Source organism: Mercenaria mercenaria, chromosome 10 (genome assembly GCF_021730395.1).
Source record: "Mercenaria mercenaria strain notata chromosome 10, MADL_Memer_1, whole genome shotgun sequence".
In the NCBI taxonomy this organism is placed as follows: domain Eukaryota; kingdom Metazoa; phylum Mollusca; class Bivalvia; order Venerida; family Veneridae; genus Mercenaria; species Mercenaria mercenaria.
In genome coordinates, this window is record NC_069370.1 from 56,082,660 (window position 1) to 56,134,179 (window position 51,520).

The 51,520-nt window shown below is 35.6% G+C and overlaps 1 protein-coding gene across 14 annotated transcripts; it reads left to right on the forward strand.

The window, feature by feature from the left end:
• The first annotated feature begins 1,558 nt into the window (after positions 1-1,558).
• LOC123561495 (LIM and SH3 domain protein 1-like) lies at positions 1,559-51,236 on the forward strand. Of its 14 annotated transcripts, XM_045353905.2 has the most exons (13): positions 1,559-1,764; positions 13,143-13,237; positions 13,729-13,813; positions 15,393-15,497; positions 18,537-18,711; positions 19,040-19,090; positions 21,745-21,756; positions 23,653-23,790; positions 27,264-27,323; positions 35,312-35,359; positions 40,148-40,249; positions 44,917-45,044; positions 46,754-51,236. In XM_045353905.2, exons 1-13 carry the CDS (start codon positions 1,693-1,695, stop codon positions 46,928-46,930), a joined length of 1,248 nt encoding a protein of 415 aa, XP_045209840.1. In that variant the 5' UTR covers positions 1,559-1,692; the 3' UTR covers positions 46,931-51,236. The 14 variants fall into 14 exon arrangements, with proteins under 14 accessions (XP_045209840.1, XP_053409110.1, XP_045209849.1 ...); XM_053553135.1 differs by lacking the exons at positions 27,264-27,323; positions 35,312-35,359 and adding an exon at positions 25,032-25,073; XM_045353914.2 differs by lacking the exon at positions 40,148-40,249.
• Positions 51,237-51,520: the final 284 nt, after the last annotated feature.

Sequence of the window (51,520 nt, forward strand, 5' to 3'; positions counted from 1 at the left end):
ACTTGGACTGCTTGGAATCATTGCGACTTGATCCTAACTCCTCCAAGGATTCACAATCAGCTGCTTTGAATGTAAACAGAGATTCAGATTTTAAAATACGCCTCTATAAAACAGTTTAATAGAAAATTGGGTATTTTTAAAATGCTGAATTTTGACTCCGTAATTGTGTAGCCCGACCTCCAATGGCATTCGTCACATGTATTTATGCCTGGTTTGTTTTGTATCTTGGGCAAGATGTACACTAAGGCCATGTTGATCTACTGGCAGTGGTGGGGGGGGGTGTCTATGTTAACAAGCGTCTGTGGCATTCATTGTATACTTTGACCGTAGTTGTATTATATGTAATACGTATTTTGGAACACGGTTTTCGACGTTCCGGTCAAGTTTACTTACCTTTATCAAGGTTTACTCGAGCTTAATTGCTTGACAGCATGCTGCGTAGTTCATAACATACGCTGCTTGTTATAAAACAAATTAACCGGAATAAACTTTGAAAAAATATGTAGCTCTAACTCACAGAAATGTTGACAAAATTGTGTTTCAATTTATTACATAAAAATCGTCAAACTCATTTTTATTAGCAAGTAGTACTACTGGTAGTTTGAACGGATGTAGGCCTAAACATCTCAATGGTCAGTTGTTATTGACATTTTTCATTGAAATTAACCTAGTGGTAAGAAATTTAATGCATATCTAGTACATAAATCTAATCACAAGTCATTAAAATCAGAAGATTCAGAAAAATGAACATCACGGTTTAAAGTTGTCATCACGGCTCATTTTTTGTCTCGAAATGCGTTCAACGAGCTCTATTTTAACGAGTAAAATCTGAACCCCCACCTTGGCTTACGATCTGCGTAATGACAAAATCACTCCAGCTACGTATCTGAATGCCAAAGGCGGCCTTCTCCAATGGTAGTTTTTGACCACGTCTGCGCTTCTTTCACAAGACTTGAACATGAACCAACTGACAGCGACAGCCATAAGCTGGAATATAAACTAACGGGCGCATAAGCTTGTACGATAAACTATGCTATAGTGTAATTATTAGGTCTACTGATTTTAAAAACAAAAGAAAGAAAATAGCTCTAGATCTAGTTTAAACAAAATAGAATGAAATAATCATACGAGTGCCTCAGCATTGGGTTGGGTACAACTGGGGGGGGGGGGGGGGGGGGGGGGGGGGGCGCAGGGTAATTTCGCCAAAAGGTTTGATTGTAAGCTACTAGATCTATGTACACCGTGTAGCCTACTAGCTCTATGGATTTACGGTAGATCTAGATTTCTAGATCTAGATCTAGCTTCTAGCTGTCCTGCTTTTAGATTCTATTTTAGATTTTCAAAAATATTCTGTCTCGAAGACCTTTATAATGGCGTAAAACTCTACAAAGTTCATTTCTAGATCTTGTAAACAAAGTTGCAATTGAATATTGTTCATGAAAAAGCCCTGTTAGTTAACTTACACATGGTTACAAAGATAAGGTGGTTCCATCTACGTTCCAACAAAAATCAAAATTGGCGCTTCTTTTGCACACGGCGTTCTTACTGAATGAAATTTCACGCTCAAGTGATTATGGAGGTTAACTTCCGGTGATCATTACAAACAGGAGTCGAGATTTTAACCTATTTTTAATTGAAAACAAACAGAATCGCGAACTTTTGTGCATTTATAGCTAGGACAATAAATTGACAATGCCACCTAAATTGTGTGGAAGGTGCAATAAAACAGTTTATCCTACAGAGGAGCTGAAATGTTTGGACAAGGTTTGTTGCTTCTGTATGACCACTGTTTATCCGAAAAGGGGTTCAGTAAATGATTGATTGCCCTTATTAGGTCATGTCGTTTACCTAAATGTATCTGTTTATGGATTAACTTACAAATTGGGCATGTAGTAGTTGACTTATTTCAGTCAGTTTCGATTTGAAGGCCAAATGTTCTCGTTGAAATTTGAAAAATGGGCGGGGTTGTAACACGCAATATTTTACCAACTATTTTGTCACCTGTTGTTGCAACATCACAAGGATGTAACTCAATACAATTGCTGCAAGTAAATTTGACCAAGGAAAAGCAAATGTGGTTTAAATACATTATTTTGTAACTGTAATTAGAAGCCACAGACCAGCTATAAAGTATCCTGACTCAAGGATTTAGAACTCTTTTAAGGATAACTGGATGTGAATAAGAAGTAATCCATTAAATTAATTTATAACGTTATTTAAATCTACAGGTACATACCTCTCGCTAGTGAGCGATTTGTCCCTTTGGAGCATCAAACTTAGCTTGAATCTAACCCAAGAGCGAAATTCAAGTCAACTGTACTGGGACAGCGAGATATCTTTTGACTGTCGCTGTTTTGTCATGTCCAAACCTATTCTGCATATTTTTGTTTGGAAATCCCCAATGAAATCTGTTTTCTGGTATATGTACAATGTATTTGTAAGGATTACATCTCTGGTAATGAATTAATGTTGACATTAAAGCATTAAAATTGCGTTGATGACATTTTTGAATGTATATTTTGTGTTTCCTTTCTGCAATTTAGTGTCATGGGCAGTCCGCTGTGTATTGAAACCAGTGTTGGGGTAGATGCACCTGTTTACATCATATTTCTGAAGATTTAAGTCTCTTGTTTAAAATTATGAGTATATTCAACCCATTTGAAGTTTCTACATGGTTATTAATGTTTAATTTTAATCTTATTAGAGCAAGTAGGTCTGACCAGTATTTTATGACTTTTTTGGATTTTTTAATGTCTTCGTTTTCCTAACAGTAAAATGCAGATAGGGGTCAGATTATGCTACGTGTAGGTTTCAACAAGGTAGCATTAAATTACATGTTGCCAGGGATATATATAAACTAGCTACCGTAATAATTTTATTTATAGCCAGGGCTTTTATTAGAAACATGGTCGGCTCAAAAGTTAGGGATGGGCGAATATTAGTGACAAATCACCAGCAAACATTCAAAATCTTGATGCAACATTTATTTTCGAACATATAGGTGACTCAGGGGTTCCACTTGACCTGAAAACCCAAGAGTCCCAGGACCCTTGGGCCCAAATTTTGAAGGGTCCTTTTCCAAAATACAGGAGTCCTGTCCCAACATGTCCATATAATATATATTTTTACTATATTTTTTTTTAATTTAGTAATACGTAGACCTTTACCTAATTAAGAAAACAATAATCCAAAGATCATGTTACAGCATAATAAAAATGTCATGTTACAGCATAATAAAAATGTCAGTTTCAGGTCATATAGTCTCATATTGTAAACTAATATTTATCAAAATTCATGTTATTTTGATTAGGTTTTTCTTCAATATTTCATTTAATTTTTAATAACAGAACAGTGCTATAACACTCTATAAAAATGTATCCAAAATGTACTATCCGGATACTGGTACAGTTTCGGAATGTCATCGGAAAGTAGTTTTTGCTTAGTTTACTTGGCCAACTAAGCTAAATCAGAGATAGTTCCTCAAATAATTATGCTACTTATCATTAAAAACTGCATTGAAAGTATTTTTTTAAAGATTGGGAAATATGCATATGACATCGGGTGTAATTAGACTCGTGAACGGACATTCTAAACTTATTTTTGCTTTCGAAATTTGTGAAGTTTCTTGTTGAAATTACGGTATGATCACTAAACAATGGTCTAATTAAAAGTTGGCATGAAAAAATCTTGCAGGGCACTTTTCACATGCTCGGTAATCAACTGCTTGCGATAATTTAATAATTGGCGCCTTTTTTGACAGTAAACAGGATCAATACGCTTTATCAATTAATTTCAACACTTCATTGATTCTTGTTACCTATGTGCACTCGCCGTGTACCTGAAGTAGACGGAGCTTAAATTATGCTATCAGTGAGTGTACATACATGTGTGTGTGTATTCGGCACTCATTTTGACATCTTGCAAATTGTCAACAGTCCGAGTAGCAGTAATTGGCGAGTGCGGATCCTGAATAATCGGGCGTTAGAGGTTAGATTTCGTTTGGCAATAAGTGTCATGTGCGATGATTTTGGACTCTGGCGATGCTGATCTGGATTGGACTATTCAGAGTTAAAATTGTTCGAAAACATGGCAAACATGTATGTCTTTTTCATTCCTTCAAACATGCATAGATGTCTGTGAAACAAAATGTTATACGGTGCAAAAATTTTAGTATTTTAAGTATTTTATGGTGGTGTTAAAGTTCAGGCTAGTGAAATTGGTGTCGGGCTTGGAAAATTTCCTATCTGGTAGCCCGAACAGGCAAGTGGATTCAAATCTGAATTTCGTACACTGTCGCTGTTTAACTGATAAAGGTAGGATTATTGTCTAAGATTCGTAGGATGGGCACTTATTAGATAACATCGTATTTTTTATTTTTTTCTGAAAAAAAGGCCGTTATTTTTACAAAAAGTCTGGACTAGGCGTTTATTAGAGCATGGGCTATAAAGAGAATTATTACGGTATTTTTATTTAGGGGCCCAGATAGACTGGTATCAGTCCTTACATTTGCCAGTCATAGCCTCTTCTCATATTTTATGTTAAATTACTTCCGTTCATAGTTATAACACGGTTACCTTTTCTTGCTGCCGAATGTAAGAGAGAAATTCGCTTTTTACTAGTCTGATATTAAATACAGCCAGATATTCAAAAGGGAGCAGTCTATAAACAGGGAGCTATCTATAAATGAAAGATATCTGACAAGGAAATACATTAGTAAATAAAAAACTTATTATCAGACTGGTAGCTGGTCTAGGGCCCAGACTGTCAAAAATAAATGTTTATTATTAGGTATATGGGCACTTTCTCCAATAATTTAGGGGCTCAGCCCAAATTCTAGGGCCCATGGGCTACTGGGCCCCTGCTTATTTATATCCCTGGTTGCTGAATTTGGGGAAAATAGAAAAGAAGTTAATTTATTTTTTTTTAAATATTCATTTCCTCATAGTATATAGTAACAGTGTACATACAGAAGCTCAAAAAGCTTTTTTAAAGCTTTTTAAACCAATTTTCTTTGCCGTGTAGGGTTAAAAAATCACTTTCAGTATGCTGGGCCCCTAAATTTGAAAAGTTAGGAGCCCAGCTGGCCCCTGGATAAAAAAGTTAAAATTTCCCCTGCAGTAATATTAGAGTTAGCCTTGTAATTCTCCTGTTCCGTGCAATAATAGTAATCCATGTTACTAAAAGTCAAATGATAGGGTTTGTTGATCACTCTAATGTAGCGCCCTTGAATTCCCACCAAGGTATGTCGAAACAACCCTATGCCGATGATCTAGTAGAATCAAATAATTATAGCTAATACTGCTTATGATTATGAAATTAGGAAAGGAAGTCACAAATTAAGAATATTGATTCAGATGTTGTGTAGGTCACATGTAGTTACTTGTATGATTGTGTATAATAATAGTTGCACGTATTTTTATGCTCCCAGTGTTGAAGACCAGTAGGCATATAGTGTATGAACTGTTTGTCAATCAGTCTGTCTGTCCGTCACTCCTGTGTAAACATCTCCAACAGTTTTCTGTTCATTTAAAATGGAACTAATAAATATGATATTGATGATTAGCCTTTTAAATGCTGAATACGCAAAATGCTAAAATGAGACTGTTTCTGTTCGGAAAGAAATGACCACTGTGGCAAATGTCTTTGATCTATATAGCATTTAAAGGGGTAATACTAAAAAATGAAACTTAATTGATGGACATGACAAAAAACGTCTGTAGATATTAACACTTTATAATAATCAGGGTTCTCACTAGCAATTTCAAGTTGCAGTCCTGGGACTCTCAAAGCTGAAAAAGTTGCAGTCCCAACTACTGACTAGACTGACGGACAGACTTACGTTTCGTCAAAACACAGACCTCTGTGTTGCGTCTCACTGCAGAAACGTGCGTTCGGGAACTCCCAAGCTGCAATAAACACGCGTATTCCGGGACCAATTATGCGTACAGGGACGCCGATTTTGGCGTTTCCGAGAACCCTGATAATAGATTAATAAATTGTGTAGAAAAAATGTTGAACAACTTAGTAATCAATAAATTGATCTTTGTTACCATACAATTTTTTTTTTATATTAAAAGAACATTGTTTTATAGAAAACAACCGCCTCGGTAACCTAGTGGTAGAGCGTCCGCTTCGAGTGTGGGAGGTCGTGGGTTCGATCCCCGGCCGCGTCATACCAAAGACGTAAAAAATAATACTAGCAGCTTCAGCGATTTTTTTCCTTCTTTATAAAGTACTCCTAAAAGGACCTTTTCCCAATTGAAAAATGTAATCTTTTTTCCCAATTATCATCCAAAAATTCCCCAAATGACCAAATTAAGTTTGCATTTTGATGATTACAGAAGGAAAACTTAGTTACATTGACATTCACCATGATTTAACCATTTAAACAGTTTGTTTGATGCTATTTATATGGAAATAAATGAAGAAGCATTCTAAATGATGTTATTAATTAACTATAAAAATTCCCAATCTGAGTAAAAACCCCGCTATTTTTCCCAATTTATCCGGTACCAGACCTTTTACCAAAAGGGCAAAAAAAGTCACTGAGCTTCCTTGATTGGCACTCAGCATTAGGAGGGTAGTGCTAGGACTGGTCAGCCCGGTGTCAGTATAATGTGACTGGGTTGGGCATCATGTCACGTGCCTACGGCGTGATATTCCAGTGAGGCAGCACTATAAAGTTGGGCATTGTGCTCACTGCTACAAGTAGACACCGTCGTTTATATGACTGAAAAATTGTTGAAACCCGAACACACACACACTTTATAGAAAACACAGCATACAGGCTGATTTTGGTCTGCACCGGTCGCAAAAGCAAAACTACTTGCCACCAGCAGGCTAAAGGTTAAAATGAGGTAATTGGCAGTGAAATTTGAGAACCAACCTTTCTGTATGTTTGAAAAAAATGAAGAAGGACATATAATTTTTAGATCAGTCATTAATTTAGTGGTTGGTCATTAGTAGGCTTGGCTGTGTAGTGAGACTTACAGACACATGGAGGTATCATTGGCAAATTTGTCTAAAAGTGTACTGTAAATAATTTAAGCAACTTTGTAATGTTGTGTCCCTGTGATGTTGTCTGGCGGCCCGACCAACATAAAGGAGACCACGCAACAGAAAAAATGCTAGGGCGTTCGGTTGACCCGAGGTCCCGGGTTTTGACCCGCGAAAATAGAGAAAAACTTGTATTTGACCCGCATAAAATACGCCCAGTGCGTTGGCTTGACTCGCAGAAATTTACTTTGATGCGTCTGGAGTTAGAAAGTACTGCCCCGTATCAATCAAAATCTCAGTGAATTTCAATATTGTTGCCAGCACAAACGGAAGTATGGCAATAGGCGGAGCGTAGTATGTTAATAAGCTACTGACAGATGTCAGTCACGCCATTCGCCGACTGACACGTAATCATCTCCCGGTTTGTATTGAGTACAATAATGACCCGTCATTATCAAAGGTGTTTATTGATCAATGTGTAAATGTTAATTGGTAAACAATGCAGCCCAAGATTAACATGTTTGTACTTCTTGGTAATTATTTTGTATGCTTGACACGATTACATGAGCCGGTCGGCCGTCACGGTCTATAATAAATTCATTATCATTGCCGAGGTTTTGTTTGGGCCAAAAAAAAAAATGCTTTAAATAAGCAGAAATTATACGTGGTATGGTGACAAAAATGAAATTTAAAACAGGTATTTTAGAAAGAATTTTTAATGTTTACTTTCGTTTTCCGTATATGTCACTCGTTTTCGCGACCGCCATTTTCGGACATTTTTATCATTTCTTTAGATTTTTCTAGTACAATCTAAATAAAAAGACAATAAAAAGTCTGCATTTAAGAAAAATATGATCACTCTTAGTTCTAATTTAGAAGAATTTGCCAAGAATAAAGTAAAACACCAAACCCATGCATTTCTAGGCAATGTGCAAAATTAGACAACTAAATTATGAATTTGCTGAAAAAAATCTGTAATGACTAATGTACTTGTTTTAGATAATATCTATGAGAGTTGCATTAATAAAAGTATAGCTTGACCTCTGAAAAGCTGATCTTGAATCTTGACTCTTGAAAATCTGACACTGACTCTTGAAAATCTGATTTTGACTCTTGAAAATTTAGGCTGAAGAGTCAATGACTCTTGAGTTTCAGAACCTACCGAAAGCCCTGAATGCTTCTGCTGTGTCTTTGTGCTTGCAGGTTGCAAACATGACAAAAATTATTTTTTATGCGGTTGTGTTATTGCTCTGCTTGGGGGCACCAGCACAACAGCATAACATTTTAAAAACAAGCCACCAGTATTGACTGGCCTGGGTTGGTTTCCTTTGATTTTCCTTGAAGTGGTTATAAACAGCTAAACTTAAATTTACTTGTTTGTTTGGTTTGCTAAGTTGTTGTGTATACAACTGATAATGTAATGCAAGGTGATAATGTAACTTAGGTACTGTCATGCACATTTCTTTAATACATGTATATTGAAGAATGATAAATGGATTTGAAAAAGTGTGTATCATTTACCATATAAATTTTAGATTTCTGCGTGATTTATTAAGGCCAGGATCACCTTCTTATTAAATTTAAAATGGATTGATGATACATGGTGCATAGTTCTTGTATTAGTAATACATTATCTTGATTGAAGATTTGGTAAGGGGTACCTGTCTACCTGATAAACATAAATGTTCAGTTTCCTTGAAAGTTGAGATAGTGGTAGGATGAGAGTTACTGGACTTAACCAGCTTTTGAATGTTAACCCTTACCCTGCTAAATTTCTGTAATTATGAACTTGTCCATCTTTCAATTTGGACATTATCATTGGATGTTAAAAGGGGTGCTTAGTAAAAAGTAAACTTACAAAGTCTGTTGTGATCAAATAATATGTAATAATATTAATTTGTTTCTTCATACTGGCACTGATATTTTCTCAGAAAACCATTTTGTCTCTAGGCTCATCTCAGGTTAGAGACAGAGGCTAGAGATATTGTAATTTTTTTCAGAAAATGCTATCAGAGAGGATTGATTTTATGCCTCTAACGACTGATGCCAGTCTAACTAAAAAGATACTGACTGAATAGCGAACAGTTTAGATCTTAATCAGACTGCATGGTTGTGCAGGTTGATCAAAATCTACACTGGTCGCAAAGGCAGAATCAATAGTGTCCAGCATAAGGTTAAGAGTATTCTAAAATTTGTGAGTTGCAGAGAAAAGTACTAGAATTTCAAGTGATTTAACAAAAATGTATTTTGTATAGTTGCAAAATAAAGAGGGATGAAAGGGGAGTTTTCAAGTGTAATGAGGCTGAAATATCTTACATTAATTTGTGTATTTAGTTTACATTAATGACATTTTTATAGACAATGTAATTGGTACTTGTGGCTGTCAAGATACATTTTTCTAAAAAAAAAAAAATAAAGCTCTTTTTAGGTTATATCTATTTTAGGTTTAATTCAAACAAGTCCCATTAGTGGACAAAGACTGTTTTGTTTTGTTAAATAATTTTGTTAATCTTCTTTTAATAGTTGTTTTCAGCTTAATGGGAAATTGATTGAGCAGTTTGCTAATTGAAAAATAATCCCCAGTATGCCTGTATAATTAAATGAAGAGTATCCACTATGAAGAGTATGTTTGAGATGACATTTTTCTCATGTGAGATGTTTGTTACAGTCTGACCTGAGGCTGTGATACTAAACTTTTTATGTAAATTTTTGTTGTGGTCACCAAGTTTTCACAATTATAGAAATAAATGGCATGACAATTGACAAATATACTTATGAGATTGTGCACATAATTTGTTTGAGGACTATACATTCTTTTCAGTCTTAGATAAAAATGTAGATGTATTCCATACACTTTAACACATCTTACCCTGCTGAATTTCTATAATGAACTTGTCCATCTTTCAGTTTGGACAGTTCCATTAACTGTTATAGGGGTGCTTACTAAAAGATGCTGACTGAATAACGAACAGTGCAGATCATGATCAGACTGCACACATGGGCAGGCTGATCATTATCTACATTGGTCGCAAATGCAGAATCAATCGTGTCCAGCATAAAAAGGGTTAAGAATGAAACCTGTAGGTAGTTGCATTAGTTGTTGAATGACACAGTCAGCTTTGTTACATGTTGTACATTTCCTAAGCACATTCAGATACGATCTATATAGTGATGTTAGTCCGACAACACAGTATTTTCCAATAGAAATACAGGGCCTGAAAACTGTAATGTAGACCTGTTTTGGTTTTTTTTGGACCAAATTGACACAATAAAGTTAACTTAGTTTTACTACCAATTTTATTTCAATTTGCAGACAATATAATTGATATGTCCCTCCTGAATTTTTTGTTCACAGAATATAGCCGACTGGGAAGGTAATAAGTTATTTACTTTGTCTATTAAATGATGAAAGCATATTTCTTCAATTAGAAGATACATTTAGAGGTATTACCTAACATATGGCTCATTAGCAAGATGGTAATAGAAGTCATGTATATACTACTTGAAAATCTTAATAACAAATTCCATCCTGTAGACTGCACCTTTCATTCTCAATACTTGAAGCATGAGTTGCAGCATTTGTAATCCTATTATTTACGTAATGACGTGTGGAAAAACTTCTGAACACATGTTTTGTTTTGACAAGTTTTTTGGCGGGGGTGGGGTGGGGGGTTAGCTAAGGACTGATATACCCTATTGAAAATGCCTGTATTAATTTAGTTGCAAAACATAGCTGGTAACTCAGACCTAAAGCAAACCCAGTAATTTGATGTACCATTTTAAAACAGCTAAATATGTACTTAAAAATTTATGACAATTACAAACATTTCAGCCAAATATTTCTCTATGATAATCGAAGGTATGAAATTGTTGAAAGTTATGGTTTATGGAGGCTGTTAAGTATTGTGTTACTGAAGTAAAGGTACACTATTGTAGAAATGTTACCTGTAGCAGATATTTAGTTTCTATGGAAACTATTTTTACACCCACCTGCAGTAGTTGCAGAAATCATTGGTAGTTTCAGCTGTTACTTCACTGTGCCAAAAGATCGACATTGATAGACACTAGTAAAAAACAAACATGAAAACAACAATAATGTACAGTGAAGCGTGGCTGATTGAAGTCTTACAGTGTAACCTTGATACAGCAACAACCAGACTGACATGTGTTCAGAGGACACTCAGGTTACTGTCCTTGAGAGGTTAATTAACTCAGAAACTGAATTCAGATGTAGGAAAGAAATTACCGGCTATTGAAAGAGGGTATGAGCTCTTCGAACATTGTAATTTGCATAATATTATGATATCAATTTGTGTCACATTTAAAAATGTTTAATAAAGTTGAGAAGAGTTGTTGTTTATAAACAATGATGAAATTCTTTATTACCCTCTTGATATATACATACTAAAACTGAGAGTAAACAGAACTTAAGTTGATTAATTCAAACAATGCAAGCGTTGTGATGAAGTAGACACTTGAAGCTGCTGGTACATACATCCTGAATTTGTTCTGATTAATATGTACTGTTGATTATATCTAAATATAGAAGTCATTCATGAGTTTTAAGTCATTGTGTGTTTATACGGTAACTGAAATGTAAATAATGAATATAATGCATGCTGAGTAGCTTTGTTTGTAACACTAGAAGCTGCAAGAGTAAAGTTAATGTGACAAAAGACCAATGTTTTGGTGTGACATGATTTACAAAGTGATATTATTCAACTTACTGTCTTGCAGTGCAGTCAGATAATATTGTAAGGATTTACATTATTGATCTGGGAAAGTTTGTTTGATTGTTTTGGGTTTACACTGTTTTTCAGCAGTATTTCAGTTATGTAACGATGGGCAATTAACCTAACCAGGGTTCCTGGATTCTGTACCAGTACAAACCTGCTTGCTGCAAGTAACCGCCAACTTCCCCATATGAATCAAGAGGTGGAGGACATATGATTTCACACACAATGTCTGTTATTAAATCGTCATGGAGAACATACGTCTCGCCTGGGGATCATACGGCCATGCGATCTGTAGATCTGCGCTCTCCCTATTGAGCTAAGCGGGCAGGCTGATCTTTGAAAGAGAAATAAAACAATGGATGTAGCCCAAGCTTGATGTCACTTTCCTAGGTTGATAAATCCTTGTATCGAAAGAACCTAATCAGTATTTATCAAACTTTGCTGCTTTAACTCCTCTGTGGTTACTCCACCATGTTTGTTACAGTTAATAAGGTCCACCAGCAAGTCAATATGATGTTTTATCATTGATCAGGTGACTGTGTTTGGATTAGTAAAATAAGATTTAATAGTAACAAAGAATTATACTCCCAGACATTGAACAGCCATCATATACCTTTTTTAGCTTGACTGTTCGAAGAATAGGGGAGCTATCCTACTCGCCCCGGAGTCGGCGTGAGCATCACACAAATGTTAAAGTTTGCGTACCACCCCAAATATTTCCAAGTCCATTGAGATGTTGCTTTCATATTTTGCATACTTTACCATCATGACTCCAGTCTGTAAAAAAGAGGAGGCAACTCTATCAAGCATTTTGACTGAATTATGGCCCCTTTTCGACTTAGAATAAATGTTAAAGTTTGCGTACCACCCCAAATATTTTCCAAGTCCATTGAGATATATTGCTTTCATATTTTGCATACTTGTTTAACATCATGACCCCAGTCTTTAAAAAGGAGGAGGCAACTCTGTCAAGGATTTTGACTGAATTATGGCCCCTTTCTGACTTAGAATATGCTTATTGTAATGTTAAAGTTTTACTCATTGCTTATATTATACTATCAAGCACTGAGAATAGTCGAGCACGCTGTCCACTGACAGCTCTTGTTTATTGACAGAGACATTCAGTTGAACATATTTATATTCTTTAGTAAGACATAATAATTCCTGTTTTGTTTTAATGAATTACCAGATTTTATTATCAAGTATGTTTGACATGTACATATTTCTGTTTTGTGTATTATTATATTGTATGTAATTGAGACTATAATAAAGATTAAATATATATAAATATATTATCAGGGTATTAGGGTAGTGAGTGGCCTCAGAACTTCCCTTCCATGATTCTCTCAAACATTAAAACTATTTCTAACATTAATGATTTGTTCAACTCCCTCTGTTTTATGATTTCAGACATGGCACAAAGGATGTTTCAAATGCCAGGTATGCAATATGACACTCAACATGAAAAACTACAAGGGATACGAAAAATTGCCATACTGCAATGCGTGAGTATACATGTCAAGCATTCTTTCGATCCATATACCCCGCCTCCCACCCACCTAAAGTGTAAAACAGTAGCATTTTGCTTCTATTTGAGGATGCTGCTGCTTGCATAGGCAGTATTAGTTGGTATATAATGACATTTTGCTGGTAATATGTATATTGGTAGGTGAGCATCAAAACCTTGTATGTTCATTTTTCGCAACTTCCAGGATCAGGTTTCTAGTTTAGTCAGTTATTGCACAATTACAAGATTTCATTTCTCCATGGATATTCGTATAACTTGTTTCTTGGAATTAAAATGATATACTAAAACATTAGCTGCCACTAATGATTTTCACAATACTGAATTATCAATTATACACTGTATACAAAATATGTGTGTCTTTAAACGGAAAACGGTCAGGTATCACCTTGTCCTGTTCCATTTACTGAGCACTACACTATATTCATTCTGTTTGTTTATTTCATTTTGCATGATCTCTTACAATTTCAGCCATTACCCACAGACAAAGCACACAGCAGTAGCAGATACTCCTGAAAGTAGAAGAATAGCTGAAAACACAAAAATACAGAGTAATGTAAGTAAACCTGTAGCACAGAGAGCAAAACATAGCTCAAACACACAGGCCTTTCATATTTCAGTAAAATTCACAACATTTGAATTAAAGTTTGAAAGAAAACTTTTATCTATAGACAACTCGGAGCACAGTTTGGTGAGCTTTGCAACCATCTCATTGGCCTGGGAATTTTCAGGCCTAGTCCTAATTTCAGACTTTTGGCTGATAAAATTTCACTTTATATATGGCTGTTTTAATAACAGACATTTTAGGCTTACAAAAGTAACTTTTCATGCTTCTCATTTTTATCAGAATCCAAGGCCTGATCTCAGTGTTTTATAGTGTTCTATAAAAGTACAGATATTGGCAAGGTACAAGAAATGGCATGTCAGTCGTTTGTTCTAGGGTTTTATCAATGTAGTTCCTTGAATGAAATGAAGAGAACTTAACTAAGTTAAGACTGAAGGTTGAAAGTGAAGTATTTCTTAAGTATTTGGAAATGATGCTCTCAGGATTTATGATTAATTCAATATTTCTTTGGTTATATATGTATATGAATGCTCTTCGTAGAAAGGATTAAACAATTTCTAGTAAAATAAAACGAATGTAGAAATTGCAGGATTTATGTGGAAAATACTTGAATGTAATTTCCATCTAGGACATGATCTACTTTAATAAACAATTATTTTAGATAACTGGCATGGGAATTCAGTGTTTGGCAGGTTTGTCAAAATCAATGGAGGCAAAATGTCACATTGGCATGTGGCTATTGTATGTAGCCATTTCTGATCAGAGCTAATGCAAGGGTTTACAACAAAGTGTAATGCATTTTGTTAATTTAGTTTCTAGAGCACTGCTCTAAATTCAATGAAATATTGGAAGACAGATTTATAAGGAGAAGGTATACAAATGGTTATCTCAGCTTGTCTCATTCATTAGTCTGGAGATATGAGCCGCACCATGAGAAAACCAACATAGTGCGTTTGCGACCAGCATGGATCCAGACCAGCCTGCACATCCGTGAAGTTTTGTCAGGATCCATGCTGTTTGCTAACGGTTTATCTAATTGCAATATGGTTTGAAAGCAAACAGTATGGATCCTGAACAGACTGCGGGGATGCTGGTCGCAAACGCACTGTGTTGGTTTTCTCATGGTGTGGCTCATATTATGTTATGGTATAACAGATTTGTCTGTTCAGTTGATTGATTTATAAAATGCCATCTGTCAGTATTTCAAATACAGCCGTCATTTGGCAGTGGTCCTTGATGTTGTACCATTATGAGGTAGTTGACAACTTTTCTACATGAACCAAAGATTCAAGGTTGGTGGTCAAATTGTTGATGATGATTTCTCCTATGTAAAAGTTATTAGAAAACATTTTATAGGGATCAGTCTTGTGACCTCAAGATGGCTTTTCTTGTTAGCTCAATGCCAAGCTTAGAAGGTAGGTCCTGCTGTTCTGTCACCAAAAAACTGAATTGATCTATGATTAATGCTTCAGTTTTCAATGAAGGTGGGAAAAATGCATTTTTATCTCTCATAAGATAAGGGTATATGATAACTATAACATATGTGACAAATGGTTGGTAAATTTGACAGAAAGAGTACCGCAAAGAATTTGAGGAGAACAAGTCTAGGTGTTACCAGATAGCAGATACACCGGAGATGAGAGCGCACCTCCGAAACACCCAAAATATCAGTATGGTAATGGCTTGCTGCCGTGTTGGTTTTTACTGCTGCCGATCTGTTCTTTTTGTTAGTGTGGCTCCACACCCTTGTCACAGTGTTAACCAAGGCAAAGCTGAGTGTCATTATAAATGATTTGCAGCTAGTTTTGTTTTTATATATGTTGAATTATTACTACTTTTCTAAAAGTGCAGACTTTCCTGTTTACTTTACTATATGCTTCAGAATTGAGCTTGGACCCAAGCTTTCTTTAGGGTGACATTTTTCCCAGTAGTAGCTGAATGTGTTAAGAAGTCACATCATATTGAAGAATTTGTGCCAAAAACTGGTGTATTATTTGGCATGTTATGAATACCACATTCATTTTATTGATAATTTCACCTATATATTATATTTTCCATTTAAATACCTTGTTTCCAGAGTAAGCACAACTTTTCATAAGTACTTTGAAAATTTTGGTAATGTAAATGTTAAATATATTTCTGTAGTTCAGATAATTTTTATCCGAATTTTGAACTCTCCGATTTTGAATATATAAGCTTGTAGAAAAAAAAGTTTTCAGTCATAGAGTTTTGATTTGTGCAAAATACCCAGAAAATATGCAGATATGTTAAATATGAGCTAAAAACATTGTGTACAATTTGTTACTACATCTGCAACACTGTGACTAAAATGGGTTTTAGCCTACTTGGCCTTAACTCTTTAAACAGTTTTGCTCACTTGTAAATAAAACTAGGCATTAATTTGAAAATGAGCTGTAAGGGCTGAATTTACTGTGCACAACAACTGCTGGTCAAAAGTATAGGAGTCAGTATCGCGTGTATTTAAAAATGTGAGAGTTTTTGAAACAAAAAATTTAAAATAAAGAATTAAAACTAAGAAAATATTAGTGGCAGTTTTAAACTCAAAAGATCTCTCCAGATATAGAACTGATGTTAATAGCCTAGTGTGCCAGTTCAATGTCAGTATATACATGTATAGACCATTAGAAGGAAGAGATTGTATGATAGTCAAAGATACCAAAGCATTTACTGAAGTACTTAAGGGCGAGGAAGTGTTCAAGATCCAAAAGGTGATTTGTTCAAGTGTCAGAATAAATTTTGTTGCTCATGGAGATGAAGCAAAATCTTACTGATCGAGAAGAAAATATGTATGACCCAAACAAACTTCTTTTTCCACAAAAGTGGCAAAACATCATTACAGATCAGGGGCATATGAGCATCATGATCATTGTCACGGTCACAGAATATTCTAGTTTACTTCTCACTGGTTTGTTAATGTTTTTTAGCTCACCTGAGCATGAAGTGCTCTAGGTGAGCTTTTGTGATTGCCCTATGTCTGTCGTCCGGCCGTCGTCAACAATTTGACTGTTAACACTCTAGAGGTCACAATTTTGGCCTAATCATAATGAAACGGTCAAAGTGTTACCCTCATTAATCTTGGACAAGTTCGATTTTGGGGTCATTGGATCAAACTAGTCACAGGTAATCAGAGGAAGTTGTTACACTCCAGAGTCACAATTTTGGCCCAATCTAAATGAAACTTGGTCAGAATGTTACCCTCAATAAAATCTTGGACAAGTTCGATATTGGGTCATCTGGGGTCAAAAACTAGGTTACCAGGTCAGATCAGAGGAAAAGCTTGTTAACACTCTAGAGGTCACAATTTTGGCCCAGTCTGAATGAAACTTGGTCAGAATGTTACCCTCAATAAAATCTTGGAGGAATTTGATATTGGGTTATCTGGGGTAAAAAACTAGGTCACCAGGTCAGATCAAAGGAAAAGTTTGTTAACACTGTAAAGGCCACATTTATGACTGTATCTTCATGAAACTTGGTCAGAATGTTAATCTTGATGATCTCAAGGTCCAGTTTGAATCTGGGTCTTGTATAGTCAAAAACTAGGTCACCAGGTCAAATCAAAGGAAAAGCTTGTTAACACTCTGTAGGCCATATTTATGACCATATCTTAATGAAACTTAGTCAGAATATTTATCTTGATGATCTATAGATCAAGTTCAAATCTGGGTCTGGTGGGGTCAAAAACTTGGTCACCAGGTCAATTCGAAGGAAAAGCTTGTAAATACTCCAGAGGCCACATTTATGATGTATCTTCATGAAACTTAGTCAGAATGTTAATCTTGATGATCTTTAGGTCAGGTTCGAATCTGGGTCATGTGGGATCAGAAACTAGGTCACCGGGTCAAATCAAAGGATAAGCTAGTTAACACTTTAGAGGCCACATTTATGACCATATCTTAATGAAACTTGGTCAGAATGTTAATCTTGATGATCATTAGGTCAGTAGGTCAGGTGAGCGATACAGGGCCTTCATGGCCCTCTTGTTTACCAACAGGCTTGTAGACACTATTCATACTTTACTAAAATCTGTTTTATTGCTTCCCCAGTTGCTTAGTTAACAGTGAAGCTCAGTAAGTACATGTGAAGTGAGAGAGCTAAATTGAAAGGACATGTTGTTTTCAAATGATATGACAATTGTAAAGAATAAAAGCATATTTAAATTGTATTATTTTGGATTGTGGTGAAAGCTTCAAGCTTATTTGAACCACTCTCCTTCCAGCTTCCTGGAAAAATCAGTACTTGTATCATATGAGCATGATGAGAAGGGGTGGTCAAGACCCCAAGGGGGTCTTGAACCCAGGACCTCTGGGTTGAGCAGCAGACACCTTAACCATTAGACCACAGCTCCCCTTTATGTAAAAGTGATCAAAGCCTTCTACAGTTTGCTTCAATGTTTTAAATGAGCAGATTACATGTATATAAGTACTAGTTTTTAGTACAAGAGTCTCAAAACTGTATGTTTTTCGGATAGGTCCTATTTCATGATATAATGTCAACATGAGTATACTGTCAACATGGATTTGAGATTCAGTGAGCATGTGAAAAGTAAGCATGTCAGGAGTTCTCCTTGGTTACAAGATCAGCATAACTTGGGCTTCTTTTAAACCTGATGCGAAAATTAAACTGATATGCTGACATGTGTAAATTTGCCGGGTAAATTACCTGTTTACATGTACATTGTTTTTTTCCATTTCAGATCAAATATCATGCAGAGTATGAGAAACAGAAGGGTAAGAAAATCACTGTTGCCGATGACCCGGAAACCCAGCGTGTACGTCACAACATGGATGTGATTAGCAATGTCAGTTACCATGGTGACAGAGAAAGAAGAACCCAGATGGAGATGGCAAGGCCAGCAGAACAAGTTGAAGGTAACTACACCAAAATTTTTGGATGAGATACCTGGGAATTTTATTATTGCTCATAATTATTCATTCTCAAAACAAAGTTCTATGAGGTCAGCTGTAATTGCTAATGCTGGCTGGATATTGATATGTCAGTATGTGTATACAGTTAAGTTTAAGACTCTACTTTGAATAAATCTATTGTAATTTTTTTTAACGTGAATATTTCAGTTTAATTGCAAGATACATTTTTATTGTGATTAACTTTGTTCTACTGGTTTGTGTTCTAATAAACTAAGAACAGTATATATTAGATGTTAACACTGCATGTTGGATCATTATTCATGAAATGTAGGTCAGTACGGCAACCAATCATCAGGGAGACGAACGTCTGATTCTGGGGCAGGTTCGTGATTGACTTACAAGGCTATAGCATCTTTTATCTCTTATCTTCATACAGAATACTATTTTATATAAGCTTCCAAAGTCTGAAATATAAACACACAGTGCTCAAGCTAGAAAAGTAGCATAACAAAAACACTACTTTACTATCTCAAAAACTCTACCTTACCATCTCAAAAGTAATTAGTCTCAAAATTCCATCTTCTGTCAATAATTCTTTGGAGAATATATAAGCAAAATATATTTAGACATTTTGAAAAGGGGGTATCAAAGAAAGAGGAAAAATTGCAGGGTCAGGAAGGGTTGCCACTTTTTAGTTGTGAATAAGTGGGCTGCCTTTAAACAGTCTTTCCTATGGAAGTGATTTGTTGACTTTGTTTTCAAACCATCTGAATATGCTGAAGTTCTAGCTTGTGCCCTAATTATTGCTAATATATTTACATATTCTACACTACAGGTATAGGTTAAAGTAACTGTACATTTTAAAATTTTAGTCTGATTTCACAGCAGTTTTTTTTTACAGCTTTGAGACAATGCAGTGTCTGATAGTGTTTCTAACACTAAACTAATTCATCACGTAGAAACTTTCATTCCAAAGGAGCCCACAAGTTTAGCTCGGTAAAAAGCCCTATGAATCAAGAGGATGTAGACTTGATCCCTCAGCATGGTGTATGTTCTCAGTGACAGTTTGACAGAAGACACAGTTTGTCATCACGTACCTTCTCATACTCTACTTCCTGAGTCATGAGGAAAAATGATGAGTTCGTTTATGGAGAACAAGTCTGTACTGGTACTGAAACATGATTAGGATAACTGATGGCCATTGCATGACTGAAATAGTGTTAGAAAATCATTAAATCAAGTGAAAACGAACAAACAGTGTCTAAGAAGTTCAAAACTACGGAAAAGATTATTAAGTGAAGCTTTCTGGGATTGTTAAAATTCTCAGAAAAGCTTTAATGTAGATTCTTCTAACACTTTGTACATAGTATATTTTGTAATACATCTACTTTTATCATTGTAATAGCTCAAAAATGAAGTTGCTCTAGCTAACATATTGCTTTTTCATGCCTTAATGTACAGTTACTTGTTTGTCTAACAGTTTGCTTCCAATAACATAAACAGGTTTCTGAAAGTTTTCTCGTGTTATACTGTACTCTAAGGTCAAGGCTAAAACAGCTTCCAGTCATACATGCAGATACATACAACTTTCACTGTCATCATGGTTCATATGATCAAGCAGTTATAAAGGATTTTTACTACCTCAAATTTTCCCTAGTTACTACATATCTAAAAGTACCAAAGATATTAATTTACTGGAGTCCAGTGGATGTACTGTATTGTTTCAGCTTCTGGACTTGAACAGAAAATATGGGATTTAGATATCAATATTAGTGATTTTGAAAGTTATGAAATTTCAGATTGAATTAAACTATATAAAGATATTTAGCATGGACCTATACAAGTACATGTATTTAAATCTCAGCATTATAATTGTCTAGAATTTAGAAAGTAGTTACTGAGAGTAAGAATTAGTAAGAATTAGTAAAAATCCTTTGTCAACTTATATATCTTCCCATGATCTTCTGTCTCCAATAGCACAAAATCTTGTTCGGAACATTAAAGATGGTATGTACAAAAGCCTCGTGCGTAAAGCTATCGCATGACTGTACAATGACATGGAAATGTGATAAATGTTTGTTGCCGTCGACATTGTTTAGGGAGATCTCTAGAAACATTGACAACACATGTAGACGTTGAGCTGCACTAACGTTTAATACAGGGATATGGTGTAATTGCTAAATGCTTAACATCACATTACAGTCTGTCATAGTGTACATGTCTAATGTGAAAATCATCTTTGCATGGCAGAAGGTAGTGTTGGACTGGTCTCTTTGAAAAAATTCCTTCAAATATGAGTCTGTTTGCAAAAGGAAAATTAGATTATTAGTTGCAAGTTAGCATGAAGTCATTGATGTTACATACAGTATTTGTGTAGGTACATGTGTTAAAGGGATAGAAATACATGATTTGTGTCTAGTGCTGAATGTTGTGGACGTGTCCAATTATTAAATATATTACCCCATCCTTTTTGTGTAACCTTTGAACTTGTGCTTTAAGTTCAGGGAGTACTTGCATTGGAACTGGTTTTCCTATGGTTGTCTTTGGCTTGTTTCCATTTGTGTATGTTTAAAAAATTGTTGCTTTTCAAGTGATACAACTTGTTCACCCCAGTTAGATTGGGTGCCTACTTAGATGAGTGGTCAAGGTTGTTGACTGCCAAATCATTTGCCTTCCACCTTTGTGGGTTTGAGCCCTGCTTTAGTCTTAGAGTGAAAAAGCCATCCAACTGCTCTGTAGAAGGTTGGTGGTTCTACCTTGTTGCTCACCAGTGCCTGATAAAATGTTTAATGTGGCACATTTTCCAGACAGCAGAATAGGATAGATACTTTGAAATATCTTTTGTTTTACTGACAGGTTGTTTTTTTTTTTTTTAAAGTCTTGAGTTTTCATTATATAGCTATAGCCTTTATGCTCATAATTTGACGCAAGTTAATAATACAATAGATATTATACTGCATGTTATCTAAAAACCGAAATCACCTGTACAATATTAATGTATATTACTAAAGTAGCCACTGATTTTATTTCCTACAGGGGAGGATGACGGTACATACATACTTGTATTCATTGTCAACTTTGCATCGCATATTCATTATCAGATCTGTGCATCGCTTGCAGCTTCACTGCTTTACTGTATAATGTTTCTACCTGAAAGTTTGCCTGCCTGATAAGCTGCATTACAATACGGAGAAGAAGACAAGTTCTTGATCTTTCAGTTCTTATTTCATGCAAATACCAAACAGTCATGATGTAACATTGTCAGTGTGGTCTAAAGGCAGTGTATTCATGAATGTTTATTGGGGACTTATTTCGTGATTGTATGACTCAAAATTAAACCCTGGGCAGCAAACAGATGAATATACCCAGTAACTTCATCTTTAAAGTTTGAAATCCATGATGAAAGTCTGTATGCAGTACAACTCTTTGTCAAACCACAAAATTTTAAGCCGAAAAGAAATGATCAATTTGAAGTAAGCAGAAAGTATTTTGTGAAAATCTGCCTTTTCCCGAACACTGAAAGTCTCTGAATTTGTTTTGTTTCTTGTTTTGGGTTTAATGTCGCACTGACACAATTATAAATCATTATGCCAACTTGAAAGTCTCTGTAAATATGTAAATAAAATGGTAGAGTTTCAGGTAGAAATCTAATCGTAAATTAAAATGTATGTTCTCATCATTTCTGACATCATATGCAAGTATAAATATGTTTTTGATGATCCAAGCTACTTGTAATAAGTTACAAATAAAATTAGTATTTCTGAGTTAAAGTAAAAGAAATTGTATGTCCATAGCAATCATGATAGTGAACAAAGATATTTCTCTCAGAGCACTGTAAAATCTTTGTACAATAAGTCTACTTGCATAGCTTGCAATTTAGCTACTTTTTCTTCCCAAATCTATATAATCCTAATATTAATTGACCCTGTAACATGTAATATTAAACCTATGTAACTAACAATATGTTATTATAAGTAGATTAGATGATGTAATAGAAAAAAATTATTAATATGTGAGAAAAAATGACATGGCTATGTCTGGCAAGGAAATAACTGTGACAGCGATTTGTTCCCTTTTTCCCATACTTGCTTATCATACCAGGATTAAACTGGGATGATGTCTTAATATGCATGTAAGAGCACTATTGAATCATTAGAAAAGATCCACATATTCATTAACACATGTACTGGGTGTTAGGAGTTGCAGTCATTTTATCACAATATAATGTTTTAAGAATCAAACAGAACAATGCAAAATGTTACTCTTTTAAAATCTTCTGTAGAGAGCACTGAAGTTGATTTCATTTGGTGGCTGCAACAAATGTATTAACAACTTTATAACTAAAAACGGTGGTTTATACTGGGTCGTGCATTGCTTTTTCTTGTTTTAACACATTTAAGTAAATATTTCAAAGGCTTGTAAATGCTCTTATTTTATAAAGGTAAGTCACTGGTACAGTGGGTTGACTGCGGCCTATTGTCGCACCTTTCTGACCAAATTTCTGAATCGGGTGTGTGGTAATGAGTGGCATGGCTTCAAATGATAATTTGGACGTCTTTCAAGTGCGCGAAATAATGTTTAGTATTGCTGTAATTATTTTTTATTTTGGCAGTTTATTTTACTTTTTTTAGTGGCTTTAGTTTTCAGTATGTATTCTTATTTCTGTAATTATGTAATATTATATACAAAAAAAATGAAAATGATCATTTTATCTATGTCACAGTGCCATAATAACCAACCTTTCCCCAAGATATAAAGTATCAACAGTTATAGTTGTACACACTTGCTATGTGACAGGAAAATCTGCAGAAGAAGCAAAAACTTCTGAAAGGAAATTTAATAATTGATAATTTTGTGTTTTACTGTGTTAATGTCCGTTTATTTTAAACAAATGTCTTCACATTTTCATGGATACATTTTCTGATTACTTTGTTGTTTATATAGCCGGGCGGATAAGACAGAACCCTGGCCGTATTGCAGACTACGACCCCACCACGGAGCAATATGGTGGCGGTGGAACGCCATATTCGAACAGAAACTCTGCAGGTGCTAAACAAGTGTATGACTCAAACATTGGACGAGGTAAGGGATACACGATCCGTTTTAAATATTTTACAACAGACTGATGGTATGACAATATCAAGTGTAAATATGTCATCTCAATTTCACAAGTGAGCCGTGCCATGAGAAAACCAACATAGTGGCTTTGCAACCAGCATGGGTCCAGACCAGCCTGCACATCCGCGCAGTCTGGTCAGGATCCATGCTGTTCGCTTCCAAAGCCTATTGCAATTAGAGAAACTGTTAGCGAACAGCATGGATCCTGACCAGACTGCGCGAATGCGCAGGCTGGTCTGGATCCATGCTGGTCGCAAAGCCACTATGTTGGTTTTCCCATGGCACAGCTCAAGTGCATGCATAGTTTGTTTTACATTCAGGCTTTAATCAAGGCATATTTATGAAATTATATAGGCAGTTGAAGTAAGGAGTCGAGCTTTATAATGAATGTTGACTGTAGGGAGCTTTTAGATAGCTTTGAAGAACAGTGCTTTCTGCAGTATTGTGTCCTGGTGTACAGGTATATCAGCTTCTCTCTGAGCACTTGGTACTGTCTAGATAATGTGGTTGGTAGAACAGTCATTGTTTTATGTTATGTCATAACATGTTGAAGGGAAGATTGTAGCCATAGGATAACATCAGTAATGCTAAAAACAACCAGGCCCCGTGTTCACAAAACAAGTTTCGGTCTCAGCTGAGTTTGAGTTTGAAATTTTAATACCGATTTTGCTAAAAGTTCAAGGTTAAATTCCTACTCAGTCTGACCATAAATACTGTATAGTCACATGAAAATAATTATTGACTTAAAATTTAGTTTTAAACATGCTATTTAGATATAAAAGACAATTAAAGCTTCATGATCAAACTCAGCTGAGACTGAAAATGTTTTGTGAACACGGGGCCAGATGAACCAAATTTATAAAAAGTTCAAATTAAAGAACTAAACCCCAATTGTTTCAGGAGTATGACATTTGGGACCTGCATTCATCAATAATAGTCTGAAATTTAAACTTTTAAAGTGCTGATATTTCATTTTCCTCTGTTATTAAAAAAGGGAGCACAGATTGCAATTTGACTTCGCATGAACAATTTAATTTTGCATGAAAAATTTTTCTCTACCTACAGATGGCTCAAGAAATTTCAATAGTATAGATTTTTGGCGATTTGTATACCAGTATTTGGCGTTCATAAGATTGAGTCTAAAATTCGGACTTTGATTATTGATGAATTCAGATCGTGTATAACTGAATTTATTTAATGTATAGATCATAGCCGAGCACTGGCTTATCAGGCCCAGAGGTTTTACAGTAAGTCGAGAATGTGCCTTGACAATTGTTAACCATTGTTATGGATCACATTAGGTTATTCAATGCTCTTGCAGCTCCTAAGTTTCATAAAAGTGTGCTTACCTTTCGATTTGAGAATCACAGACCATCTTGTTGGCTGGTTCTAAATTATTGGCTTCATAAACTCTTGTCGGAAAACTATCTCTTTTACAGTTCTGTTGCAGTTTTGTTGTAATATTTAAGTCAAAAACATACTAGCAAGAATTCCTATCAAAATACTGGAATTTCTGAGTGAGTAATAAAAGTCTTTTTTGGGAATTAGAATATAGAACTATAAAAAATATCTTTTTGGGAAAATCGTAAAACAGTCACTGTTCCCAGTAACAGTATATTGCAAGTGCATTGAATTGATTGGTTTGAAACTGTTGCACCAAACAGCATTTGAGTTAGTTGAACTATGCCTGCCATACCAGTGTAATGCCCAGGCCTAGAACTTATATGCCAAGTGTTTTTGCCTAGGTTTAGACACTGTTCGAGTTTGAACCCCATGACAGCTGCCTGGTCTGTTTTGCCTTAGCACAGACCTTGATTGTCTACCTGAGTTTGGTGTTCCTGTACAGTTACATGTACTTTGACTTAATTGTATCCTAGAACTTACACTTTTTGTTTGTACATATACAAAGTATTCTAATATTTTTGTTAATATAAACTCGGGTAACATACAAGTGTAAAAATACTTTAACTCATTTGACATCGTTTTAGCAAAACCATTACTTTTATCATAACTGATTTTAAACACCTTGAGATTTTGTGCATCATATTTTATAAATACTTATAAATACACAGAGTTACCAATTCTTTGAAATTACTTTAGTACAGAATAAAATCAAATGTTTCTAAAAGTCCAATTTTTTTTGATATGTAAGAACAGTCCTTGTTTTGGGCTTAACAGTTTGAACGTGGAACAGTATCTTATTCAGTGCAGCTTCCAGCAAGGATTATGTGATTTGGACAATACTGTATGATAAGATTTAATCATTAAGAATTTTTTTAATTTGAATGTGAAATCCTGGTTGACATGCTTAACATACTGCTTCCTGTAAAGAGTGTCTGACTCACAACGCAAGTCCTATAGAGTCAAGGTTACACAGTGTCACTAGGAAGAATACGCAGTAAATTTGAGCTTTAAGAGGTATGAGGTTGCTCATAGGAACAAGCTATACATAATACATGTAGTTATATAATTTATTTAAAGACAGTCATTTAATCATTCTGGACTTGTCTTAGAGATTGTATAAACAGGAAACGTATGTAAAGTTAAAATGTATGTACTTCCTTACAGTATAATCATACATTGAAATACTATCCATTAACTTTGTACACATACCACTAATGTGAACAACTTAACGGTTCGACTGTCTTGGGATAGTATTTCTTTCTTACACATAATTATGACTCAGCAATTAAACAATTGGAAGGTCAGAAATATTTAGATAATTTGCTAGTATTTATGTGATGTTATTTTGACTAATATAAAAATAAATAACATAATTTCCTGTAGACTTCTGTTTTTACTAGTACATTTGCTTGTTAGGGAACACAACGGGTTGAACTAAATTTCTTTTTTGTTTTCTTGTTCCTTCTTAATTTGGATTATCAGCAGGAAATTATGATACATAACATAAATGAGCCATGCCATGGGAAAACCAACATAGTGGCTTTGCGACCAGCATGGATCCAGACCAGCCTGCGCAGTCTGGTCAGGATCCATGCTGTTCGCTTTCAAAGCCTATTACAATTCGAGAAACGGTTAGTGAACAGCATGGATCCTGACCAGACTGCGCAGATGTGCAGGTTGGTCTGGTTCCATGCTGGTCACAAAACCACTATGTTGGTTTTTTCATGGCGCGGCTCAAATGTATGTTTTTGTTAAATGACTCTTGGACTAATATAGTTTGATACAAGATTCACTGCTAGTGAAGTATTTGTACCCTGTTAAATGTGCCTGCTTTCATTTTGAAATGTTGATGCATGAAATTGCCAAACAATTGTTGTTGTTTTCTGCATCTGCTGTTGCTTTTTCACTTAAAGAGCAAACAATATTTAGGCATGTGACATGCTTACACTTTACTCTGAAAGGGAAAAAGTTAACGCATAGCCATTAAAAAAAGTTTCTTGATCTGAAATACTATTCTGGTAACATTTACTCAGACGAGGTGCTGGAAGAATATAATGACCGTGAGCGTCGTGTGTCCAGAGGTTCCGTAAAAAGTAAGTAGGTAGCGTTTATAACCAGTGTATATTATTGCTGTAGCGTAACAGTGTGGCTACACCGGGTGCTTTCTGTGAAGTCTCGCTCTAAATTGGGAGCTTTACCTGTAACGTGTCTAGGCAGTAAAATCCAATACCTGGTACTTGCATGGTTACAAATTTCGGTGCTTCTAAGGTTACAATTAGCTACGTGTTGTCATTTAAATATTTTTTTTAAAAATCATAACCATTAAATCTCACCATTCTGGTTTGCTAGCAAGAGCTTTGAAGATTGAACACCTGTTTTACGAATTATGTATCTTTAGTATCTTGCTTTGAATGTTTTTTCTGAACATTCTGATTCCATTGACATTAAATTCTCTCACGTATTTTAATAAGAAACCCAGAAAGGCAATAACGGATAATAGTAATAGTAAAGTGTTTATTTCAAGAACACAAGCATGCAGTACAGAATACTCAACATAATTATGGTGCAACTTGTTAGTTAAAGGCTACAAAATATTTGTTATCATTAGAAAGTACAAAGACCACTTAGGGAAGAATATATTATGTAGTCTTGTCTTACAATGATACCTGTATCTAGAATGTTGTAGAAACATTATACAATACTTGGCAGTATGGTAAAGTGGTCGGGATGACCTGCCTTGTCAAAATAGCTGTTATAGTAGTAGCTTGCTAGATTGTCTGAAAAAGGCTTTTGAAGCCATTCTTCTGCATCTGTTCTGCCCTGCTAAGTCAAAATAGTGCTATACAGCCTACATTTAGTGTTTAACTGACCTGTTGTGGTTTTGCTAACTTGTTATCTTGTTCTAATTTAAGATTGCTGCTTTAGCATTAGACTGAAATAGCTTTGTGGTGTAATGGATATATATGAAACCTTTTTAATATGCTGTAGAATTATTGTTCACCATTCTACCTGGCCTGGAGTTATAAAATTGAAATTGGAGACCAGTCCTGAGATGCAGCTTGGCCATTGGTCAGTTTTAAAATTATGCTGAAAAACAACCAATCACATGCTAGAGTTTGGCGACTGGTCCTCAAATTCAGTTTCATTATCTAGGACCTTGATTTTACATCTTCAGTAGTTTTACAAGCGCATTAAGTTTATGACATTGCTTATAGTGGAACATTGTATTAAATTAACATTTTGTCAAGTTGTCGTTCCATCAGTACTAACCGTTATTCTGCATGTAGATCCTATTTACAAGACATTTTTTGTTATGATGTCAATATTTTATTACACATTGTATTGTACGTGGTTATTCTTTAAAAAGATACATTTTCACAGGTTTCTGCTCATCAGAACCTTTGGTTAAAAAAGGGTAGATTTCATGGTGGGGAAATGAGCAAATGAGCTGACCACACACAAATTTACGTCGATTCAGGTCAGAAAAGTCTTGTAACTTTTTTATTACTGCAGCTTTCGACTCGAGATAAAGAGCACCGTACCCGGCCTGGAGTATACTATTCTGCGGTAGTGTTCCGTATTGTACGTATAGCTTGGTTTTTGCTCGAAAACGCGAACAGTTGGCAAAGAAGGTATGAGCTGTACCACACTTTTGTCTAAGAAAGTGAGTTTTGACCACATTTTCGTGAAATGAGGACAGATTTGAAGCTCATTTAATATCAGTGACTAGCATAATAGTCAACCATTGCTTTATTTTGCTATTTTCAAGGATATATCTGACGATATTTTATTCACCGTTATTAAAATGAGAACATCCACACTGACGACTTTGTTGGAGAACATCCACACTCTTAATTACCATTATTGCAGTAATGCTTCCTAAAAGCTGTGTCTTAGGCAGTCAAGCTACTTTGTTCAACAACAAATGTCGTCTATACATACAATCAGCAGTTCATACCATTTACCGCAAGTCTGTAGACCAGTTAAAATAGATCTGCCAAATTATATAGCAATGGCTGAGCACATGTTAGGCTAACATTAATCTCTGTGTAAAGTGTGGCATAAGGACACGGTGTTCAGATTGATTGCATCTTAGGAAAAACATTATTTTAAGATAACAAGACAAAGTCGCATAAAAGTCCTGCACACAAAGTTTAAAAGCAAATAGAGGATTGGAATAGTTACTGTATTGTTATTTTGTTTAGAACTATATCCATCCCAAAGTGCATAAAACACGGATAGTTAGTACTTTAACTAAATATTATAACTGTTGGATATTTTAAATCTTATTTCAGCAAATGGAAGTCTCTTTCAAATATCAAATACAATCCAACCTTATACACAAAAAAAAACGGTAGAAAGGCATACAATGTATTATCATTACGTAGACTAAAGCCTGGGTTCTGCATACGGAACCGAAATTCATTTATTGAATGGCAATCCCGTGACAACAATATTATATTTCTAAAGATAAAACATGATATTAAAATTGTTCAAACATTAAATAGTTCTAAATAGTGTCTTTAAATCAGCTTGATCTCTTTAAATAAAGGCAAGGTCTATAGCCAAGTGTTAGGGCGTCCGCTTTGAGTGCGTGAGGTCGTGGATTCGATTCCCGGCTGCGTCATACTAAAGCCGTGAAAAATGGTACCAGTAGCTCCCTTGCTTGGCGTTCAGCATTAAAAGGGAAACTGGCCTCTTCTCTCATACCCCCGTGGCGATTGATCCCATCAGGAATGAGGGGTTGAGAGTGATGAATATAAGTTATAGAACTTCCTTCAAAATCGACCTAAAATGAATTCTGCATAAACTGAAATAAAGGCAAACATAAAAACACGGTTTTATACATTTGATTTAATCACATGTAAGACCGTAGCTTATATTTTTGACTGAGAAGATTCATTAAAAAGTTCATTGGGGACAATTTACTTTTGAAAAGATGATTTCCTATAGGCACATATTACAAAAAGTTACTTAAGGTCAAAACATTTTGTTCAGCAGAAAAAGCACGTGACACTATCAATTTACATTTGCCAAAAGTTGCAAGTTTATTCTATAATTTGGAAAAATCGGGAGTTTAATCAAATTTCAAATCAGTGAAGAAAACAAAAATGGATCCGAACTACCTTAAGCATCATACGGGAAAGATTTTCATGTAACACCTTAAACTTTCATCAGTATTTATACACCTTTCCATACTCTCTCCGCTGTGACTGTCTTAAGTGTTCCCGCAGAGCAGGTTTTCCGGCTGAAGCTTAGCCCCTAATATCGCACTTCAATCAAATGCTGATTTATTAAAATGAATTGCCCATAATTTGAAATGTTCTGCAATACCATTGGACAAAATAATTTCAATCACTAAATACTGTTACGACTGTTTTAATAATTTACTAGTTGCGGACACCTATTCACGTTAGCAGATCTTAATAATTTCAAACTGTTTTATAGAGCTTGAGCCGTATTGTTCGTTAATAATAGTTCAGCCAGGAAAATTGTAAGGGTGTTTAAGTATAAGTTTGTGGTTTGGTAAAAGAAATTTACATAGACTTTGTTATCTCGCATATGTAATTGGTGCTAAAATAATTTAAATGGGATGAGAAGTTTTATTTTTCTAATTATTGGCTAACCTGTTTAATGTTTAAAATTATTTTTTGTTTACAAATTTAAGCTCTGCGTACAGTATATGTGACTTACCGGGTTAATAAACGAATGAAAGTAAATCTTGATTTACCAAAATTAATTTCCCCATAATTCCAAAAATACTGCAATGACATTGGAGAAAAGTAATTTCAACACTAAAAAGGTGGAAAAAAGATTTATGTTTTCTTTTCCATTTTTATATTTTATATTATAATTATTATATATAACACGATCTTATTCATGTAGAATCTACTCTACTATAAATATTTATATAGATCAAATGCCCTACGGATTGCAACAATATTTTCATATTGACATTATTAAATTTGCAGTATGTCATAAAAAAAAAACAATTACTGCCATCTGAAACAAAATAACGAATGACGCGCAGATTGAATGCAGTGAAACTTATCACTTTTACTTTACTTTTTCACATGTCAGATTTTAAAACAAAAACGGTTTTGTCTTGATTTTTCTAAATAGTGCATGATAATAGTGTGGATGTTCTCCAACAAAGTCGTCAGTGTGGATGTTCTCATTTTAATAACGTTGTTTGTTTTGAATAAAATATCGTCAGATATCCTTGAAAATAGCAAAATAAAACAATGATTGACTATTATGCTAGTCACTGATATTAAATGAGCTTCAAATTGTCCTCATTTAACGAAAATGCGGTCAAAACTCACTTTCTTAGACAAAAGTGTGGTACAGCTCATACCTTCTTTGCCAACTGTTCGCGTTTTCGAGCAAAAACCAAGCTATACGTACAATATGGAACACTACCGCAGAATAGCATACTCCAGGCCGGGTACGGTGCTCTTTATCTCGAGTCGAAAGCTGCAGTAATAAAAAAGTTACAAGACTTTTCTGACCTGAATCGACGTAAATTTGTGTGTGGTCAGCTCATTTGCGCTGGGTTTTGATGACGTTGCATTCTTGGTTTCCCCACCGTGGATTTGTCAATTGTCTTAACATCACTGAAAAACACCATTTCTTTGGATTGTTCATCAAGTTACTATATTTTGACTAGAATATTTTCAAAAGAAAGAGTATTGTTCAAGTATTGCGTTACAGTATTACTGCATGGGCTGATCAGAACACTCTCAATTTTAGTCAAATTTGTCAGAAACAAAAAGGGTAACATCACATGTTTGACAGATTATATAATAGCTTTAGAAAAGCAGTTTGGGGAACTAAAGCATATATTTACCCATGAAAAACCTACATTTTGAATTTGAACTTGAAGTCATTTACTCAGTATTTGCATGTTGATATTAAGACACTGCAGCTTGCATGTCGTTAGTCCACATGCCTGTGTTATGTTGCCCTGGTATATTTTCCCTGGTTGCTTTGATTGTGTTAAATGCTACAGGAATGGATGCTGTATTGCTCTGGGTAGCCTTACATGATTGCATGTACCTGGTCCAAAGAGTTTCCATATGTTACAGTTGAGAGGTAGTGAGCACAGATGACAAATCTGTTCGAATTAAAAATTCCAAGTTTCGTGATAACTTTATAGAAGAGGTTTTAAGAATGCTTCACTGGTTGATCATGCAACATATATTGATTTGAATTAAGTTCAAGGTCATATTGTTTTAAGGTCACATTGTTTCAGTCTGTGCTGTCTGGTGAATTCAGAGATGGGACTGGTTTAATACTTGTCAGAAGAGTTCAGTTTAGTGAAATGACTTCTCTCACTTTCACTTGTGATGAATCTCACAGATACCATCTCAGTGACTTTGTAAATTCTTATGTTGAATATGAAAGAGGTCACGGTGAAATTTAGATGATATGCTGCAGAATGATTTTGAAGGACTAGGCTAATTAATATTAATGTCCCTGTTCGAGAGGAGGGGCATATTGTTCTGCTCATTGTTTGATTGGTTGGTCAGTAGACAATTCGGTTTCCTGTCAATAACTAGAAATGCTTTTAGACATACAACGGTCAAACTTTGTAGAACAGTTGTATGTTGGCAGTAGGTGATGACCCCTGTTATTTGTGGGGTTAATTGGTCAAAGGTCAAGGTCACAATGACCTTGAGTCTGAAATAGGTTTCTGCTCAGTAACTAAAGAATGCTTTTGTCTGTAATAGTCAGTGTCATAGGATGAATCCCTGTGGTATGTTTTGGGGGTCAGTGTATCAAAGGTAAAGGTCATAGTGACTTCAAAAATGAAAATTGTTTCCCCTCGCTAACTAGAGAAAGTCAGCAAACTTCCTAGGATGGTTGCCTGTGGTCAGTAGATTACCCCTTTAATTTTAGTTTCCACTCATTATGAAAATAACGCTTTTGCATGCAGTTCTTACACTTCATATGATGACTATTTTGCTGGGGATGAATAGGTCAAAGGTCAAGGTCAAAGTGACCTGACAACTTAGAATGGTTTTGCTCAGTAACGGAAGATGCTTCAAACTTTATTGGATGATTCCCTGTGGTCAGTAGTCTAGATGACTTCATTTTTTTAGGGGATGGGGGTGGGGGTCAGTAGGTCAGAAGTAGAATACATTAAACTACAGTCCACAAACTACAATGGATGATTGCCTATGGTCAGTAGATGATTTCTGGTATGTTGGGGTCAAAAGTCAAGGTAATAGTGATAGCCAGACTGAAGATTCGACTGGCCTACATTAGGGACATATGTGTTTTACAAATTATAGCTCTTGTCGTTTTTAACGTGCTAATTGCAGTATTGCAGTAGACAGCATGCTAGCTTTGTATTATACCTTCTACTGTACATTACTACAAACAGTTTTATGCACTATTAGTTATAACAGTTTTCATTGTACTTATGTTTTAGCTCACCTGATCACAAAGTGCTCAGGGTGAGCTATTGTGATCGCTCACCGTCCGTCACCTGTCTGTCCACACTTTCCTTTAAACAACATCTCCTCCTAAACCACTAGGCCAATTTTGATAAAAACTTCACAGGGATGTTCCTCTGATGGTCTTGTTTAAAAAAAATTCAAAGAATTGAATTCTATACAGAACTCTGGTTGCCATGGCAACCAAAAGGATAAACTTTAAAAATCTTCTTGTCCAAATCCACAGGGCCTAGGGCTTAGAATTTTGGTATGTAGCATCATCTAGTGGTCCTCTACCATGCTTATTCAAAGTATCCCCCTAGGCTCAAATATGGTCCCACCCTGGTTTACATAGACTTATATAGGGAAAACTTTGAAAATCTTCTTGTCCAAAACCACAGGTCTTAGGGCTTTGATATTTTGGTATGTAGCATTATCTAGTGGTCTTCTACCAAGATTTTTCAAATTATCCCCTAGGGTCAAATATGGCCCCGCCCTGGAGGTCACATGGTTTATAAAGACTTATATAGGGAAAACTATTGCCGATCAATAATTTGAGACCCACTTGACTCAGAATTTTAAAACATCATTGGACATACAGAGTAGATGATCGCTATTGATTTCAGGGTCACTCAGTCAAAGGTTATGGTCATAGGGACCTGAAAATGGAAATCCATTTCCAGTCAGTAACTTGAGAACCATTTGACCTAGAACCTTCAAACTTCATAGGGTGATTGGACTTACAGAGTAGATGACCCCTATTGTTTTTGGAATCACTCGTTCAAAGGTCAAGGTCACAGGGGCCATCTGTCCGTCACACTTCATTTTCAATAAATAACTGGAGAACCATTTTACCTAGAACCTTCAAACTTCATTGGATGATAGGGCTTACAGAGTAGATAACCCCGATTATTTTTGGGTCACTCGATCAAAGGTTCAGGTCACAGGGGCCAGAACACGGAAAAAAGTTTCTAATCCATTACTTGAGAACCAATAGGCCCAGAATATTGAAACTTCATTAATTGGACATGCCGAGTAGATGATCCCTGTTGCAGCCAACCATCAGTGTCTCTTTTGATTTTGGCTCCTGTCTCCTACTGACTTCTTGCCTGTTACTACTATGCATTGGGGGAGACATGCGCTTTTCTACAAAAGGGTCTTCTAGTTGGTATGTAGCATTGTGTACTAGTCATTTACCAAGAATGTTCAAATTACGCCCCCACCCCGGCCTAGTGGGTCACATAGCTTAAGCAAGCAACTGAACTCGGTGAGAGATATAGGGCCATCATGGCCCTCTTGTTTGAAGTTTTACCAGACCATTTGTAGTCAAGTAACACCAGTTTTTATGCATATTAAACACATTCAAGGCATTGTGATACTGTTTTTCGAGTTATATCATCCAGTGTGACCCTGAATGAGTTTGAAGCATGATACTACTGCTTTAATATGTTTTAATTATAAAATGACAAGGACACAGTTTTTGTGCATAGTTTGCACTGTATTCAATGCTTGGTGTTTGTTTAAGGAGCACCAAATTTTGTACATAGATTGCACTGTGTGTGAAGCATGGTGCCTACGTTTATATAGTTATAACAAAGAGTGAATGAAGCATGGTGATTGACGTGTTATACATTCTATAGATCGTGTTCAGAGGTTTTCCTCGTCTGGCGATGAGGATCAGGCACGACGTGAGTATAGCATTGCTGCTTTATCTACTAATATATCACCGTCTGGGATGTGTGCTGTGGGAATTCTGTATGGAAGGAAAGTTTAGATCACCCAGTGTTTTTGTGTAACATATGAATTATGACTTGCCAGGTTGTACAAGATTTCATATGATATTGCGCATGTTCACTTGAATAATAAAAAACTGTTCAAAAAGCTAATTTTGCAAAGTTCCTAACCTTGCCATTAAGGGAGTATGATTTTAATATTAATAAAAAACTGTACATAAATTACAGTATTGCACTGATGCTAAAAATAGCTGGTCAATCTGGAGAACAGTTAATGGACACTGCTTCAGAAAAATAAAATTGACTAAATTAATATTGACTGAAGAACATTATGAGCTTATAGGAGTAGGAAATTACATGTATTCTCCATTTATACAGTAGTCGGTGATCTAAATTTTCCTTTAAATTGTTAGTTGCAGAAATGCTTGTTTCTGGTTTTTGTTTGTAGAGAAAATGCTGAACTTGCATATTTAGAAAGTGTTTTGTTTCTAGTAGCAAAGATACCTGTAGATGTTTTTTTCTTTAATACTTTCTTATTCATTTGTTGCACTGTAAACAGATACATTATCTGCTTTCAGTTCCTTCTTTTTTATGTTTTCGTTAATCAGTTGTCTTACGATTCACAGAACACAAATATTTCAGATTATCTCCAGTTCTTTGTCACTTTAAGTTCAGTTCTCTACAAAAGTTTTATGAGAAATAAAATGAACAGCATGGTATGCTGGAAGCTCTCTATCCAAAAGATCCAAAGTAAAAGTCAAGTTTTGCAGAGGTTCTGAATTAGATTTTTATGTCTCCCTCAGGAGACATATTGTTTTTGCCCTGTCTGTCCGTCCGTCCGTCCGTACGTCACACTTCATTTCCGAGCAATAACTGGAGAACCATTTGACCTAGAACCTTCAAACTTAATAGGATTGTAGGGCTGCTGGAGTAGACGACCCCTATTGTTTTTGGGGTCACTCCGTCAAAGGTCAAGGTCACAGGGGCCTGAACATTGAAAACCATTTCCGATCAATAACTAGAGAACCACTTGACCCAGAATGTTGAAACTTCATAGGATGATTGGTCATGAAGAGTAGATGACCCCTATTGATTTTGGGGTCACTCCGTCAAAGGTCAAGGTCAAAGGGGCCTGAACATTGAAAACCATTTCCGATCAATAACTAGAGAACCACTTGACCAAGAATGTTGAAACTTCATAGGATGATTGATCATGAAGAGTAGATGACCCCTATTGATTTTGGGGTCACTCTGTCAAAGGTCAAGGTCACAGGGGCCTGAACATTGAAAACCATTTACAATCAATAACTAGAGAACCACTTGACCCAGAATGTTGAAACTTCATAGGATGATTGGTCATAAAGAGTAATTGACCCCTATTGATTTTGGGGTCACTCCATCAAAGGTCAAGGTCACAGGGGCTTGAACATGGAAAACCATTTCCGATCAATAACAAGAGAACCACTTGACCCAGAATGTTGAAACTTCATAGGATGATTGTACATGCAGAGTAGATGACCCCTATCAATTTTGGGGTCACTCCATTAAAGGTCAAGGTCACAGGGGCCTGAACATTGAAAACCATTTCTGGTCAATAACCACTTGACCCAGAATGTTGAAACTTAATAGGATGATTGGTCATGCAGAGTAGAGGACCCCTAACGATTTTGGGGTCACTCTGTGAAAGGTCAAGGTCACAGGGGCCCTAACATTGAAAACCATTTCCGGTCAGTAACTTGAGAACCACTTGACCCAGAATGATGAAACTTCATAGGATGATTGGTCATGCAGAGTAGATGACCCCTAACGATTTTAGGGTCACTCTGTTAAAGGTCAAGGCCACAGGGGCCTGAACATGGAAAACCATTTCCAGTCAATAACTTGAGAACCTCTCGACCCAGAATGTTGAAACTTCATAGGATGATTGTTCATGCAGAGTAAATGACCCCTAATGTTTTTGGGGCCACTCCGTTAAAGGTCAAGGTCACAGGGGCCTGAACATTGATAACCAGTTCTGATCAGTAACTTGAGAACCACTTGACCCAGAATGTTGAAACTTCATAGGATGATTGAACATGCAGAGTAGATGACCCCTATTGATTTTGGGATCAGTCTGTTAAAGGTCAAGGTCACAGTGGCCTGTTCATGTAAAATCATTTTTTGGAAGTAACTTGAGAACCACTTGACCTACAATGTTGAAACTTAATAGGATGACTGGACATGCAGAGTAGTTGACCCCTATTTATTTTGAGGTCACTTGATCAAAGGTCAAGGTCACAGGAGCCTGAACAGTGACTTGAGAACCACTAGGCCAAGAGTGTTGAAATTTAGCGGGATGACTGGACATGCCAAGTAGATGATCCCTATTGCAGCCAACCATCAGTGTCTCTTTGATTTTTGCTCCTGACCCCTATTGACTTCTTGCCTATAGGACTTTGCATTGGGGGAGACATGCGCTTTTTTACAAAAGCATTTTCTAGTTTTTTATTTTTTTGTCAAAATAATATATTCTAGACCAGTAAGGTTTTCTGCTTTCCAGTTAACAGAGATTCCGCCTTATTATGAAATGTTAACTGCTTACCAGTTTAAAAGGAAAATTTTTCCAAAATTGCCCTAACTCCCCGAAGAGATTATTTCCCCTTGTGCTACATTAATCAGTACTGATACAAATACCATGGTTAATTTGAGAATTTTGCTGATCTATTTGTGACTTAGAAAGATCGGTGTTCCCCTTTATCATTTTCTTATTTGTTTTTTTTTTTATTTTTCATTGTATAACCCACAGTAGTCTTTAATCCGTTAGTGTCGCACAGTTTCAGTAACCCAAATCTAATAACAAATGATAAAAAAAAAGACTTTATCAAGTCCTGATGGCAGAGATCTCTTTACTTTAAGGGGAGACCACTGTGCAGGAGATAGAAAATTGCATTCTGGCTGGTTATGTAACTTGGTATGCATCTCTACATAAGAAGTGTAAAACATACTTTTTATTAGTAAATGAAAGTTAGGTGATAATGTTTGTTGTGTTGGTATTGAATATTGCATGAGAATGGTTGCTGTTTTACCAGAGCATGTATTTCATTTGATGCGAGTCGCTGTCTACGTTTGAGCATTTGTGAAGATTTATTTTGTCTATATGTTTGTGTTAGTTACATGTAGCCAGGTAGAACTGTAATGCTAACTAGTTTCTGACTTTCCATACACTTCAGATTTTGGAGTTTTCTCTCAAGGAGTCATTTTATTCTTTGCTTCTTAAATTACATGTTGCTTTAACATTTTCAGCTTTTCAGCTTTTTAAATTCAGTTACTTCAGTTTTGACCTAGACTTACATTAAATGGCTGTACATTGTATTAAGTTATATGTTTACTTTGACAACTGTGAAATAGTCTGCAAGGGACATGCACTTGCTGTAAAAGTTGGTTGATATAGGAAAGAGTAGGTTTGTCAAGGCTCTTTTTTTTTCTTCTGTACACAAGTGGTGTTACTAGAATACAAGGCATATAAATGACAGTATTTAAAGATTTTGTTCCCCTAATAATATACAAGTAATACTATAGTGTCATTATTCTAGTTTTGCATTTTCAGCATACAAACATACATACATGTATATCATTTTACAAAGTGAAAATGGTGGACCCTAAATTTTTTTTTGTCTGTTTTGGACTGAACTATTCAAGTCTTCAGTAAAGAGCAGTAGTTTATTTAGTAAAAATTACTGAGCCCATTCGGTTCTACACAAATATAGAGTTTGATCCTTTTGGTCGGAATATTCCTCATGACGATTTTGACAGAAGACTGTATTCCTGAAATCATTCATTCTCCACCTTATATAAGTTTTCACTGGCTACTAATAGTGAAATTCTGATTTAGAGTCCAGGATGCTAACTATCATTATTTTTTATTGATTTTACATAGTGTAAAATATCATTCAATAAAGAAATTCCACCATTTTCACTTAACAAAATCAACATTCTTATATTAATAGAATACTATTTATACACAGTTATATTGTAATCACTGTTTGTAACTTAGTTAAAACTCACTTTCATAATAAATGACTATTTTACCACTTTGCTTGAATTAACAAAACACCATTTCAGTAATTTAGCGAATTCAGACAGTAAAGTACTCAATATATATACACTAATCAGTAGCTTTGTATACAGTTTATATCAGCCAGTATTTGAAGTCACTGCAAATAAGTTCAAGAAAACACACTTTAAATATTTGAAATCACTTCAAGTGATCCTCTAGCTTCTTAGGAGGGAACTTGCCAGATATTGGCAGATACTTTGTAAACATTAGTGTTTACTGATTTATAACGAACTTTTTACCATGATTTATAACTAAATATATACATTCACATATTGTGTACATTTTAATTAAAGATACCCATTCACATCATTAGTATGAGTATATATGTTTACATTAATATTTTTGGCATTATTATGTATTACACAACTCATATATATATGGCATTATAATTAAACATAATAGTCTTGTATGTTTTTGACATTGCTACTTAATTATGATACATATGTAATATTACCCTTATACATTAAGCTGCACATATTTTAAACAAGAACAAAATGATGTTGTCTTGTCTGCAACATTGCATAGCATCTGGCGGAAGTAACTGTTAGCTGCAGAAGAGTTACGATAGAAACTAGCAGGCACACAGCATCTTCTGATTATTTTTTAATTAAATTTTAAATAGCATGATTAATTTGTGATATTTGCAGTGGAGCAGCCACAGTCTCGTAAAGTTGGCTCAATTAGCGACTATGATCCGTTGAACGAGAAGTACGGCTCCATAGCAGGACAACATACAGATCCCCGAAGAGGTATCACAAGACATCCATTTAGTTCTGCATCAGAACCCCACATGATATGATCAGTAGGACTGTCTTTGTTAGAAACAGTATTGATATATCAACGACTGTCTTCATAAAAAACAGCGTTGATGTATCACGGTAACCTGTGAGTCTTTGTTAGAAACCACCTATACCATATAGTGATTGCCTTAGGTCAGTATCACGACTGAATGTCAAATGCTTCAGCCAGGACCATATCTCCTAAAGCCTTAAAGATTTTTTAGCTCACCTGAGCATGAGGTGCTCTTGGCGAGCTTTAAGGATCATTGGATGTCCGTCATTTGTTTTTGTTGTCCACAGATTCTGTAAACAACATGTCCTAACCAAACTGCATAGGAGTATTCCTTATTATTACTATACCAGATTTATATAGTGCCCCTTTTCATGATAAACATGTTCAAAGGCTTTACATATAGCAAACGCAGCCACACACGGCGCAAAATTCATCCTCTACTAGTACAGACACAGAGCGATCTGACCAGAGGGACAGAGTAAGATAAAGCCCCCAGAACAGACAGAGAGAAATCCTTTTCAGATACAGGCCTGTCTGGCTAACTTAGCCTAGCTCTTTGTGAATAAATAGTCTGGTTCTTTAACGTGCCTTGTGTATAGCACCGATACACGCGGAGCCGTCTTTCCTGGGAAGAACCAGTACAGGCCTCTTAGTTAGGGGGGAGACACTCAAGAGCATCTTACAAATTTCCAGTGCCTGGAGCGGGATACGAACCCCCGACCTCTGGATTGACAGTCAAGCGTGTTACCACTAGACCACCAGCTCACCTTGGTTGATAACCTTTCAGATTCCTTCACATCTAGGTTGTCCATGGTGAATTTTGGTTGCCATGGCAATGGAAAGGAAAAACTTCAAAAATCTTCTTTTCAAAAACCGCTGGCCAGATTTTGAAATATTTTTTACAGCAGTGTTCTTTGATGACCCTGTACCAATTTCTTTCAGATCATTCTGTTTCCTTAAAAAAAAAACATGGCAGCCAGAGTGCATGGCTATTTTTCACTATAACAGTCTTCTTGTTCGATTTCAGAATCATAACTTAGGTGAGCAATCTAGGACCATTATGGCCCAGTTGTTATGAAACTTGTCGAATGATCCAGTCATCGCAACCAAACTATTGCAAAATCCATGTTTCAATTTGACTGACTCAAGGTCAAGACAATTAACTGAACATGAGTGACTCAAGCCTTGGTTCCATCCATGTCTTCTGAATGGCTTGAAGGATGTTTATGAAGCTATGTGTTGAATACATTTACCATTCATTAAGACAACATGCAGTACCCATGTTCCAGTTGCGCCAGCTCAAAATCATGATCCCCAGCTGAATGGCAAATATTACAGCATGCTTCCTGGATACAAAATTTACTTGAATTTGGTACTAAGTAGTGCTAAAATATATGAGCCGTGCCATGGGAAAACCAACATAGTGGCTTTGCGACCAGCATGGATCCAGACCAGCCTGCGCATCCGCGCAGTCTGGTCAGGATCCATGCTGTTCGCTAACAGTTTCTCCAATTCCAATAGGCTTTAAAAGCGAACAGCATGGAGCCTGACCAGACTGCGCAGATGCGCAGGCTGGTCTGGATCCATGCTGGTCGCACACCCACTATGTTGGTTTTCTCATGGCACGGCTCATATATAATTTAGATAAAAAATAATTTCCTTCCAACAACACCCATATCCTTTATTGAATTAAACAGACCATAACCTATAAAGTACATGCTGCTACAGCTGACGCTGCAAACACACACTGACACATACTAAAATATTAATCATCCAAGTGCAGTATTCAGATAATGATTTAATAGGTAATTATTGTTACCTACGCCAATATCAGTTTAATAACTAAGGTGAGATCAGTCACAAGTTCACAAAAGTTTTTAACAACAGTGCAATGCTGTAGTACATCAACTTATCAAAAAGGATGGTAGATTCGGTTTTAGATAATCTTAACAAATTAAGAACACTCAAACACATGGAATGTTTAACTATACATATATATTCTTGAAAACTTGGTTCATCTGACATTAGTCATGATCTTGTACCAAGTAATTTCGGTAAAGATAGGTTTTATGTGTCTTCAAACAAAACGGTATGTTTTGTACTTACATGTTACATGTTATTCTGTTTGCCATTGCTCTTGCACTCGCTCTCAGCACTTTTGATGGGTTTCACCTCTGCAATACTTCATTCCTTAAAATCATGCATGGAATGTATCTTTTCTAAAGCTTGGTGACATTGAACTGGCATGAACTCACATATTGAGCGCGTTTGTTTGTTTGTTCGTTTGTTTTTTTGTTTGTTTCAGGTTTATTGCCATTTTTCAACAGTTTTTCAGTTAAGTAAGGATGGTTGTTGAAATTATCCAGTGTTTCTGAATTCTGTAACATTACTAACTTGTTTTCAGCAAGTGACTTCCAACTCTTCCACATAATATTATATCAGAGAACAATTAAATTCAGACACAATATTTATGTCTCCCCCAGGAGACATATTGTTTTTGCCCTGTCCGTCCGTCCGTCTGTACGTCACACTTCATTTCCGAGCAATAACTGGAGAACTATTTGACCTAGAAGCTTCAAACTTCATAGGGTTGTAGGGCTGCTGGAGTAGACGACCCCTATTGTTTTTGGGGTCACTCCGTCAAAGGTCAAGGTCACAGGGGCCCGAACATTGAAAACCATTTCCGATCAATAACTAGAGAACCACTTGACCCAGAATGTTGAAACTTCATAGGATGATTGGTCATAAAGAGTAGATGACCCCTATTGATTTTGGGGTCACTCCATCAAAGGTCAAGGTCACAGGGGCCTGAACATGGAAAATCATTTCCGATCAATAACTAGAGAACCACTTGACCCAGAATGTTGAAACTTCATAGGATGACTGTACATGCAAAGTAGATGACCCCTATCGACTTTGGGGTCACTCCGTCAAAGGTCAAGGTCACAGGGGCCCGAACATTGAAAACCATTTCCGATCAATAACTAGAGAACCACTTGACCCAGAATGTTGAAACTTCATAGGATGATTGGTCATAAAGAGTAGATGACCCCTATTGATTTTGGGGTCACTCCATCAAAGGTCAAGGTCACAGTGGCCTGAACATGGAAAACCATTTCCGATCAATAACTAGAGAACCACTTGACCCGAAACGTTGAAACTTCATAGGATGATTGTACATGCAAAGTAGATGACCCCTATTGATTTTGGGGTCACTTGATCAAAGGTCAAGGTCACAGAAGCCTGAACATTGAAAACCATTTCCGATCAATAACTAGAGAAGCACTTGACCCAGAATGTTGAAACTTCATAGGATGATTGGTCATAAAGAGTAGATGACCCCTATTGATTTTGGGGTCACTCCATTTCCGATCAATAACTTGATAACCACTTGACCCAGAATGTTGAAACTTCATAGGATGATTGGTCATGCAGAGTAGATGACCCCTAACGATTTTGGGATCACTCTGTGAAAGGTCAAGGTCACAGGGGCCTGAACATTGAAAACCATTTCCGGTCAGTAACTTGAGAACCACTTGACCCAGAATGATGAAACTTCATAGGATGATTGGTCAGGCAGAGTAGATGACCCCTAACGATTTTAGGATCACCCTGTGAAAGGTCAAGGTCACAGGGACCTGAACATGGAAAACCATTTCCAATCAATAACTTGAGAACCTCTCGACCCAGAATGTTGAAACTTCATAGGATGATTGTTCATGCAGAGTAAATGACCCCTATTGTTTTAGGGGTCACTCCGTTAAAGGTCAAGGTCACAGGGGCCTGAACATTGATAACCAGTTCCGATCAATAACTTGAGAACCACTTGACCCAGAATGTTGAAACTTCATAGGATGATTGAACATGCAGAGTAGATGACCCCTATTGATTTTGGGGTCAGTCTATTAAAGGTCAAGGTCACAGTGGCCTGTTCATGTAAAATCATTTTTTGGAAATAACTTGAGAACCACTTGACCTACAATGTTGAAACTTAATAGGATGATTGGACATGCAGAGTAGATGACCCCTATTTATTTTGAGGTAACTTGATTAAAGGTCAAGGTCACAGAAGCCTCAACAGTGACTTGAGAACCACTAGGCCAAGAGTGTTGAAATTTAGCCGGATGATTGGACATGCCAAATAGATGATCCCTATTGCAGCCAACCATCAGTGTCTCTTTGACTTTCGCTCCTGACCCCTATTGACTTCTTGCCTATAGGACTTTGCATTGGGGGAGACATGCGCTTTTTTACAAAAGCATTTTCTAGTTTCTATTAAATAGTTGCAGAGAACATTCTTGCCCGTTTCGCCTGGGGATAATTCCTCGACCTGTAGATCTGCACTCCCCAAAAATTGAACTGTGCGAGTGGGTGAACTGATATATTGAGGGACGTGATAAACTAATATTAATCCTTGAACAAAAAATTGTTAAGCATTCAGTTTCTTAGAAGCTTCTTAGTAAGTCTGATGTAGGTTACATTGTCATCTGTATGGCATGCCTGAAATAATGCCTCTAGAGGCAACTGGGATCTTCCTCCATCATTTAAATTGGAAAGCTGCCATATGAACAGAATGATCTTGTTTTGAATTAAAACCCAATTAAACAAATATGTGTGTTTACAGCCCAGCCAGTGCAACAGCCAGCGCAGCAGTATCAGCCCCCACCTCAGCAGTATCAGCCCCCACCTCAACCACAATATCAGCCCCCAGCAGAACCTCAACAGCCTAGAGATGAACATGCTGGCAAAGGGGTAAGTTTAACTGTTGTCTTTATCAAGGAGGAATGTCTTGTTTTGTGGAGAAAGCCAAGGTGAGAAGAAACATGTGCCATGAGCCTACTCCTGTTAAATTGAATAATTTAGATTTATTGGAATTTTTTGTATTGACCTGCTGATGATTTTCTGCAAGAAAGGGAGCAGTCTAGAATTAGGTAATAAAATTGCTGTTTTGATTACCTCCCTTGCATTGGCAGTGTAATTAAGAGCAGTTTTAATGTTTGGTATCTCTCATTGTTGACAAATTCAGTTCTTCCCAAAGGTCACAACAAATAAGTAAGTTGTTGTAAAATTGGTCTGGATTCTAGTTTCTGTTGATTGTTTTGAAAGCAAATTGTCAAAATGTTTTTTGCAATTTTTTTTTTCATTCAAAAATTGATAAGACGTGGGTGTTATGGAAGTTGTAAGTAGTACAAACTTATTGACATGACTTTTGATTCATATTCTGATAAATTGCCAAAATTATTCTATAGAAGGGAATAACTATTGTTGTATCATGGTTTACCTGCAGTGTCATTATAACTGTTAACTTCTATCTGTTATATTCTTCAACTGAGGAAGAGGCGTGGCTATAAGCCGTACTCTAAATACTGTAGGGAAATATTGAACTTTCTGAAACCGTTCTCTATTTCAGTTAGTGTACACTTGTCACGTGACAGTGCCAATGCTTAAAATGGAATCAAAATTAGTAGCCAAATGCGTTGGTCATATTGGTGGACATTGATACAAAAACTGAAAGCGTAGGGCCACTGGAATAATGAGGTTATTCTCGTGAACCCCTACTCTTTCTGTTACTTATGCTTTTGAAATAATGAAGAAAATAAGTTTCTTCTTGCTTTTAAAATGCCTGTGAAATTGGACATAGCATGCCATAGCCTGTGGCAACAGGTCTGCATCCACTGCAGTTGTCTGCCCTCTAACTTGAATTGTTCTTATCAATGTTCACCAACGTTGGATGCAGTGCTTATGGGTATAATGTCTCGGCCATGTTCAGTAACCAGATGGATTTTCCAGAGGCTTCTAAGTTATTGCATAGTGAATTACTAAAAACTGAGAAAAATTGACAGTGCCTAACTTAAGTAATTCATATCCAATGGGAGCCAGACTTGCTCACAATGTTTATTAGTGCAATATCTGGGCAAAGTTTGAAAACCAGCTCGATCTTCCGAGTCTCTCTAGAGTTATGCCCCTTAAATTAGATGGAAAACGTCTGATGTTAAACTTGGCATTTGTTAGCCATCCAGTATTCACCAGACAGGATCACAGTGCTTATAGCCATAATATCTCGGCCAAGTTTGATAACCACCCAGATTGTTTTAAGAGGCTGTGGAGTTATGGCCAGTGAATTACTAAAAATTGTCAATGTCCCCTCTATAATTTGAGTAGTACTTATCCGATATTCACTAAACTTGGCCATAGTGTTCATGAGCATAATATCTTGAACAATATCTTGAACAATTTGATTACCAGTTTTATACTCGGTCAGTCACTCTTAAGAAGTTTGACTCTGGGGACGGGCAGTGGTTATACCAAAGTGTATATGTGTACCAAAAATAATGCTCAGAGGAGAGCACCTGTGGTCTTTGTCTACTGTAGAAGTGCCCAAATTTGACATTAAGAAGTGTCCATATACCTTAAAAGTAAAAAACGAACAAAAACATTCAAAACATGTTTATATCTTACAGATGTGTTGTCAGGCTATGTATGATTATGACGCTGCCGATGCAGATGAAGTCAGTTTTCGGGAAGGCGATAACATTATATTCTGTCAACCTATTGATGCTGGCTGGATGGAAGGTACAGTGGAGAGGACGGGAAAAAGAGGAATGTTACCATCAAATTATGTCGAGAAAATCAACTAGCTGTTTTTTAAATAAAATTAATCATTTTATGTATAGAACATGTATATTTAGCTGATTGTCGGAGGTGTTGAAGCTGAAGCTTATAGAAGTCAGAACCAGATTTACATTTGAATTGTGATGGAATCGTGATATGTAGAAATACCTAGAAGCTTTTATCTCAATGATTTTTATCAGCGTTTTAAACTCTTAAAACTTTAAAAGGAACAGTTTCGAATAATTGAGTGTTTAAGAATTCTCAAAATCTTACGGCTGTTAAAAGATTTAGCCAGACTTTAATGAGTTAAGTGTTTGGAGTCAAGACATAAATTAAATTCTTGCAGTTTTCGTGAGTGGACACCGTGTTTACTGAATAGGTTAATGTTATGTTAGAATTGTCATTAATTTTCAACTGTTTATGAGTATATATAACAGCCTATAAGTTTATTTATAACTTGTGTATAAAAGTTATGCACTTAAGTTTCGTTTCCATATTCAGATCTGCAGTTAGAAAATAGTGTAAATATACCAACTGATGTACATGCAACCTATAGTGACAAAATCTTCGGTTTAAATTTTTGTTTTCTTACGTCCGCTTTAACCAGTATTTGTAGATGTTAAGAATTCCTTTCTACTTTTTATTCTCCCTATCCTTTCATTCTTTATTCTGTTTTTTTGCTGTTTCCCGTTAGAGCAAACTTATTTTCCACTTTGTAAGTAAGCATGCATTTGCTTTAATTTTATTTTCTTGCCGCAAGTTTCAAGATTTATAAGTTAACATGCATCCATTGAATTTGCAGTTTTATATAAAAGCACAAGAAGCACAAACTATATTCAGTCTAGAACATACCATATTTCTCTACTTAGCACACTTTAGGTAAGTTTAGATGTAGTTAGGACAGATAATTATGTTTTTGTTTGTAAAGTTGCCATATTTTGTAAGAAAGGAAGGAGAATGTTTAGAAGAAAGGGGATGGGATATTCTAATATCACATTGTTATTTTTATTTCTGTTTACTTGATTGTTTTGATTTATTTCGTCAGTATGTTTTATATTTTACGAAATAATCAGATTAAATAGGAAGTTACGTTATCTGGTACCACAAGCTTCTGGTATGTGTGTATTTTGAATTTTTGTTTCATTCTTTCATTTGGCACGGATTGTTCCACTTTACAAAGAGTTGTTTTTCGCTGTATCTGTTATATTGTACACTGTGGGAATACCATTGCATTGTCGGTCAGCCTTCATACAAACTAGGACTAATTGACATTCTATGCTTTGAAGGTTTGAAAATTTCATAAAGTCATCTCTGTAAATACCAGTACAAAACTGTTGTTTGTAGACAACTTGTCATGTTTTTCATGTCTATCAGGTTCAATATTGAAAATTTAGGGTATTTAACATTCGTGAATCAGAACATTTTCACTTTATGACAAAGGTAAAGACATAGGATTTGTTTGGTACATAAAACTGAACATGATATGTCATTTTTTATGACTATTTGGATATTAACCCTTAGCATGCTAGATAAATTGTCGTCTGCTGGAAATGTCATCTACTAAAATTGTAAAGTTCATTCAGTTTGCTCCAAAATTGGAAGAAATATTGTCAGAGTAGCAAACAGCTTGGAACCTGATCAGACGCTGATTTAATCGGCGTCTGATCTGGTTCCAAGCTGTTTGCAAAGGCTGTTAAATTCGCCTGCAGCAGGCTAAGGGTTAATTGTTTAGGACATAAATTAGTGACTGGTGGCTAAATGAAGTGTTTAAACTTTCAGTTTTAAAGGAAATACCCTGTTTTTAGGGTTTTAACTTCAGTTATACCAATTCCGTTAAAGTTTCATTAATTACACATAGAAAATTTGGGGGGTGGTGGGGGAATGAGGGTTATCTTTTTTTTCAACCTGGCAAAGTTACTTACTACATGACAAGGGCTAAATTGAAAATTAAGGAACTCATTGGACATTAGGAAAACATTGATAGCAGTTTCCTGTGGAGACCTTTGTATTAGTTTTATTAACCTGAAATCAGATTTATTTAAAGTTCGCATAGTAAAAAAAAAAAAAAACAAACAAATACAAAAAAATGCTTATGTTCAGTGCATGGCAGCATAGTAAATGGTGTTATTATATATATAAAGCTAGTTATGTTACCTTTGCTTTGACTATATTTGTACCTGAAAATACATGTTTAGGTTGGAGTTAAGTTTTACATTGTTTATCATGTAAGCATTGAACAAATGTTTTAATTACTGAAAATATGTTGTTTGTTTTTTTAAAAGATGGTAGAATTTAGAATGTTTTATTAGATGTTCGTGCTGTGAAAAGTTGACAAAACTGACCTGTTATCTGCAAAACAACTGAACTTCTTATGATAGCATGGAGAATTGTAAATATATCGCACAGCTTTTAGGAGAATTTTTTGTAAAGAGTTAAAAAAATTATTCACTCAGTTAAAAATAGCATTCTCAGAGAAAATGTGAATAGTTTTATGGTTGTTTCGGGTTTGAATGTATTGGTTAAACATTTGTGTGTCAAGTCTTTCATGTCTGTTTTGTATACGTCAGTAGATATGTGTTTATATGTTTGCTAGCTTGTTGATATATGTGTTCCTCAGTCATGTTCTTAATATTATGTGTGTCTGACTTATGCTGTTAAAATAAAATATGTGCACAGTCATGATAAAAATGTCAGTCTAGCTGAAGTTTTTGTTGGGGGCCTTTTTTGAAGAATGAAAACAAGAATATGCAAACTGTCATGAAATATTTCTATTGCAGAGATATTGTTATGCAACAACTGTTTTTCAATTCCCGTTAATTTACAAAAACTATGAAAGTTGATCATTTAATAGGTCACACTGCACACTTTTAGATACTGTCTGTGTAATTCACACTAGAATAAAATGTACAAATGTGGTGTTCCAATTCATTGAATAAATCAATCCTTAAATGGCTAGATTGTCTTTTTTAACATGACTGTGTGCATGGCTATGCTGTTGATGAATATGTACAAGGGCTATGTTGTTTTACAGTGTATGAAATAGGATATATGTGTACCAAAACTATGCTGTTTCTCTTTGCTTTGCTGTTCATATTTTTCTTGTTTTTTAATGTGATCCTGTCTCCAGCTGCTATATAAAATCTTTAAGCTTTTTAGTTTGTTAACTTTATCACAGGAATTAGCAATTTATCAAAATATTCTCTCATTTGGCCTATTACTTAAATCAAGCATTTACAGTATTGAGACTGTGTGTATTATTTTGTAGTAGTAAAAGGCTTCTATTTCCAACATACTAGTATATGTCGGTAATGTATTTTGAAAATTCCTAGGTTATATCATTTATCTTATATGTAATTTCTTCACTATCTACAGCTTGCAATAAAAAGGGAAATTTTGGTGTTCTTTTGATGAAACATTTGCTTTGGGGATGTGGGCTGTATTTCAAGACATTTTGGAGCACCATTGTTTATTTGTAGATAATTTGTTACTGTGTACTTGCAGAATGATTTTTTCTGATTCTACATAGCACATGAAAAGGAAAGGTTTTGTTCCTAACATGAAAGAAGTATTTTGAGAGAATTGCTAGCTCCGTTATCTTTATCTACGCATAGTTTATTTAAAATGGTCTGTACGGGTAATTCATCGACCTAAAGTAGTTTTTTTATAGACTTGGGTGGCAAGTGCAGTTAAACACTTGAATGTTAGAATTTATCTAGGAAATTTGTATATTAAAATATCTAAAAATAGCAATATACAAGTTTATTAAAGATTTATATGTAGTTATAGGGTATTTATTTTACAGTATATATAGGCAAAAAAGTTGCTAACATTTGCTCACAAATCAAATCGAGATCAAAATAGACCAGAATGTATACTGTTTAATTCTTGATGCTGTATGTTTCTTATTTTTCATTTCTCAAACGAGTCTGCAATCAACTGCCATGGTATTTATCAAAAAGCTTCCCTTCCACCTTCCTGTTACTTCCGGCACACATATATAGTCAGATTTTCTTATCTGCCCATTTAATGTTCTTTAAAAAAAAATGCGTGCTTTTTCGTACCCATAAGCTTTGAATTGTTTTCATATCATTTTTTTTTCAGTGCTAATATAGTTCAGAAATCAAAGACAAAGCAAGACTGTTTGATAGAAATACAGATTTTTAGACAGTTATCCGCAATTATTTAATGATATTTACTAGTAATTTATTATACTCGGTGTTTTCAGATTATATATTCTAACTTACTTGATTTCTGTAACTTGCTGGGTCGTTTGTACAACAATGTATTCTTCACATTAGTTTATAATAAATTAAAAGGATAAAATGGAAAAAATAGTTGTTTTTCGTCGAGCCCGCTTGAGGAAGCGAAGACATAGTTGTCCAAATGGCTGTTCGGTATATGTGCGTCCGTCCGGATTTGTTTGTCCGGACCATAACTTTGACATGCATGGAGCAATCTTGTTTATATTTGGCATGAATGTTAACCTCAGTGAGACGGTGTGTCATGCGCAAACCGCAGGTTCCTATCTCGAAGGTCAAGGTCACACTTGGAGGTCAGATGTTAAATTCAATAATGACTGGAGCATTTCTTCTTAATGCATGGAGGGATTTTGATGT

What these genes read in the sequence shown, in the direction of transcription:
- LOC123561495 (XM_045353905.2), top strand. Translation starts at nt 1,693, where the DNA reads ATGCCACCTAAATTGTGTGGAAGGTGCAATAAAACAGTTTATCCTACA. An exon ending in ACACCCAAAATATCAGTATG is followed by an intron (nt 15,498 to 18,536) that starts GTAATGGCTTGC and finishes TTTCCATTTCAG; the next exon opens with ATCAAATATCATGCAGAGTA. An exon ending in GCCAGCAGAACAAGTTGAAG is followed by an intron (nt 18,712 to 19,039) that starts GTAACTACACCA and finishes CATGAAATGTAG; the next exon opens with GTCAGTACGGCAACCAATCA.